Source organism: Oncorhynchus nerka, linkage group LG12, assembly GCF_034236695.1.
Source record: "Oncorhynchus nerka isolate Pitt River linkage group LG12, Oner_Uvic_2.0, whole genome shotgun sequence".
Taxonomy (NCBI): domain Eukaryota; kingdom Metazoa; phylum Chordata; class Actinopteri; order Salmoniformes; family Salmonidae; genus Oncorhynchus; species Oncorhynchus nerka.
This window is the reverse complement of record NC_088407.1, coordinates 68,001,565-68,073,653: the sequence shown is the minus strand read 5'-3', so window position 1 is coordinate 68,073,653 and position 72,089 is coordinate 68,001,565. Positions and strand designations below refer to the sequence as shown.

At 43.1% G+C, this 72,089-nt stretch overlaps 1 protein-coding gene and 1 pseudogene across 1 annotated transcript; one reads left to right on the top strand and one right to left on the bottom strand.

The window, feature by feature from the left end:
* The first annotated feature begins 674 nt into the window (after positions 1–674).
* Positions 675–1,631, top strand: LOC135574190 (psychosine receptor-like). The gene has a single exon (XM_065025076.1). The coding sequence runs from the start codon at positions 675–677 to the stop codon at positions 1,629–1,631; it is 957 nt and encodes a 318-aa protein (XP_064881148.1).
* A 12,227-nt stretch (positions 1,632–13,858) lies between these two features.
* On the bottom strand, positions 13,859–65,871 carry LOC115138645 (potassium channel subfamily K member 10-like; annotated as a pseudogene).
* Between the last annotated feature and the right edge of the window lie 6,218 nt (positions 65,872–72,089).

Below are 72,089 nucleotides of genomic sequence, written 5' to 3'. Positions count from 1 at the left end.
GCGCCTCCCTATGGGACTCCCAATCCCAGCCGGTGGTAATACAACCTGGAATCGAACCAGGGTCTGTAGGGACGTCTCTAGCACTGAGATGCAGTGCCTTAAACCGCTGAGCCACTTCCTGTGTTTTATAGACATATTTCTACATTATGAGGTTGGAAAAGACTGCCTGAAATTAGTTACCAGACCAATAAGAAAGAGTTCCAAACATCTCTGCCAATAACAGCTAGTTTTCAGTTTTCCGCACCCCGCTAAGACCATTCTCGAACGGTCCTAGCAAAATTCTTGCTTGAGAAATTAATCTTTATATATAGATGCCATTTTTGTTTCTTGTTGATCATTTTAATTTCAAATAATTACAGTAAGGTACTTCATTTTTACCCAGACATTATTTGGTATTGAGATAAAAATGGCTCCATTCCACCTTTAGACAGTCTTTTTTGCTCATCTTTATCAAGGGTACCAATAGTTTTGGATCTGACTGTACTTGATATGGTACTTACTGTGGGTTACTTTAGCAAGATATCCAATAAGTGGATGTTTACTAATAAGTGGATGTTTCATGTTTAAATGATGCAGTCTTGAAATTATCTTTGCTATACTTCAGAAATTGAGTCATGTTGTGTTGTATTGCTTTGTTTCCCGAAAGGTGAGGGGCCATGAACTCCACAGTTGGGATGGAGAATTTCAGCCTGAGCACCACATATGACCCAGACAAACTGTGTAATCCAGCTGACTTCCGCAAAGAGAGGTGGCCGTTTCTCTTTATGTACCTGGTCATCATTATCATCGGGATTCCCTCCAACTCCTTTTTCCTCTATGTTTCCTGGCAGCACATCAGAAAGAGGAACACCCTGGGCATCTATCTGTTTAACCTGGCCCTGTCTGACCTCCTATTCACTGTGGGACTGTCTCTTTGGGTGGACTTTATGTGGCATGGTGTCTGGTTTCACGGGGATGCAATGTGCATTCTCTCCGTCATAATCCTCTTTACTAACTTCTACACCAGCGATGGGCTGCTTTGCTGTATTGCTCTGAACCGTTACCTGGCTGTGGTCCACCCGCTAAAGTACCCCATCCTGAGGAGGCTTGACACGGCCGTGATGATCAGTGTGGCTATCTGGGTGCTGGTGATCTCCTTCAATACCTCCACCATCATCTGGACCGACTCGTACAACTCAGATGAGCAGAGAGCCATGTGTTTAGACGTGTTCCCCTTGAGGGACAGTCTGCTACAGGTCAGTGTGGCTCGTTTCGTCCTGGGTTTCCTGTTTCCTGTCCTGCTGGTGTCGTTCTGCTGTCGGGGGATCTGTGTGGCAGTACGTGCCAACCAGGCCACGGAGGAGCAGGAGAGGAGACATGTATCCCAACTCCTGGTGATGGTGCTGCTCACCCTGGTGCTCTGCTTTGGACCCATCCACGTTATGATGCTCTTGCGGGGGCTTCTGGAGCAATGTGGGAGCCCCTCCTGGCTCTTCCTGCCCTATAAGGTCAGTATGGCGATATCAGCACTCAACAGCGTGGCTTACCCCTTCCTCTACTGTTTCATCACCAGGCTGGGCAAGGCAAATGTCACACAGGTGGTACACTACCTCCAGCAGAAGAGAAAGGGGAATGGTCAGGAGGTGGTGTAATGTAGTAATGTAACCTCAAACCAGAACATTGGAGAGAGACAATCCCATTACTGCCCAGTTGATGGTCTCAGATACCTCAGTTTACATGCTGCTGTTCAGTCATTGTTACATTTCTAACATGATATAGCACAAATACTGGGACTGCATGAAGGTGGACAGTTAAACTTTGATTTGATTTAATTTTATCAAATAACAATGATGATGTAGTAAAGTGGTCAAGGTCTATTTTTGAGTGCTATTGGTATATTTAAGGTGTATTCAACCGGGGATCCGCTGAACCCTGAGGTACTGCAGCAGGTGCGCGAAAATATCAATATATACATGAATATCGCTAGCAACAACAAAATAAACACATTTTTAATTACAGTAGAAAAGAGGAGAACATCTTTCTAATGTTGTCCGCTGTATTTTACAACTCCTATTATTGAACAAATTACACTAATTTAAGCTAATTACACTTACTGGAGGATTTGACATAGGCTTTGAAAAAGCACCCGCTAGTACCAGTCTCAGCAAGTACACGTGGCTAACAGCTGCTATTAGCGAAAATGTGTTTTGGAGTTACTTTTCTATCTAATAGGCTATGTTAGAGTTTACACGTCCTCTTCCAATTTATAATGTGAGGAGATCAAAATAATTAAATACTATCTACCAAATCTATTCATTTTAAAATGTTGATTACTTTCCATTGACGTTCACCTGATAATAAAACGTGAATTATAATTGCCTGAAAGGGTGTCCCTGGGCAAGAAAAGGTTGAAGACCCCTGGTATAGTTGGTTACCTCTGAAACACTAGTCTGTAAATAAACGGCAAGACAAACCTGAAAGTAAAGAACTAAATTCATCCTTCTATAGTGTCACAAGGAGGGATGAAATTACTAGTTCAAGGGTAATGTGATTGCTATCAGAAAATCATGTCTTAGTAATGATTTCCTGGCACAATGATCGAAACCGCAACACAGTATGTGTCTTCTTGACAAAGCATGAGTCCATATTTGTCACTCACAATCAGAAAGCAGTGGGATCTCATTTTTGTTTCAATGTATTTGGCACCCTCTTCTGTTCTATATGAGCAGCCACTAGACACTGGAGCCAGACTAAAACAGTCACTCCCCCTCTCTCTCAGCTTGCTGTAATACAAACACATAAAAATACCCATAGTGTAGTTGTATTGGCAGGCTTCTGTACAGTGTGCATTGGTTTCTATTTGAGAAATGCCCAAACTAAAATAATTTCCTACTAATAAACGTTTAAATAAGAGTGATAACTTAGTTTTGCTCTAAATAAGAACTTGGTATGGAACATTAAACATGGAACATTAACAGCATATTTACAAGGATTTGTTTGGTAATTTCCATCACTTGGTTAATTAGCTGCAATCATTACACTTACTGGAGGATTTGACATAGGCTTTGAAAAAGCACCCGCTAGTACCAGTCTCAGCAAGTACACGTGGCTAACAGCTGCTATTAGCGAAAATGTGTTTTGGAGTTACTTTTCTATCTAATAGGCTATGTTAGAGTTTACACGTCCTCTTCCAATTTATAATGTGAGGAGATCAAAATAATTAAATACTATCTACCAAATCTATTCATTTTAAAATGTTGATTACTTTCCATTGACGTTCACCTGATAATAAAACGTGAATTATAATTGCCTGAAAGGGTGTCCCTGGGCAAGAAAAGGTTGAAGACCCCTGGTATAGTTGGTTACCTCTGAAACACTAGTCTGTAAATAAACGGCAAGACAAACCTGAAAGTAAAGAACTAAATTCATCCTTCTATAGTGTCACAAGGAGGGATGAAATTACTAGTTCAAGGGTAATGTGATTGCTATCAGAAAATCATGTCTTAGTAATGATTTCCTGGCACAATGATCGAAACCGCAACACAGTATGTGTCTTCTTGACAAAGCATGAGTCCATATTTGTCACTCACAATCAGAAAGCAGTGGGATCTCATTTTTGTTTCAATGTATTTGGCACCCTCTTCTGTTCTATATGAGCAGCCACTAGACACTGGAGCCAGACTAAAACAGTCACTCCCCCTCTCTCTCAGCTTGCTGTAATACAAACACATAAAAATACCCATAGTGTAGTTGTATTGGCAGGCTTCTGTACAGTGTGCATTGGTTTCTATTTGAGAAATGCCCAAACTAAAATAATTTCCTACTAATAAACGTTTAAATAAGAGTGATAACTTAGTTTTGCTCTAAATAAGAACTTGGTATGGAACATTAAACATGGAACATTAACAGCATATTTACAAGGATTTGTTTGGTAATTTCCATCACTTGGTTAATTAGCTGCAATCATTAGCTATCTTCACTTTCCTTGAGTTGTATTAAATCATAGTAAGAGCTCTATTTGTGTTGTTGCCCTTGGAGTTGTCTTTGCCCTCTTAAATTGGGTTGGGAATTGAAAGTGCACCAAGAAGAGGTCTACCACCTGCTAGAACTGCTTTTAGCATTGGTTGGCTGACTTAGCCTATTAACAGTGTCCTTTGTCATTGCAGAGGCAGTTCCTGTTCTTTTATGTTTGTGTAAGTTATCTCATAGGTTTGTATATAAAAGTGTCTGGTAGACTACAGTTGTATGTACTTTCCCAATACACACACACACCCATAATTCATTGGTCGTGCACACCGATTCCTTTTTTTCTCGTTTTGTCGCCAAACATTTTGTCTACAGCTCAAGCCGTACTTATCCATGCTATTTTACCTTTCCTTCATGCATTTGTTGATTAACAGTATGATCGTGATTAAGGTGATCGTGATTAAGAGTTTAGCTAAAGAAATGTAAATAAATACTTTGTTTATCCTCATAATTGTATTGGGGTTGCTCCTGGATGGAGATGTTGTCAGTCAAAGTGAGATAGACTACAAGAGAGCGCCATGTTTTGACTGTGTTGTGGTTCATGCCAACCTATTGATTGTCCCGGGGAGGATAATTGAGTAACTAAATTAAATTAAAATGTGTAACTTAAGGCATGGTTTATGAGCTTGACTGAAGTGTTTGCTATTGGTAATATGTACCCTATATTTACTGCCTACGTATATTGATATTGTCAGAATGCTGATTTTGAAGTTAATTGGTCATTTGTGTAGGAATGGAATGTTCCATGGTGAAATGCATTGTTGGTAAAAATGTATTTAAACCCCCTCATTCCCTGTTGTGATTGACCAGTCATGGGGTCATGGCTATACTATGCTTGTGCATGCAAATTGTTATCAGGAATTATAGGCATGTGTTAGTTAGCCTGTCAGAGCATTGACCTATGTTGCTCTTTGTCCTGTTTATTATTTTGTAAATATTATAAGTGCTTTCAGTACCTATTTTTTATTTATTATGAAAATAAAAGCATTTACCTTGGGCAGAAAAACTGCACTATCCCTATCTGCCTCTTTTCTGCACATCCACATTTGTCCAAAATGCATCATTTGTTGTTCATTTGATAAAAATCAGGTTCATGTGGGTTCAGCTTGTATCTTTCCTCTCCATGCCTGCCAGACAGCGTGACAGGCAGGTCCCTCAGCAATCCTCCCAGCTCTACTCGGCTCTACCCAGCGCTAGGCTACTCATTGCTCCAGGCTCAGTCTCAGAGGAACACTCCCTCTCACCTCTCTTAATCATTCATCCTTCCTGTGTTCCCAGCACTTTTACTGCACCTCTTCCTCCCATTCTTTAGCTATCCCGCAGACTACTTTGAAGTATTTTGGTGGGGAAAAACATTTCAATAAAATTGTTTCTGTCTGTGTTTCCTGCCTTCGGAGTAGCCTACTGTAACGTTTGGCAGAGGATGATGTTTCTGTTCTTGATCTTCGATGACAATGTGTACCTGGCTGTCTATACCAATTACTACTTGTCTATTTCATTGAGAACTTCTTATATGATCATTATCAGCTCAGATTTATGTTTCAAGTAAGTTTAAAACACAACCAGTCCTTCATTGTCTCTTATTTTCATCCTCGCTATGTTTTATTGACATAGTACATTTGAAACAACAGTTCAGAAAGGAAACACCACATAGAAATATGTTTAACCACTTATTAAATAATGAATAATGCAAGTCTTGGCGATATAGGCACTGATCCTTCAGGGTAGCACACTGCCCAAGCAAAGCGTCAATATATAAAATGATGTACAAGCAGTGAGCAAGGTAAGCTATACCAATCTCCCAAAACAGCAGAAACATACGCCAGATGACTTTGTGTAGCTACTACAGAAAGCATTGTTTACGTATGATCAAATAGACCAGTTAAAGTCATCCTGCCGCAACAAGACTGTATACTATTGTGGTTGAGACCTCAGGAGGAATATCGTCCCATCCATCTACTACTTCACCCTCAAGATCATGGGCCCATGATCCTCTGCTGCTACAACATTACATTTGATTGATTCTGAGATTGTGGTGCCTACCTCAGTTCCTGCAGTATTGCTATATGATCATGGTTGTGTCAGCCCTGTGATCCAGTAGCTCTCTACGTTGCATGGGTAGAATATCATATACCAAGATGACAGCTCATCCTGCCTCAGCGAAGCTACCCGGCAGTGCATTAATATTGCAGGCGGTTGGCTATGTTCATGGCAGGCGGGTTCATACTACTTACGGTTGCAAAGTTAGATAGGTAGAATATTTTCCATTTGCCAAGATGACAGATCATCTTGCCTCATAAAGGGTACCCGGCATTGCGTCATAGGAGAAATAGACATACGACTGCATTAGCTCATGCTACACATTGTTAGTATTCACATAAAGGCCTAGTCGATAGTGATGTAATGGTAGAATAACCTTCACTGGACTTTTGAGAGCTCCTCAGTGGCGATGAGTTTACCTGCCAGTACCATGCCTCGTTAAGTTTGCTATGATTGTGTCAGCCGTGGTCAATAGCCAAAATAGTGTTGTTTTGCTGGCTACTTGATATAAAGTACATTGCATATACAGTGCATTCGGAAAGTATTCTCAGACCCCTTGACTTTTTCCACATTTTCTTAAGTTAGAGCCCCATTTTAAGATGGACTAAACAAACACTTTACTTCATTAATCTACACACAATACTCCATAATGACAAAGCGAAAACAGAAATACCTTATTTACATAAGTATTCAGACCCTTTGCTATGAGACTCGAAATTGAGATCAGGTGCCTCCTGTTTCCATTGATCATCCTTGGGATGTTTCGACAACTTGATTGGAGTCCACCTGCGGTAAATTCAATTGATTGGAGATGATTTGGAAAGGCACACACCTGTAAATATATAAGGTCCCACAGTTAACAGTGCAAGTCAGAGCAAAAACGAATCCATGATGTAAAAGGAATTTTCTGTAGAGACCCTAGACAGGATTGCGTCGAGGCACAGATCTGGGGAAGGATACCAACACATTTCTACAGCAGTGAAGGTCCCCAAGAACACAGTGGCCTCCATCATTCTTAAATGGAAGAGGTTTGGAACCACCATGACTCTTCCTAGAGCCTCCGCCTGGCCAAACTGAGCAAAAAGGGGAGAAGGGTCTTGGTCAGGGAGGTGACATTGAACCCGTGGTCACTCTGACAGAGCTCTAAAGTTTCTGTGGAGATGGGAGAACCTTCCAGGAGGGCAACCATCTCTGCAGCACTCCACCAATCAGGCCTTTATGATAGTGCGGCCAGATGGAAGCCACTCCTCAATAAAAGGCACATGACAGCCCTCTTGGAGTTTGCCAAAAGGCACCTAAAGACTCTCAGACCATGAGAAACAACATTCTCTGAATGCCAAGCATCACGTCTGGAGGAACCCTGGCACCATCCCTACCGTGAAGCATAGTGGTGGCAGCATTATGCTGTGGGGATGTTGTTCAGCAGCAGGGACTGGGAGACTAGTCAGGATCGAGGCAAAGATGAACGGAGCAAAGTACAGAGTGATCTTTGATTAAAACCTGCTCCAGAGCAATAAAGGACCTCAGACTATGGGCGAAGGTTCACCTTTCAACGGGACAATGACCCTAAGCACACAGCCAAGACAACACAGCCAGAGCCCGGACTTGAACCCGATCGAACATCTCTGGAGAGACCTGAAAATAGCTGTGAAGCAACTCTCCCCATCCAACCTGAGAGAAGAATGGGACAAACTCTACAAATACAGGTGTGCCAAGCTTGCAGCGTCATACCCAAGAAGACTCAAGGCTGTAATCACTGCCATAGGTGCTACAACAAAGTACTGAGTAAAGGGTTTGAATACTTATGTAAATGTGATATTTCAGGTTTTTATTTTTAATAAATGAACCAAAATTTTGAAAAATCTGTTTTTGCTTTGTCATTATGGGGAATGGTGTGTAGATTGACTAAATGTTTTTTCCTCATCAATTTTAGAATAAGGCTGTAACATAACAAATGAGGAAAAAGTCAAAAGGTCTGAATACTTTCCGAAGGCACTGTACTTGACTCTGTAAAGAACAATCTCAGCTAAAACCCCACACATACTTTCTCTGTTTTCATGCCCATTGGGGGGGATATAAAGGGATACACAAGATATGGATGGGTGAGAAGGGGACTGATAAGCTGGGTGGAATTGTCCATTTTTTGCTCAACGATATACACAAAATACTCATGTCGGTGGAAGAAAAATTCTAACATTTTGTAAAAAGATTCATGAAAAATAACACTCTCTTCATTAGTTAAGTATTCAATCTGAGCCAATCATCTTTGGCAGCGATTGCAGCTGTAAGTCTTTCTGGCCAAGTCTCTAAGAGCTTTCCACACCTTGATTGTGCAACATTTGCACATTATTCTTTTCAAAATTCTTCAAGCTCTGTCAAATTGGTTGTTGATTATTGCTAGACAACCATTTTCAGGTCACACCATAGATGTTCAAGCAGATTTAAGTCAAAACTGTAACTCGGCCACTAACATTCACTGTCTTCTTGGTATGCAACTCCAGTGTAGATTTGGCCTTGTGTTTTAGATTACCATCCTGCTGAAAGGTGGATTCATCTCCTAGTGTCTTGTGAAAAGCAGACTGAAGCAGGTTTTCCTTTCCTCTGCTTAGCTCCATTACTTTTGTTTTTTATCCTGAAAAACTCCCCAGTCCTTAACGATTACAAGCATACTCATAACATGATGCAGCCACCACTATGCTTGAAAATATGAAGAGTGGTCCTCAGTAATGTGTTGTTTTGGATTTTGCCCAAACATAACACTTTGTATTCAGGACAAAAGTCATTTTCTGCAGTATTACTTGTTGTAAACAGCATGCATGTTTTGGATTTGTTTTGTTCTATACAGGCTTCCTTTCACTCTGTCAATAAGGTTAGTATTGTGGAGTAATTACAATGTTGTTTATCCATCATCACTTTTCTTCTAAACACAGCCATTCAACTCAGTAACTGTTTTAAAGGCCTCATTGTGAAATCCCTGAGAGGTTTCCTTCCTCTCCAGCAATTGAATTAGGAAGGACACCTGTATCTTAGTTGTGAGGGGATGTATTGATACACCATTCAAAGTGTAACTTCACCATGCTCAAAGGAATATTCAATGTCCACTTTTACCAATAGGTGCCTTTCTTTGAGAGGCATTAGAAAACCTCCCTGGTCTTTTTGGTTGAATCTCTGTTAAAAATGCAGTGCTCAAACGAGGGACCTCACAGATAATTGTATGTGTGGGGTACAGAGATGAGGTAGTCATTAAAAAGGCATGTCAAATACTACTACTGAACACAGAGTGAGTCCATGCAACTTATTATGTTAGTTGTTAAGCACATTTTTTCTCCTGAACTTATTTAGGCTTGCCATAACAGAGGGGTTGAATACTTATTGATTTAAGACATTTCAGCTTTTCATTTTTAATCCATTTGTAAAAAATGTTTTTAAAAAATACATATTTACATTATTGGGTATTATGTCTAAGTAAAGTCCGTGACTATTAAAACAAAAAAAATTCAATCGCAATTCAATCCATAATTTCAGACTGGAGCACAACAATTTGCAGAAAAAGTCAAACGATGTGAATACTTTCTGAAGGAACTGTAGATGACTAGCTCTTGAAAACCCTTCTCCATCGGGTTTTCAGAGGTTAGCGTCGCCCATGGTTGGCTGTGTGTGAACTGCAATTCTGACTCTGTGTTTTAACCTTTAGAAACGCAAATAATCATCACTTGTGAAATGGTTTTCAAAAAAGAGGCTGATATGCCCCATATATTTCATATTAGAGAGAAATAATCTTTCAAATTAAAAAGATACTTACTGTAGCAGTTTGCTCTTCCTCCCCAGTTACCCATTACACACAGGTGTTTGAAGCACGCTAGATAGCTAATAAGCACAGGTGGCCACCTCTGTCTTCCATCTGTCGTCCATAAACATGCACTGTAACATGGAGATATGGTCGTGTGGGAACACTAACCCTAACCCTACAAAAGGTGTGTAGTAATTTACGTTTTTGTTCTTTCGCTGATATGAAAGATATGTTTCCAAAATCGTACTGCAAATGATGCATTTTAACGTTCAACAAAACTCTCCTGGTCAGAAGATACTATCATCAGTATGTATGTGTGACGGCCCCTCTCTGCTCTGTCTCCTGGGTTTTGCTGTGCTTACTTCCTGCAGGAGATTGGTGAGCGGAGCTGGGAGAGTCATCAGTGCTGATGAGTCACACCTGAGAAAGCTCAGCAGTGGCAAAAAGCCACTGTTTCCCCATTCAGCAAGAGATTCTTCTTTCCATGCATACCTTTGGCAGTTGATGCTTAATTTACTGACCTTCATGCCTCATCTGATTGTTGCGAGTGTTTACTTTATTTATGGAATAAATTAATTTTGTAATTCCTTTACTTTTTGTGTGTTTTCCCATTGTTTGTTACAATCTTGAGCCAGGTTGTAATAAATGGGGCCTCATCTGGGATCTCTGGAGTTACTCCCTGGAATTTAATTTGTTTGGTAGCATTTGCTGACTGGTTTTAAGGTGGTATTTCAAAGTAAAGTGCTCTGTGATTATTGCTTGGCTAACCCTTTTGTCTATGGGGTTATGTTGTCAGTTTTATTGATTTGGGGTTACATACTGAGGTGCATGTACAAAGTATTTATGAGATTTGGATACTGCCTGTTGCTACTTAAGTTACATGCCTGTGGTTGGTGTTGAAGTAGTGCTGGTTTGTGCTGCAGTGGAGAAAAGAATGCAGTTAATCTCCATTCCCTGTTCCGGTTGGAGATCCTGCTTTGCTCATTGTTGGGACATCAGGTTAGTGTTTGTGCGGTGTTAGCAGTGAGATTTGGGGTAGTGTGGATTGGCTACCTGGACTCTTCTCCCCTGGTAGGGTTAGCGACGTGTGTCCCTTACAACACGTTGGGCAGTGTTAGCTCTATTTATGTGTGGTGACTGTGGCTGAAGCAGTTGTCTCGGGAACACATCCATGGCTCATATTAATCCGCTTGCTGGGAGCTTTTTCAGTGACAGCGGGCTGAAGTGCATAAATACCCACCGCCAGAAACCACATGAAGACTACGGTTGAGCTTGTAATAGGTCTTGGAAGCTCCATTTGTATGTTTTTCCCCTCTCCTGTGGTTAACACTGCTTCTGTTTTTGTTTGGACTCCATTATGTCAACAGTCCCTTGAGGATGTTAACTCTTCTCAGTACTGCTCCTGTGTTGGCCGCTCCGCAGCAACCTTTTACACTGCAGCTGGGGGCCGGGGCGGTTCTGCTGCAGAGCCAGGAAATTGAGCATCCTGTGGCGTACTAATCCAAGAAATTCAACAGTTATCAGTTACATTACTCTGTGGCGGAGAAGGAGGCTCTTGCCCTGATCTGGGCTCACCACCACTTCAATGCGGGTACGGGTGTAGTGCCTCTAGTTGTATATACTGATCACAACCCACTCACCTTTTTACTCTCAATGCAGTGTCTGAACCAAAGGTTGATGCAGTGGTGTCGGTAAATTCAAGCTTTTCCCCCTCAAGATTTGTCATCTTTAGGGGGTGGCTGCGTTGTCCCGTGTGCCCTCTGCTTAGCCGTCCTGTTTAATACTGTTGTCTGTTCTCCAACAATTTGGTCTCATCTCTCTTCCTCTCCTTTTCTTAATTTGCATCCAGGTGACATGGTTGGTGTGGGTTGAGTAAGTGATGGACCTGGGTGGTTGGATGTTCAAGGAGTGCAAGTAAACATTTTGTTTCTGTTTTCGGGGACATGGGAGGTCCCTGTTTTTATACGTGGGGGTGTGACGGCCCATCCCCTGCTCTATCTACTGGGTTTTGCTGTGCTTACTTCCTGCAGGAGATTGGTGGGCGGAGCTGGGCGAGTCGTCAGTGCTGATGTGTCACACCTGTGAAAGCTCAGCTGTGGCAAAAAGCCACTGTTTCCCCATTCAGCAAGAGATTGTCACGGTTGTCGTAAGAACAGGACCAAGGCGCAGCGGATGTTGAGTTCCACATATTTATTGCAAAGTGAAACTTAAAGCAAAAACAATAAACAAACAACGAAATGTGACTATGTGGTGCACAGGCACAAACACAACATAATATCCCACAAATGCAGGTGTGGAAAAAGCCTACCTAAATATGATCCCCAATTAGAGGCAACGATTACCAGCTGCCTCTAATTGGGAACCACACAAACCACCAACCTAGAAATCTAAAAACTAGATAACCCCCCAGTCACGCTCTGACCTAAACACCATAGAGAACTGGAGTGGGACTGGACGCAATGCCTGGACTCTCCGGACCGTCGACCGTCGCTGGAGGTTCCGGACCGTTGACCATCGCTGGAGGTTCCGCACTGTGGACCGTCGCAGGAGGTTCCACACTGTGGACTGTCGCAGGAGGTTCCGGACTGTGGACCGTCGCCGGAGGTTCCGGACTGTGGACTGTCGTAGGAGGTTCCGGACTGTGAACCGTCACCGGAAGCTTAGGACTGTGAACCGTTGCCGGAAGCTCTGGACTGGGGACCGTCGCCGGAAGCTCTGGACTGGGGACCGTCTCCGGAAGCTCTGGACTGTGAACTGTCGCCGGAAGCTCTGGACTGTGTTGGTGAGTGCGGGGATCAGGCACAGGACACCGGAGGCCTGGTGCGTGGAGCTAGCACAGGTGACACTGGACTGGTGACACGCACTTCAGGGAGGGTGCGAGGAGCAGGCACAGGACTTACCGGACTGGGGAGACGCACTGGAGGCCTAATGCGTGGAGCCGGCACAGGTGGTACCGGACTGGGGAGGCGCACTGGAGGCATGATGCGTGGGGCCAGTACAGGGTGCCCCGGACTGGTGACACGCACTTCAGGGCGAGTGTGAGGAGCAGGCACAGGACGTACTGGACTGGGGAGGCGCACTGGAGGCCTGATGCGTGGGGCCAGTACAGGGTGCCCCGGACTGGTGACACGCACTTCAGGGCGAGAGTGAGGAGCAGGCACAGGACGTACTGGACTGGGGAGGTGCACTGGAGGCCTGATGCGTGAAGCCGGCACAGGTTGCATCGGGCTGGTGACACGCACTTCAGGGCGAATGCAGGAAGCAGGCACAGGACGTGCCGGGCTGGGGGCACGCACTTCAGGGAGGAGTCAGGGAGGAGTTTGAGGAGGAGACGCAGGACGTACCGGACTAGGGAGGCGCACTGGAGACCAGAAGGGTGGAGCCAGCCCAAGTTGAACCAGACTGCTATTCGGATCCCCTGGTCGGATGTTGAGCAGAACACACTTGCACAACAGCTCTCTCCTGCGAGTGCAGGAAGCATGCACATGACGTACCGGGCTGGGGACACGCACTTCAGGGAGAGTGCGAGGAGGAGACACAGGACGTACCGGACTGGGGAGGCGCACTGGAGGCCAGATGCGTGGAGCCGGCCCAGGTTTCACCGGACTGATGACACGCTCCTGATGACACCTGCGTTGCCGCACACTCCTAGCCAACTCCATTCTCCGGTATCCCTCCTCACACTGTTCCATCGACTCCCAGGTGGGCTCTCTCTCTCCTTGGGTCGACCACTTCTCTATCTCTTCCCAGATGTTCTCTGGCTCTTCCCTCTGCTCAGCCACCAGCTCCATGTGCCTCCCCCCAAAAGATTATTCAGGTTTCTGTGGCCTGCGGTCCCCGGCGTCGTCGCTGTCCTTCCATGCTCCTTGGCAACTCCCACCAAGGAAGGGTCTCGTGTCCTCTTATGTCCTCCCAAGTCCAAATCGTCCTTACCCCATTTTCAAGCTGCTTGGTCCTTTGTTGGTGGGATATTCTGTCACGGTTGTCATAAGAACGGGACCAAGGCGCAGAGGATGTTGAGTTCCACATATTTATTGCAAAATGAAACTTAAAGCAAAACAATAAATCAATAAACGAACAACGAAACGTGACTACGTGGTGCACAGGCACAAACACAAAATAATACCCCACAAATGCAGGTGGGGAAAAAGCCCACCATAAGGCATATGTTTTGTCCATTTGCAATATGATTTCATAGGAAGTCAAAAGTCAGTGAACCATTGTCAAATGCCATAAGAAATGTCCAAATGCAATATGAAAGTATTGAAAGTGCGAAATCAGGATGTTATGTCCATTTGCCATGTACGATCATAGGAAATCAGTTTCTAAACCCAAAAGTCAGTGAACCATGTCCAAATGGCATTTATACTGCCCAAATGATATATAGCACTATGTTAAGCCAACCTAGACGGTCGATTTGTCATGTATGATGAGGGAAAAGTGGGACTCTAATGTACTGTCCATTTACAATATGTTTCAATGGGCATTTACCATCACGAATTTGACATGCTTAAAAATACTGCAGAAATGCAAAATTGACTAGCCCGATGAACTTGGGATGGCCGGTGAGTGATAGTGGTTCCTCTCCATCGCTCGATGGTGACATGAGAGAAGTGGGACTCTGACGTTCTTTAACGATTTTTTGAAATACGTCCAAAATGACCAGGGGCGCCCCCTATTGGATGGGCACAGGTGGGGGGTGCTACCTACCCAACCATGAACCCATTGCACCCCCCTAAAGGCAATAAAAAAAAAACATTTTAAAAATGTGCTCCGTTCCAATCAATGCGAAATTGACTGGCCCGATGAACTCGGGATGGCCGGGCAGTGATTCTGGTTCCTCTCCATCGCTCGTTGGTGTTGATTTCAGAATGTCAATTTGGTGATGGTCTATCACTGTTTAAACATATTGCAAATGCACAAAAGTCAGCCAGCAAGTCACCGTCCATCATTCAATTAGATATCATTCTGACACTAAACTTCGGCTCGATAGGTCATTTGGAGCTCGAGCAACGAGCTTTATTGGTGCTGAAAATCCACATTTTCCGGCCTTTGCTACGGGGTCCTTGAATGAGCTATCTGACAGAAACTTTAATGTCCATCTTTTTGGGCCAAGGCATTTTCAATGCACCTAGTCTTGCGACTCTGGGACTTTTCTAAATCTCGTCCTTTTCGTGATGGTCAAAATGAATTGAAGTTATTGTAAATGTACGAGGCTGTTTCTCGGTCTGAGAACCTTCTAGAGCCACATAACTCACTATTGACTTAAGCTCTAGAACAGGTTTCTAGTGTTTCAGAGGTCTAGGTCTGACGGTTCTTTGATAGTTTGAACGAAGGTATCTATTGCAGGCGCTGTGTGTCTCTAAGCCCCACATTGTGTCACTCCATCCTTGCTGTGTGTGTGTGTGTGTGTGTGTGTGTGTGTGTGTGTGTGTGTGTGTGAGTTTTTCTTGGTCGAATTGGGTTTCTAACCCTAACGGTTCTCCCGCTGACACCCAAAAGCACCTGAAATTTAGGGCTAGGCTTCATTATGGGCCTACTTTCTTTTACGGTCTTTGCGCTCAGACCGAGTGAGCTACGGTCAAGCGGGGCATCTCGTTGAACTCAGCACAGCCTAGAGATTATGGTAATGCCATTGTAGGCTCTGTGTGTCTTTAATCCCCGCACTGTGTCACTGCATCCTTGCTGTTTGTGTGTGTTTGTGTGGGAGCTTTTCTTTGACATCTGTTGGGAGAAATGACTGATTTACAGTTCATGAGTGTTGCCTAATCACACATATGAAGTTTTGAAAAGATCTGACCTTTTAAAACTTCGAAACAGCCCCTATGACCCCAATTTAAGGCACTTCCGGTTGACACAGGAAGCTGAAAGTGAACACATATCCTCTTTGGGGTAGGCTCTTACAGAATTTTGAGTTTTTAGTCTTTACGTTAAGAACTGACTGATTTACAGAGGGTTGAATGAGTGTGTGTGATTTAAAAAAATCACAGAAAATCTCACAGAGCTCCAAAACACACCTTAACAGATTCGTCTGAACACGCCGCAACTGGATCTTTAACTTTTTTTGGGAAAAAAATACTTTTTTTGAGCATCACCAATTGTACATTGTACAATTTCTCTTAAATTACAATAGATAAATTGCTGGTTCTTTTTTCCCTTACACCGTAGGTTCATGTACTTTGACATGAAGTGGTCAAATTAGTGCTCTATTTTCGTTTTTGACCTTTAATCCCAGAAAAATGGCCTTAACTCAAAAAGTGCTGAGGCCTCGACGTCATCTTTTTCGGGGCTAACAGCCAATTAGTCCAAACCTATGCTCACCGAGTTTTGTCTTCGAAGTCTTTTCCCTTTAGGAGAAATGGCCATGTCGTGATTGATGTTTTGTACATTTGCAATAAGATTCCATTCGCCATCTGGTGGAATTTACCGGGACAGCGGAAAAATATTCAAAATCTGAAAATTTTATAAAACGGAAACCGAAAGTCCAAGAGACTTCGTTCAATGACTTCCCGGAAGATCTGGCCCCGGTGCACGGCCCGCCGCCATCGGCGAATTTTACAAACATTCGCGGACGTCTAGTAAGGGACCGTACATTTGCAATATGGAGTTTCTCATCGATCATACAGCAAATGCCAAAATGTGAGGTATATAAGATGTTGGGACTGCTGTTAGGGCCTACATAAAGCTGTCCCAACAGTTTGTCACTGTTATTGTGCAATTAAATGTATTGTTTAGTGTTGTGTAGTGGCTTTGCTGGCACGCATTCCAATTTTATATGTATATTTTTTGCCCCACCAAGATTTACATGCTAAAATCGCCTCTAATTAGGATTATGGTTAGGGTTAGCAGTAGTAATCATCTAAAAAAGGTGCTGTACTTCTGTGAAATATATGCTAAATGATGAAAGTCCCCGACAGACTGACGCCATTTGAGTGTCGCAAGATATTACACTGCTCGACCGCTGGACAGCGCACTTAGCGGCCCACAACATTTGGGCCAGAACGATGGTGGTAGATATGAATCATGCTCAGGTATAGTAATGACTGCATCAGGGTATAAATACCTGTGTACGCACAATGTACAAACATGCATGATAAAGAGTGTAACAGGCTACTACTATCCTTAACTTAGGGATAGGGGGCAGTATTACTGAAGTTTGGATGAATGAGGTGCCCAAAGTAAACTGCCTGTTACTCAGGCCCAGAAGCTAGGATATGCATATAATTGGTAGAATTGGATAGAAAACACTCTAAAGTTTCCAAAACTGTTAACATAATGTATTTGAGTATAACATAACTGAAACAGTAGGCGGAAACCCGGGGAGAATCCTTCCCAAAATATTATTTTTGGTGGTGGCACCATTTAAAATATCTGTCTATGGTGAAATCAATGGAAATCCTCCCAGATTGTAGTCCCTAGGGCTTCCAGCCAATGTCAACAGTCTTTAGAAAGAGTTTCAGGCTTGTTTTTTGAAAAATTAGCTTGAATTTTTGTATTTTTTCAAGGTGGCTCCTATTTTGGCTGTAGTGTTGTGGCGCGCATCGGTGAGGGTGCGCACTTCGTTATTTATCTCCAGTAATGAACATAATATTCTCTTAAACTTACATTTTTATTGTTTATTTCCATATTAGGGTACCTGAGGATTGATTAGAAACGTTGTTTGACTTGTTTGGACTAAATTTATTGGTAACTTTCGGGATTCATTTGTATTCATTTTGAATGAGGGAAACCGGTGGATTACTGAGTCAAGCGTGCCAACTAAACGGACTTTTTTGGCATATAAAGAAGGACTTTATCGAACAAAAGGACCATTTGTTATGGAGCTGGGACCCTTGTGATTGTAAACAGAGGAACATCTTCAAAGGTAAGTGATTTAGCCACCATTCAAAAAGTGTTTCTGATGACTAGACCTCTATTCCGTAATAGGGCAAAATAAAAATGAACAAAAAATATAAATAGCAAATTGGAACAAATTGACAAACATTTCATTGAGTAAAACCTCAGGAAGTACATCAATGAAACAAAGACATAGCAGAAGACCAAAAACATTGATCTGCGAAGTGAATACAGCCATAGGGTAAGTTCCTTCCCTGGTCTGGGTGAATGCAATGCATCGTCTGACTGTGTGAGGGGAAAACACCAACACATACAGTGCACAGCACATGGTGTGGACAAGAAAAGTCATATTCCATTTACTGTGAAAGAAAACATTCAACTGCAGGAAACTAAAGTACACACATACATACTGTATGCTGTGTAAAATAATTCATAATCAAATCATCTTCAAGCAAAGAACAAAGTAACAAAATGTCATACTAATAAATCATTCTTATGATGTACAGAAATGGCGATCAAAACCTCATAAGTATTTTTTTTTTAATTGAATTGTTTTTAAACCCCAGCCCTTAAAATCCCTTCATTTTCTAGATGTTCCACTTCAACAGTACTAAATGTTAATGCAGTACATTTCATTTGTTTGAAATTACAAGAGGACAGCTGGCCCTGAACTTTAAAGTTTCTATACTTTATATTGACAGCTTTAGTGTCAAAAGCATACACAATCGGAGGGTTTTGTTATAAAAGATTAGTAGATTATCCTAGGGCTACATTTCATAACCAATGTATCAATAATTGTACACATCATTTTAGTAAATGCACACATTGTATATCGATCCAGTTCCCCTTCAAGTCATATTTGTTCAGCAGCCTGGGCTAAAAATATCTGGTGTGAAATGAATAATAATAAGTAAAGATTTATATAGTTGGTGCAAATTTCATTGGGATGGTGAAACACTAGTTCACTGGGTTACTTGCTAACCTTCAGTTGACAAGGAGAAGATATATCCCACGTTGTCTTTTTTGTTGGATATTGTTGGGGGGTGAGGTGGGGCTGGGTAGCAAGTGGGTGTTCTTTAAAAAGGAAAGGAGATTCTGGTAGGTCCAGTACTATCCAAGAGAAAATAGGTCTTCACCAAATTAGACCCTAGCCTCTGTCTCTTTTCTCTCCACTTTTAGGCAACATTAGTCTTTACATTGCTAGAGCACAGTGACTGATTTTGAACAGAACAGTCCCATTTACTCAGAACAGTCTAAGCGTAGAAACAACAGCAAGGCACATTTTGAGACATAAAGAAAGTATTCTTCTCTCTCACTCAGTCTCGGTATCTGCACACTCTAGCTGGGACTCAAGCTCTCTTCCTTCCAACATTCTAGCGTTCTCCCTCTCTTTGGCCTGAGCCAGTACAAAACCGTTCAGTTTATTAATGCGCTCGTCTGCGTATTCTAAATTTGTCAAGCTGGTGTTGCCCTTCTTCCTCTCGCCCCTTTCCTCCTCCTTCACCTCCTCCATGTCCTCCTCCCTCTTCTCCATTGCCTCGCAGGCCCTCCGCACATCAGCAGGAATGTTACTCTTCAGGTCACGGTTCTTGGGTCTCTTGGTTAGCTTGGTGGGGACCGGAAGCGGAGGTTGAAGAGCTTATCGTCCTCTGATGAGGCCTGCTGGGTCTGCTCGCTGCCTCTCCGCTGCTCATAACAAAGCTCCCCTGCCCCTCGCAACCTCAAGTTATTCAGCTTGGTGTCAATGCTCTCCTGGGAGGAGGTCTTGAAGCAGCCCTGGTCCAGGCTGACAAACAAGGCCCTCTTCTGTGGGGAGAACATGTCCAGCGAGTGGGTCCTCTGCTCCAGGCCCAGCTGCCTGCGCTCCATGCTGCGGATGGTGGCGGCCCGCTGCAACTTGTCGTGGATCTCCACACTCAGCCGCCGACGCGTCTCCCGGAACTCATTCTGCACATTGGCCTTCCACTCAGCAGCATGGACCTTGAACTCCCCCACCTGAAATCACACAAAGATGGAGATTGAGGCATGAGGGTGGGGGGAGGGGGGTGCTTTGGAAATCTAATTGATTGGATCTTGTACAAATTCCCCCTCAGACAAAAGCAAGGCTCCTTCCACAAAGTCAATATCACAGTATCCATCCATACTGTACTTACAGATCAATAGCGCAGTAAGCACACTATTCACTCATCAGCCCAAACACTACCCACCGGGCAAAAACTGGTTGAATCAACGTTGTTTTCACGTCATTTCAAGAAAAACATTTAATGTGATTTACGTTGAATCAACGTGGAATACTGATTGGATTTTAAAAAGTCATCAATCAACATAAGGGATTTTCATCTTTTTTTCCCACAACTTGTAACCAACAGTAAACACGGTGACATGGTGGTTGAATTCACGTTAGTTGACAACTCAACCAAATGTTAATCAAAACTAGACGTTGAACTGACATCTGTGCCCAGTGGGTAATGGATATCTAACCACTTCTCCCACACATCTGTCTGTCTGTCTGTCTATCTCAGTGTCTCAGGGGCTCCAGACAGGGGCATCAACGAGGCATAATAACAAAACAGACACTGAAGGAAGGCACGGGAGGGAAAGAGTGACCTTTTAGTTTCCACTGCTTTAGATAATGTAATGACAGGCACTGCAATTGAATGAGCAGCACCCACCTCCTCTTTGGTCTTTTTAGAAAGCACTCTGAGCCAGTCTCCGATCATGCTCAGGACCGCAGCGAAGTAGGCCAACCCAACCAGGATCCAGAACCAGACCAGGGGCTTGTACCACTTCATGTACTTGATCTTCCGATCCCCACCTGGGACAACAGTGGAAGAGTTGTTACATTGGATGCCAACTACTGGATTATCTACGTATATACATTGATGCCTGCTACTGCCAAATTATTGTCAACAATGAAAAATGTAGCACATTAAAAAAATACATTTTAATTCAAGCCAGATTAGTAGGACCAGGGAGGCAGAAAGTTTCAGTTTGACAAACACAAAGTTTGTATTTGGGTTTTGAATTCTTTTGGATTAGTCTTTCTCTAATATTCCCCTATATAAGATTGTCTGAGTTATAATTACAGGTAGTCAATTATAGCATCATTATTCACGGGATTATCAAATGCAATGACGACACAACAAAACATAAGTACATAACCTCTTGGGTTGATGGAGACTCCATTAGCTAATTTCATAGAGATAATCAAATTAATTTCACATTACGTGGATTGAATGCAAATGCGAGAAAAGAGAAAACGGTGAGTAGAAACGGAGGACTAAACAAATGTATGTCTAAGGCACAGTACATAAACCTGTTACAACACTATCATACCTGCCACATAGTCCCCGATGCCAATCGTTGTTAGCGTGATGACAACAAAGTAGATAGCATCCAGAGTCGTCCATCCCTCGAAATGTTTGAAAATCACCGCTGGGACACCGACGAAGACTATGCACCCGGCCAGGATGAAGAGTATGGTGGAAGTAACTCTGATTTTGGTCTGGCTTATTTCTTTCTGTTTTTGCTTCAGGACAAAAATGACATTGGTCAGAGGTGAATGGTAAGTCAACAAGAACTCAAAAGATAAAACTGTTTACTAAATAGATATTTACTACATCTCTCGCTGAAAGACACAGTATGTTTGAAGATAATTAGTTTAGTCAATGCATCAATATCTATTAGACAAATCACTCCAGAGACCAAAGGGAAAAGCATCCAAAACCACTCTCCATTAATCCAGTAGGAAAAGCCTGATTCCCAAATTCCCCCGTTGTCACAGAAACTCAGTGTAGGAGTGCTGATTTAGGATCAGTTTTAGCTTTTAGATCACAATAAATATGATTATATGGACAGGGATCAGCAGTCCTACTCTGAGACATTTGATACATACAACCTGCTTACAGAATCTCAATCAGGTCCTGGCCTTCTACCTTCTCAGCCTCCCTACTCCATCAAACACCTCTGCCCTCACTACAAAGAGCACATCGTAATCTCAGCCTCAGCTAGCCTGACTCATGTGTTAACTCCTTGGGGGAATCCATTCACTGAGCCTGGCCTAATACCTGGATAAAAGACGTATAGCCTTTACAGGGATGACTGTATCAAAGCCATTGTGCCGTTTACAGTGAATAAGGTCATTATGGGGTGGAGGTAATATGCTTGGTTTTCACTGTGGGAAGCATATTGCCTCTTTAGAGTCAATGGAACATTTTATGTTATTATAGTTACTGTTCGCTTACATAGCAGGCGCCAAATACTCATTTTCAAATACCCTTTTCTTCACCAAATAATTCATCAAACATGGTGTGTCTAAATTAATTTAACAGTCTGATCGAAAGTTGCTTATAGTTAACTTGAAATCACCTCTTAAAGCCTCATGTGCTCATCTGCAGTTTCAGTAAATCCCCATGTACATAACCTTAAATTCTCAAGTAATCCAATTTACCCTGTATATCTTCTCCACCCTCAAGACGCTCTTGGCAAATATGGTCCCCAGCTGGTCTCCGATGCCAGCCAGGAGGAACCCAAACAGTGGGATGCCAAATAAGGCGTACAGGATGCAGAAGATCTTCCCTCCCTCCGTACTGGGAGCTATGTTCCCGTAACCTGTCACAGTGGTGTTTTGTTATGCAAGGCCTGTGTTATGTTCCAGGAGTTGGAGGTTAGAGGTGAGGAAATAATCAGGTTGGACTCTGAGAACATGACATTAATTACAACCTGCAGTGAATGGAGAGATTGAACATGGGCGGGGATGACTAGAGCACAGACGGAACCAGCACGGTGGGATGTTTGTCCCTATCCACAGTGAGAGAAGCAGAGTAATTGTGTAAACAGATTAAATGGTATTCATATGTTCTGCTAAAAACACACCCTAGTGACACTGTTCCTTCCCACCTACTGATAGAAAGCTATTATCATCAGTAAATGATGTACTGTGAAGACACGCTGTGAGACTTGAACAGTAAACACACACACACACACACACACACACACACACACACACACACACACACACACACACACACATTAGCATGAAGTACATCCTGTGAACGATGCATTATTTTTTCCAGTCTTTCTTTTATCCATTTCCCTGCTAGCACACATTGCATTACAGTTGTGTAACGTTGACAGAGCTCCACTTGAAGTACATTGAGTCACAGCACCTGTAGGTTACCTCATAGCCTACACGTCAAAGTAGACTAGTGCTATAGCTTTATTGTACTCAGTTAATCAGAGGAGCGAGTCACGCGTTAATAGGTTTGGTGGTGGAGGATACCTATCGTTGTAATCACGGTCCCAGCAAAAAAGAAGGCATTTCCCAGGTCCCAGTGACTGGAGTTGTAAGATGTGTCTCCGATCGGACTGACTCCTGCACTGACAGCATCTATGGCATGCTGGGAAAGAGGAAGAGAGAAACAGACAGAGCTAGTTATCTTAAACTGGTTCATAGCATTCAGTTCAACGTGTAGTTTATCTACTTAAACATACAAATGAAGAACAAAATGAACCCAGAACCAAAGTTATGTTGGTTGATATCTTAGCACCAATGGATAACCAGTTGTCTTTCAACACATGCTAGACAGTAAAGAGGACAGTACCAAACAACCCCTCAGATGATGTAAAGACAAAACCATAGGCCTAACACGTGTCTGACTGAATTTAATAGCCAATATAAACTCATCATACACACCATGCCATTGGTTATTTAATGCATGTGAGAGCAGATGACTGATGACTCTCTCTTCAGATGAACCTGGAAGGTCACCAATGGTGGGAGGACAGAGGAAGTGATGGGACAGAGGGAGGGAAGAGGCTGTGAAGCAGGACAGGGTGTGGTGGTGATCAGTGTTCTCCACAGTCCACATGGTTAGCTGTGTGCTTGTGGCGTGCAAGGCATGCAGTAACAGGGGTCTGGCCAGGTGTGTGAGACTCAGAGTCAGCCAATCTAAAGGGTTGGGTAAACACTGTTAGGGTACATCCCTAAGGATCTGGTGGGGAGGGATCACTTCCTTTGTAATGATTACTATCAGGACATCATGGGCTTTGTTTATACTGAGTGTTGAATGAAAGATGGCTGCATGCCAAACAGCTGATTAGTACATAATATCTTGTGTAGTGTGTACATAAACAAAGGAACGTTTCATAGTCGATACTCACACCATACAACTCCATTCTTAGCACATCCTTACATGAATGCCAACTTCTTTTACTACAAAGACTGTTAAAATGTCTGGTGGTTTGTTGTGCATGTGTGGCCTTGCTAAAAATACTAGTGTTTGTTCCACTTCCTTTGGTATTTCATCCTACACGCACAGAACTTCCGTGAAAACTGTCACCTACCAGAAGACTTATCTCTTCGATCTTATTTGGTCTTTTCTGCTTCTTTTTAAAAATCTCAGGCTCGTCCACCGAGGCAGGGCATTAACATTAAAGAACTGTAGTCTCCTATTGCGTTGCACACTCACCGAAGACTCTCCTTAATCTGTACTCTAGTCTCCAAAAATGCAGTACAATATTACATTTTTCTCCATCATATAATCACAATGTTTATGTGCGGTATACAATAAGGACTTATTGTATAAATTGAAAATGAATGAATATTTCCCTGAGGACCTTTAATTAGGGATAGGGGGCAGTCTTCGGAAGTTTGGATGAATGAGGTGCCCAAATTAAACTGCCTGTTACTCAGGCCCAGAAGCTAGGATATGCATATTGGTAGCATTGGATAGAAAACACTCCAAAGTTTCCAAAACTGTTAAAATAATGTATTTGAGTATAACAGAACTGATATAGCAGGTGAAAACCCGAGGAGAATCCATCCGGAAAAATGTTTTTGGGAGGTGACACCATTTAAAATGCCTGTCTATGGGGAAATCAACGGAATACCTCCCAGATTGCAGTTCCTAGGGCTTCCAGCAGATGTCAACAGTCTTCAGAAAGAGTTTCAGGCTTGTTTTTTGAAAAATGAACTGGAATTTGTCGTTTTTCTAGTTGGCTCCCATTTTGTTGTGGCGCGCGTCGGTGAGGGTGTGCACTTGATTATTTATCTCCGGTAATGAACATACTATTCTCCATCTTACATTTTTACATATTAGGGTACCTGAGGATTGATTAGAAACGTTGTTTGACTTGTTTGGATGAAGTTTATTGGTAACTTCTGGGAAACCGGTGGATTACTGAGTCAAGCGCGCCAACTAAACTGACTTTTTAGGGATATAAAGGACTTTATCGAACAAAAGGACCATTTGTTATGTAGCTGGGACCCTTGTGATTGCAAACAGAGGAACATATTCAAAGGTAAGTGATTGATTTTATCGCTATTTCTGACTCCATGACGCCTCTGCTTGGCTGGAAAATGTTGGTAATGCTTTAATTTTATCGCTATTTCTGACGTCCGTGACGCCTCTGTTTGGGTGGTGTGCTTTCACAGTAAAGCCTTTTTTAAATCTGACAAAGCGGCTGGATTAACAAGAAGTTAAGCTTTTAAACGATGTAAGACTCTTGTATTTTCATGAATGTTTAATATTACAAATTTTGTATTTTGAATTTCGCGCTCAGCAATTTCACCGGATGTTGGCCAGGTCGGACGCTAGAATAGACTAAACGGCAGTTCTGCTGAAGTAGAGCCATTTCAGGGGAGGGAATCGTGGATTAGAATGAACATTCAAATTAAATTGCCGCAGCACTTGTAGCCTTCTTGATGGGAATATACAAATACAAGATCAAGACAGGCCTGCTTAGTGAACACCTCCTCACTTGTCCTTCATGCTGTCAAGTGGTGGTGATGTGTACTCCCTTATGAAATATGGATATATCTACCCTCCTGTCACATATATGGAGCGAGATGGACTGAACCGCATATCTTCAGCAAAGGAGTGTTACTTTCTACACATCACTGAACATGCCCTCTCATATGCACTAAGTATACAAAATTTTAAGGACTCTGCTCTTTCAATGACAGACTTAGCAGGTGAAAGCTATGATCCCTTATTGATGTCACTTGTTAAATCCACTACAATCAGTGCAGATGAAGGGGATGAAACAGGCTAAAGAAGGATTTTTAAGCCTTGAGACAATTGAGATATGGATTGCGTACATGTCATTCAAGTGCCTTTGAACGGGGTATGGGGTAGTAGGTGCCAGGTGCACCAAATTGTGTCAAGAACTGCAACACTGCTGGGTTTTTCACACTCAACAGTTTCCCATGTGTATCAAGAATGGTCCACTACCCAAAGGACAGCCAGCCAACTTGACACAACTGTGGGAAGCATTGGAGTCAACATGGCCAGCATCCCTGTGTAACACTTTTGATATCTTCCAAGCCCCGACAACTTGAGGCTGTTCTAAGGGCAAAAGAGGGGGGTGCAACTTAATATTAGGAAGGTCCTCCTAATGTTGGTATTAAAAAGTAAGACATCAAGTACGATGTGTGTATCTAATTGGGCTGATTTCAGTATTAAAAACAGCCATAATCTGTTTCTTTTATAAACCTGATTACCTGGATTGGTTGAATATGGCTGTCGGTTTTGAATCTGGAAATCACCTATACAGTTAACTGCTCAAATAAAGGAAACAATATAAAGTGTCTTAATAGGAGGCTTATGGTATTGTTTTCATGCTCGTCAACCCATTCAGTGACCACTCGTTCCCTGTGGATGGGGGCATTGTCATAGCCATGGAAGACAAAATAATGGCCTGCCCAGCATTTTATACATCACACTTATCATGATGGGTTGTTAATTGCTTAATTAAATCAGGAAACACACCTGTGGTTGGTAGCAAATGTTTTACTTTTAAACTTGGACAAAACAGATATGCTAGTTCTAGGTCCCAAGAAACAAAGAAATCTGCTGTTTGATCTGATAAATAATCGTAATGGTTGTACAGTAGTCTCAAATAAAACTGTGAAGGACCTTGTGTTACTATATCTCTCTCTTCATTACTCAATGCCTAGGTTTACCTCCAATGTACTCACATCCTACCTTACCTTTGTCTGTACACTATACCTTGAATCTATGCTATCGTGCCCAGAAACCTGCTCCTTTTACTCTCTTTCCGAACGTGCTAGATGGCCAGTTCGTAAAGTCTTTAGCCGTACCCTTATCCTACTTCTCCTCTGTTCCTCTGGTGATGTGGAGGTTAATCCAGGTCCTGCAGTGCCTAGCAACACTCCCACCCCACAGGTGCTCTCATTTGCTGACTTCTGTAAACGTAAAAGCCTTGGTTTCATGCATGTTAACATTAGAAGCCTACTCCCTAAGTGTGTTTTACTCACTGCTTTAGCACACTCTGCCAACCCAGATGTCTTAGCCGTGTCTATATCCTGGCTTAGGAAAACCACCAAAAACCCTGAAATCGCCATTGCTAACTATAACGTTTTCTGCCAAGATAGAACTGCCAAAGGGGGAGGTGTTGCAATCTACTGCAAAGATAGTAATAAAGAACTCTGCATGCTATCTAAGTCTGTACCCAAACAATTTGAGCTTCTACTTCTAAAAATTCACCTTTCCAGAAACAAGTCTCTCACTGTTGCCGCTTGCTATAGACCTCCCTCTGCCCCCAGCTGTGCCCTCGATACCATATGTGAAATGATTGCCCCCCATCTATCTTCTGAGCTCGTGCTACTAGGTGACCTAAACTGGGACATGCTTAACACCCTGGCCATGCTACAAACTAAGACTGATGCCCTCAATCTCACACAAATTATCAATGAACCTACCAGGTACAACCCCAAATCAGTAAACACGGGCACCCTCATAGATGTCATCCTAACTAATTCGCCCTCCAAATACACCTCTGCTGTTTTCAATCAAGATCTCAGCGATCACTGCCTCATTGCCTGCATCCGTAACGGACCAAACGACCATGCCTCATCACTGTCAAACGCTCCCTGAATCACTTCTGCGAGCAGGCCTTTCTAATCGACCTGGCCGGGGTATCCTGGAATGACATTGACCTCATCCCGTCAGTAGATGATGCCTGGCTATTCTTTAAAAGTGCCTTCCTCACCATCTTAAATAAGCATGCCCCTCTTAAAAAATGTAGAACTAGGAATAGATATAGTTCTTGGTTCACTCCAGACCTGTCTGCCCTTGACCAGCACAAAAACATCCTGTGGTGTTCTGCATTAGCATTGAATAGCCCCCGTGATATGCAACTTTTCAGGAAAGTTAGGAACAAATATACACAGGCAGTTAGAAAAGCTAAGGCGGGCCTCCCGGGTGGCGCAGTGGTTAAGGGCGCTGTACTGCAGCGCCAGCTGTGCCATCAGAGTCCCTGGGTTCGCGCCCAGGCTCTGTCGTAACCGGCCGCGACCGGGAGGTCCGTGGGGCGACGCACAATTGGCCTAGCGTCGTCCGGGTTAGGGAGGGCTTGGTCGGTAGGGATGTCCTTGTCTCATCGCGCACTTCTTAACCTCTTAGTCCGCCCCATCCCGCATGCGGTATCGTTACTACAGCCTCAAGCTCATTAGCATAATGCATCATTAGCGATTTTTAAAAATCGCAAATGAAACAAAATAAATATGCCTGTTCTCAAGCTTATCCTTTTCTTAACAATCCTGTCGTCTCAGATTTTCAAAATATGCTTTAGAACCAGAGAAAATCACTAATTTGTGTAAGAGTGGTGATAGCTAGCTTAGCGTTAGCATTAGCATTTAGCACGCAACATATTCACAAAAACCAGCCAAGGAATCAAATAAAATAATTTACCTTTGAAGAACTTCAGATGTTTCAATGAGGAGACTCAGTTACATAGCAGATGTCCAGTTTTTCCTGAAAGATTCTTGTGTAGGACACATCGTTCCCTTTTGTTACTATGCATATGGCTACCGAAACTAACCGAAAATTCAGTCACCTACATGTCGAACTTTTTTCCGAATTAACTCCATAATATTGACTGAAACATGGAAAACGTTGTTTGAATCAATCCTGAAGGTGGTTTGTCATATTTCTCTCCGTTGAAAGCACCGTCCTTGTAGCCTGGTTTGTTCTGAGATTTGAATGGAAAAATACCGGGACCTGACTTTTGCGCACCAATTGCCACGCAGCCACCTAGCGGGACACCTGGTAAATGTAGTCTCTTATGGTCAATCTTCCAATGATATGCCTACAAATACGTCACAATGCTGCAGAGACCTTGGGGAAACAAGGGAAAGAGTCCGTTGATTCCTGTCGCATTCACAGCCATATAAGGCGATCATGGAAAACGTAGCCTCAGAAATCCTGTGCATTTCCTGGTCGGTCATACATCTTGGTTTTGCCCGAAACATTTGTTCTAAGGGACTCACAGTGAAAATCTTTGCATTTCTGGAAACGTAAGACTGTCTTCTTTCCAAAGCTATCAATTCCAAGCATATTCGAGCATCTTTTCGTGACAAAATATTGCGCTTAAAACGGGCACGTCTTTTTATCCAAAAATGAAATACTGCCCCTATAGGACTAACAGGTTAACGCTGTGTTAAGAAGCAGTACGGCTGGTTGGGTTGTGTATCGGAGGACGCATGACATTCAACCTTCGTCTCTCCCGAGCCCGTACAGGAGTTGTAGCGATGAGACAAGATAGTAGCTACTACAATAATTGGATACCACGAAAAAGGGGTAAAATTCAAAAAAAAAAAAAAAAAAAAAAAGCTAAGGCAAGCTTTTTCAAACATAAATTTGCCTCCTGTAGTACTAACTCAAAAAAGTTCTGGGACACTGTAAAGTCCATGGAGAATAAGAGCACCTCCTCCCAGCTGCCCACTGCTCTGAGGCTAGGAAACACTGTCACCACCAATAAATCCACTATAATTGATCATTTCAATAAGCATTTCTCTACAGCTGGTCATGCTTTCCACATGGCTAACCCTACCCCGGTCAACTGCCCGGCACCCTCCACAGCAACCCGCCAAAGCCCCCACCATTTCTCCTTTACCCAAATCCAGATAGCTGGTGTTCTGAAAGAGCTGCAAAATCTGGACCCCTACAAATCAACCGGGCTAGACAATCTGGACCCTTTCTTTCTAAATTGATCTGCCGAAATTGTTGCAACCCCTACTACTAGCCTGTTCAACCTCTCTTTCGTATCGTCTGAGATTCCCAAAGATTGGAAAGCTGCCGCGGTCATCCCCCTCTTCAAAGGGGGTGACACTCTAGACCCAATCTGCTACAGACCTATATCTATCCTACCCTGTCTTTCTAAAGTCTTCGAAAGCCAAGTTAACAAACAGATTACTGACCATTTCGAATCCCACCATACCTTCTCCGCTATGCAATCTGGTTTCAGAGCTGGTCATGGGTGCACCTCAGCCACGCTCAAGGTTCTAAACGACATCATAACCGCCATCGATAAGAGACATTACTGTGCAGCCGTATTCATCGACCTGGCCAAGGCTTTCGACTCTGTCAATCACAACATTCTTATTGGAAGACTCGACAGCCTTTGTTTCTCAAATGATTGCCTCGCCTGGTTTACCAACTACTTCTCTGATAGAGTTCAGTGTGTCAAATCGAAGGGCCTGTTGTCTGGACCTCTGACAGTCTCTATGGGTGTGCCACAGGGTTCAATTCTCGGGCCGACTCTCTTTTCTGTATACATCAATGCTGTTGCTCTTTCTGCTGGTGATTCTCTGATCCACCTCTACGCAGACGACACCATTCTGTATACTTCTGGCCCCTCCTTGGATACTACTGCTCTTAAACGCTAGCAAAACTAACTTGACTATGCATATAATTGACAGATTTGGAAAGAAAACACTCTGACGTTTCCAAAACTGCAAAGATATTGTCTGTGAGTGCCACAGAACTGATGTTAGAGGCGAAACCCAGATAAAAATCCAATCAGGAAGTGCCGCATTTTTTGAAACCGCCTCATGCCAATGACTCCTTATATGACTGTGAATGAGCTTACGTTTCCACGCATTCCCCAAGGTGTCTACAGCATTGTGACGTCTTTTTAGGCATTTCCATTGGAGAATGGCTGTAAGGGACCATATATAGCGAGTGGTCACATGGTGTCTCCCGGAGAAAATCTTGCGTAAAATACTGAGGTAGCCATTTTTCCAATCTCTTCTTAAGAGAAACCAATTGCCTCGACGGATATATTATCGAATACATATGTTAAAAACACCTTGAGGATGGATCTTAAACAACGTTTGCCGTGTTTCTGTCGATATTATGGAGCAAATTTGGAAAAAAGTTTGGCGTTATAGTTTAAGTATTTTTCGGTCGATTTCTCAGCCAAGCAGGATGAACAAACGGGAGCTTTTTTGCCTACAAAAATATTATTTTTGGAAAAAAGGAACATTTGCTATCTAACTGGGAGCCTCCTGAGTGAAAGCATCTGAAGTTCTTCAAAGGTAAATGATTTAATTTGGTTGCTTTTCTTATTTTTGTGAAAATGTTGCCCGCTGCCAGCAGAGCCTAGCATAGCATTATGCCATGATAAACTTACACAAATGCTTGTCTAGCGTTGGCTGTAACGCATATTTTGAAAATCTGAGGTGACAGTGTTGTTAACAAAAGGCTAAGCTTGTGTTTGAATATATTTATTTCATTTCATTTGCGATTTTCATGAATAGGAAAAGTTGTGTTATGGTAATGCGCTTGAGGCTATGATTACGCTCCCGGATACGGGATTGCTAGTCGCAAGGAGTGATAAAGGTGAAATAAATAAATAAAATAAATTACTCTGGTACCTGATCGGTCAGCTGTTTTCCATCTTCGTAACACTGCAAAAATCTGAACCGTTTTGTCCAAAAATGCTTTTATCACTTTTAGATTAGACTACTGCAATTCTCTACTCTCCGGCTACCCAGATAAAGCACTAAATAAGTTTCCGTTAGTGCTAAATATGGCTTCTAGAATCTTAAATAGAACCAAAAAATTTTATCATATTACTCCAATGCTAGCCTCTCTACATTGGCTTCCTGTTAAGGCTAGGGCTGATTTCAAGGTTTTACTACTAACCTACAAAGCATTACATGGACTTGTTCCTACCTATCTCTCTGATTTGGTCCTGCTGCACATACCTACATGTACGCTAGGGTCACAAGACGCAGGCCTCTTTATTGTCCTACAATTTCTAAGCAAACAGCTGGAGGCAGTGCTTTCTCCTATGGAGCTCAATTTTTATGGCATGGTCTGCCTACTCATGTGAGAGACGTAGACTCAGTCTTTACTGAAGACTCCTCTCTTCAGTAGGTCCTATGATCGAGTGTAGTCTGGCCCAGGAGTGCAAGGTGAATGGCAATGCACTGGAGTGACAAACCGTCCTTAATATTTCTGCCTGGCCAGCTCCCCTCTCTCCACTGGGATTCTCTGCCTCTATTACCGGGGATGACTCACTGGCGCTATCCCATGTCTTCCCAAGGAAGGGTGCGTCATGTCGTGCCAGGCTTGAGTCACTGACCTGATCTTCCTGTCCAGTTTTGCGCACCCTTGGACTCGTGCGAGCGGGGTCTCCTCTCTCTATCTCTCTCGCTCTCTCTCAAAGCCAACTAAGATTTCCTCCTGAGGTGCTGGCATGTTGTACCCTCTACAACCACTGTGGTTGTTATTCAACCATTTTTCGAGTTAATTGCAGCCCAAATAAATGCTTCACGGAGTTCAAGTAACAGACCCATCTCAACATCAACTCTTCAGAGGAGACGGCGTGAATCAGGCCTTCATGGTCGAATTGCTGCAAAGAAACCACTACTGATTAAATAAGATTTCAAGGCACACTTACCCAGCATGGCTACCACAGCATTCTGCAGTGATACGCCAACCCATCTTTTTTGCGCTTAGTGGAACTATGAATTCTAAATAAATCACTGACAGTGTCATCATCACACCTCTTCCTCCATGATTCACGGTGGGAACCACACATTCAGATATCATCCGTTCACCTACTCTGCGTCTCACAAAGACATGGCGGTTGGAACCAAACATCTCAAATTTGCACTCATCAGACCAAAGGACAGATTTCCACCGGTGTAATGACCATTGCTTGTGCAGCAATTTGACCATGAAGGCCTGATTCACCCAGTCTCCTCTGAAAAGTTGTTGTTGAGATGTGTCTCTGACTTGAACTGTGTGAAGCATTTATTTGGGATGCAATCTGAGGTGTAGTTAACTCTAAAAAGGGGACGCAGTTTGGGGTTCCTTCTGAGAATGGGGTTCCTCCATTCTCCTTGCTCATTATTAGAAAATAAAATTGATGACCTACTATTAAGATTATCCTACCAACGGGACATTAAACATTGAAACATCTTATGTTTCACCGAGACGTGGCTGAATTTAGAAACTGACAATATAGAGCTGGTGGGATTTTCCATGCACCGGCAGTACAGAGACGCTACCTTTGGTAAGACGAGGGGTGGGGGTGTGTGTCATTGTCAATAACAGCTGGTGCGTCATTAAAGAGGTCTCAAGGTATTGCTCACCTGAGGTAGAGTACATTATGACAATCTACCAAGAGAGTTCTCATCTGTATTATTCGTAGCCGTCTATTTACCATAACAAAGCGAAGCTGGCACTAAGACTGCTCTCAACCAACTCAATAAGGCCTTTAAGCAAAGAAGAAAATGTTCCCCCAGAAGCGGCCCTCCTAGTGGCTGGAGACTTTAATGCCGGCAAACTTAAATCAGTTTTACCAAATTTTTACTAGCATGTCACATTTTTTTTAATAGCTTTCTATAAATAGGCAAGTCAGTTAAGAACAAATTCTTAATTTCAGTGACGGCGTAGGAACAGTGGGTTAACTGCCTTTTTCAGGGGAAGAACAACAGATTTTTAACTTGTCAGCTCGGGGATTCGCACTTGCAACCTTTTGGTTACTAGTCCAATGCTCTAACCACTAGGCTACCCTGCCGCTCCATATGCAACCAGGGGGAAAAAATCCTAGGCCATCTTCACTCCACACACAGAGATGCATACAAAGCTCTCCCCCGCCCTCCATTTGGCAAATCTGACCACAATTCTATCCTCCTGATTCGTGTTTACAAGCAAAAACTAAAGCAGGAAGTACTAGCGACATGCTCAAAAGCGAAGTGGTCAAATGACGTGGATGCTACACCACAGGACTGTTTTGCTAGCACAGACTGGACTATGTTCCAGGATTCATCCAACGGCATTGAGGAATACACCACCACAGTCATCGGCTTCATCAATAAGTGCATCGATGATGTTGTCTCCACAGTGACTGTGCGTACATATCCCACCAGAAGCCATGGATTACAGGCAACATCCGCATCGAGCTAAAGGCTAGAGCTGCCGCTTTCAAGGGGTGGGGGACTAATCCGTACACTTATAAGAAATCCCGCTATGCCCTCAGATGAACCATCAAACAAGAAAAGCGTCAATACAGGACTAAGATTGAATCCTACTACACCAGCTCTGATGCTCGTTGGATGTGGCAGGGCTTGAAAAATATTACGGACTACAAAGGGGAAGCCAGACGCGAGCCTACCAGATGAGCTAAACACTGAAGCATGCACAAGAGCACCAGCTGTTCTGGATGACTGTGTGATAACGCTCTCGGAGGCCAATGTGAACAAAACCTTTAACCTCTCTAAGGTAGGGGGCAGCATTCTGAATTTTTTATGAAAAGCATGCACAAATTAAACGGCCTGCTACTCGGGCCCAGAAGATATGATATGCATATAACTGGTAGATTTGGATAGAAAACACTCTAACATTTCCAAACCTGTTCCAATAGTGTCTGTGAGTATAGCTGAACTGATTTAGCAGGCGAAAACCTGAGAAAAATTCATTCAGGAAGTAGGTTTTTTAGTTGGTTTTGTAGTTTTATATTCAATGCCATTACAGTATCCATTGACTTAGGACTCCATTTGCAGTTCATATGCCTTCCACTATATGTCATCATTAGAAATGGTTTCAGGCTTGTATTCTTATAAATGAGGGAGTAAGACCAGTCTGAACGAGTGGACCCTAACGTGACACAGAGTTTTTTCAGGCGCATGTGCATTTCTTGTTTACCTTTTATATTAGCGACGTTATTGTCCGGTTGAAATATTACAGATCATTTAGGCTAAAAACCAACCTGAGGATTGAATATAAACATCGTTTGACATGTTTATATGAACTTTACGGATACAATTTGGACAATTTTGATAAATTGTTTTGACTGAGTTTGAGCCTATGGATTACTGAAGAAAACACGCTAACAAAACGGAGGTTTTTGGATATAAAGAGACTTCATCGAACAAAAGGAACATTTATTGAGTAAATGAATGTCTTCTGATTGCCACCATATAAAGATCCACAAAGGTAAGGGATTCATTTTATCTCTATTTCTGAGTTTTGTAAAGCTTCTGCTTGACTGGTTACTGTTTGTAATAATTTGTCAACTGGGCTATGTTCTGGGTTAGGTATGTTCTGGGCTAGGTATGCTTTCGCCGAAAAGCATTTTATAAATATGACACTGTGGTTGGTTGAACAAGAAGTTAATCTTTAAACCTATGTAAAATATGTTTTGTTTTCTGAATTTTTATAATGAGCATTTCAACTGACACTGTCAAGTGTCTACACTGACATTTTCAACCTCTCCCGGACCGAGTCTGTAATACCTACATGTTCCAAGCAGACCACCATAGTCCCTGTGACCAAGGAAGCAAAGGTAACCTGCCTAAATGATTACCGCCCTGTGGCACTCACGTCGGTAGCCATGAAGTGCTTCGAAAGGCTGGTCATGGCTCACATCGACAGCATCCTCCCGGACACCCTAGACACATTCACATACCGCCCCAGCAGATCCAGAGATGAGGCAATCTCAATTGCACTCTATACCGCCCTTTCCCACCTGGACAAAAGGAACACCTATGTGAGAATGCTATTCATCGACTACAGCTCAGCGTTCAACACCATAGTGCCCACGAAGCTCATCACTAAGCTAAGGACTCTGAGACTAAACACCTCCCCTGCAACTGGACCCTGGACTTCCTGATGGGCTGCCCCCAGGTGGTAAGAGGCAACAACACGTCTGCCACACTGATCCTTAACACTGGGGCTCCTCAGGTGTGTGTACTTTGTCCCCTCCTGTATTCCCTATTCACCCACGACTGCGTGACCAAACACGACTCCAACACCATCATTAAGTTTGCTGACGACACAACAGTGGTAGGCCTGATCACCGATAACGATGAGACAGCCTATAGGGAGGAAGTCAGAGAACTGTCAGGACAACAAACTTTCCCTCAATGTGAGCAAGACAAAGGAGCTGATCGTGGACTACAGGAAAAGGTGGTTCGAACAGGCCCCCATTAACATCGACGTGGCTGTAGTGGAGCGGGTCGAGAGTTTCAAGTTCCTTGGTGTCGACATCACCAAAGAACTATCATGGTCCAAACATACCAATACAGTCGTGAAGAGGGCACGACAAAACCTTTTCCCCCTAGGAGACTGAAAAGATTTGGCATGGGTCCCCAGATCTTCAAAAGGTTCTACAGCTGCATCATCGAGAGCATCCTGACCGGTTGCATCACCACCTGGTATGGCAACTGCTCGGAATCTGACTGTAAGGCGCTACAGAGGGTAGTGCGAACGGCCCAGTACATCACTGAGACCAAGCTTCCTGCCATCCAGGACCTATATAATAGGCGGTGTCAAAAGAAAGCTCATAAAATTGTCAGAGACTCCCCAAAAAAATTATGCTACCGCACGGCAACCAGTACCAGAGAGCCAAGTCTAGGACCAAAAGGCTCCTCAACCGCTTTTACCCCCCTTGTAAACTGTTGCTACTCGCTGTTTGTTTGTTACCTATGCATAGCCACTTCTCCCCCACCTACATGTACAGATTACCTCAACTAGCCTGTACCTCTGCATACAGACTTGGTACCGGTGCCCACTGTATATAGCATCATTATTGTTATTCTTATTGTGTTTTCGTATTATGTTTCATTTTAACCTGAATATTTTCTTCTTCTTGAACTGCACTGTTGGTTAAGGGCTTGTAAGTAAGCATTTCACTGTAAAGTCTACACTTGTTGTATTCGGCGCATGTGGCAAATAAAGTTTTATTTGATTTGTTTTTCAACAGGGCAATGACCCAAAACACACCACCAGGCTGTGTAAGAGCTATTTGACCAACTCTACCATTCCAATTTACAATATAATTTAAAAGCAAAATATCCAGCACATTTGAGTTCAGCCATAATATTTGTTTAACATGAGTTTAATCAAATTGCATATTTTGCTAATCATATTAACAAATGACTAGTGCCACAAAGAGGTAGTGACTGCAACTTCACCCAGGTCATTGCAATGTCGCGCAGGAGTATGTTTGTGCATGCCTGCAGAAGGAATATCTTGAGAATCTGGTCATACAACCCATTATAGTTGCGCAGTAAATTACAGTTTTTCCACCCATTAAAGACAGTATAGGGCAAATAATATACTTGCTTACTATAAAAAAAAAAACTGCCTCTGGACAGTATAACATTCAAGAAGCTCTATTTTCGAGCTAAGAGTGGATATGAAAAACAGCAGGTCTTGATTGGAGTGGATGACACCATGAAGTTACATTGTGCCAAACACACTGAGTCATACCGACCCTTCTAGGGACTGCCAATTAGGCCCAACGTCCCAGTGGGCACACAGTGGGTGGGCAGCAGAAACACTTGAGACACACATACACACACTCTGTTCTTGAAAGTGCCACTTCGCAGCTGATGCCCACGTCAAACAGTTTGACAACATAAGATGAAAGATGGTTGAATGACAGGCTTGACACAACACTAATGGCCAGGATATAGAACCTGTTAGGGGAACAGATAAATCCCAGACATTTTGATAGAGTGCTTGTTTTAAAAGTGCACACCCCAAGGGCCAATTCTCAAGTGAGTACAGTTACTGGTTTTGCTGTAACCTCCTTTAGCTGAGCTTCGGAATATGGTTCGCTCTCTCAAATGAAGGCTAATATACGTATATGGGTTGTTATAAATGAAAGAGGCTGGACAAACGGCAAAATATCGATGGGTTCGTCGCTCTCAACATCAATTAAAGAGTGACAAACTGAACATCATCCAATGAATTGTTTTATAGAGTGGAGGGTGTTGAGGGGAGGACGGCTCCCCTAGCGGCTGGAACTAAGCAAATGGAATGGCATCAAACCATGTGGTTGATGTATTTCATATCATTCCACCTATTCCACTCCAGCCATTACCATGGGTCTGTCCTTGCTTGTGGTGCGACCAACCTCCTGTGGTTTTATACTGTAAAAAGAATAAGCAAAAAAGGCAAGAGTGCCACTTGTTCTAAATGCTTGATATCCCATGGATACTATAGAATTAACTTGAAAAAATAAACTAATGTTCTAGTTGCTCAATACCATAATAGAGGTCGACCGATTATGATTTTTCAACGCCAATACCGATTATTGGAGGACAAAAAAAGACGTTATACCGATTATTGGAGGACAAAAAAAGACGTTATACCGATTATTGGAGGACAAAAAAAGACGTTATACCGATTATTGGAGGACAAAAAAAGACGTTATACCGATTAATCGGACAATTTTTTTTTTATTACACACACATTTTTGTAATGATGACAATTGGAACAATACTGAATGAACACTTTTATTTTAACTTAATATAAAACATATTATGGGCTTTTGGATGGGTGTTCTTAAGGTGATTCAACAGGTTGGTGGTATTTTTTGATTTAGCCGTTGCTGACCCCATGCTTACATCTTCATCACAAATAAGACACCTTGCTTTTCCTGGTGCCAATTCCATGTAACAGTCCCACACTGGTTCTCTGTTTGTTTTACAGATGGCAGAGAAAAGCAAACAAACAAACAAACACACACACACACACACACACACACACACACACACACACACACAGCTCTGAAGTGACAATGATACTGAAGATTCTGCTTAGGAGACAAATTCTCCCAACTGTTTGAATAAAAATAGAGTTTAAGTTACCTGTAATGAATGTTGAAAACAAAAAGTGGTTAGAGCGTTGGACTAATTAACTGTAAGGTTGCAAGATTGAATCCCACGAGCTGACAAGGTAAAAATCTGTCATTCTGCCTCGTTCCTAGGCCGTCATTGAAAATAAGAATGTGTTCTTAACTGACTTGCATAGTTAAAAAGGTGTAAAATAAATATATATATATATATTTTAAAAATATTTTAAAAATTGGCTCTCAAAACTACCAATTTCCGATTGTTCGGTCAACCTCTATACCATAATACAGTTTTTTTTTCGATTGCTAAACGACAGTGGACACAACTGGAGTCACATGTGCAAAACTCTAACTACAGTCTGCACAGCAGCAGTTCATGTGGATCAAACTCTAGTTCGTTTTTCATTGCTTGAACACAGTTTTCAAAACTCTACACACTTATCCCATGACTTTAACCACAACCTGCACAACACTGTGGATTTACAGCACTTTGTTCAAATGCTAACACACTGCTGTCAAAACTGTGAACCACACATTCAAAACGGAATAGATTTCAGCCTTGTGCCTTTCAAACACTGCTGATTGCAATTTCAGCTGAAAGGCTAAGCAGGTGTCTTGTTTTAGACTTGTTAGTGAACACACACACATATTACAGTATATATAGGTAGAGCTCAGAAAGACTCATTTTGGAAATGGAACCAGGAAGATGGGTTCGTGGAGGGAGAAGGGTGGCAGGGAGAGGGCGGATGCGTGGAGGAAGACAAAGAAGACAAAGAGCTGTTATTTCAGATTAAATAAGGGCTACACTTATAGACCATGTCGTGAACCATGGTCTCTCATTGAGAGAGGCAGGGTTGAGGGTGCAACCCAATCTGCAAAGATCCACAGTGGCATCTGTAATGCGAATTTTCCATCATGCAAACAGTTACATCCTTACAGTAAATGAAAACATTACAGGAATCTATTTTGTATTGCAATTATAGAATATTTACACAGATATATATTACAGTAAGTTTGACTGTAAAATATATTTTTACAACAGGACCCAAAGAGGAAAAGAGGAAGAGGAAACATATTTTCAGATGCGCAGGAAAATGCTATTGTTGACATGGTTGTTGTCAACAATGCAATAAAACTGCGGGAGATTCAAGATAGAGTGCTGGCTGATAATGATATATTTGAAAATGTTAATTCTGTCAGCACAACAACTATTGCTCGAGTCCTAAAGAAACACCAAGTTACAATGAAACAGTTATACACTGTACCGTTCGAGAGAAACAGTGAACGGGTAAAAGAGCAAAGATACCAATATGTCCAGGTAAGACGTCTGAGGTTACGTACACAGCTATACAAAATATTTACAGTAAAAAAAAACACTAGCATTTCTACAGTAAAACTGTGCACTTACTGTTTTTCAGAGAGTAATGGAGGTGGAAGCACTGGAAAGACCACATTCATTTGTATTTATCGATGAAGCTGGATTTAACCTTGCCAAAACACGGCGCAGAGGAAGGAATGTTATAGGTCAAAGGGCCACTGTGGAGGTTCCAGGCCAAAGGGGGGGGGAAATATCACCATGTGTGCTGCAATGGCCAATGATGGTTTGCTTCTCAACACACCACTCATTGGCCCATACAACACAGAAAGGCTTATAGCTTTCCTAGAACAGCTCTATGCTCAGCTAGTGCCAGCAGAACAGGGGGAGCCAGTAAGAAACCCCCAAGTTTTTGTCATAGTTTGCGATAACGTTGCTTTTCACCACTCTGCAGCTGTCACAGATTGATTTGCAGCACATCACAGATTTATGGTTTTGTACCTGCCTGCATATTCACCCTTCCTCAACCCAATAGAGGAGTTTTTCTCTGCCTGGAGGTGGAAAGTGTTTGGTCACCACCCACATGACCAAATGTCTCTTTTGGAAGCCATGCGTGCCGGATGTGAGGACACGAGTCCAGAGGACTGCCAGGGATGGATAAGGCACTCCAGAAGGTTCTTCCCCAGGTGCATGGCAAGAGAAAACATTAGATGTGATGTTGAAGAAAACCTGTGGCCTGATGCTAGAGAGAGGCAGGATTAGCCCCTCAATTATTTGTTCGAATTACAGTATGTACTTTTAGTTTCTACCTTTTTTTCTCATTACTGAAATTCCGTAAATTACTACAGACTATTGAAGCAAACTGCTAATTTTCATTTACCTTAAAGAATTGTTATGTTCTAAAAAATTGTATAAATCATGTGAAAGAATGACACTCTTTTCTTTGAAGAAAATATTACTTTGTATGAAGTCACTGAAATTGTTCAAACTGTAAAGATGAAAAGTTTGTATTTTCTGTATTGGTGTTTGATGCTAGTGTTTTTACTCTCAGTGTGTTCTGAGTGACAGTGTGTGTTATCTCAGTGAGGGTTGTGCATAGTGTTTGGCTGCACTGAGCGTGTTTTGAGCCATGTGTTAAGAGTTGTGTTGCTTGGAATGAGCTTTGCAGGTGATGTGAACTGTTTAGCTCAGGTGACTGTTGGTAGTGCAGACTGTAGTTAGAGTTTTGCACATGTGACTCCAGTTGTGCCCACTGTCGTTTAGCAATCGAAAAAAACTGTAATCTAAAAGTAATGCTAGAGAATTGGCTCTGCTGGTTCAGCTGCTTATAGAGGAGTTCGGTGACTGTCGGGACATGGAATGAATAATATATTCCCCACGGAGCCCCTAGGCACAAAGGTTTTTATTTCAACTCCTCCTTCATGAAACACTTCCATGATTTACACAAACACTGCAGTTGGTTGCAATAGCCTGTTTTTTCCCTCTGAAATATCGGCCACCGCATGGATAATGCTCCATTAATAGGAATGGAGCTGGGTGTGGGGATAAAAGAAAAAGGGAGAAAGAAAGAGGGCCACTCAGATATTCACTGGAGCAGTGTTGAAGATGCTACCATCAAAAGGAGTCTAGTGAAAACTGGAGCAAATCAAATGCATAGGCTTCATGGATCTTTGGGTTCATAACTGAAAGCGGAGACAAAAATGGACCTATTCAGACAATTAAGTGCATCTTGCCTATTCCATTCTCATTCATCACGTGAATTACACAGCATGGCACTATATGCTCCAACAAGGCTCTGTAGGCTTGGTGCCCATTTCATAGTATGTTGGAGGTTGGATTCACAAATAGTAGTAAACTGGCTGCCACGAGGGTTGGATCCACATACAGTTGAAGTCGGAAGTAAAAAATGCACCTTAGCCAAATACATTTAAACTCAGTTTTTCACAATTACTGACATTTAATCCTAGTAAAAAAATCCCTGTTTCAGGCCAATTAGGATCACCACTTTATTTTAAGAATGTGAAATGTCAGAATAATAGTAGAGAGAATTATTTATTTCAGCTTTTATTTATTTCATCACAATTCCAGTGGGTCAGAAGTTTGCATACACTCAATTAGTATCTGGTAGCATTGCCTTTAAATAGTTTAATTGGGGTAAAACGTTTTGGATAGCCTTCCACAAGCTTCCCACAATAATTTGGGTGAATTTTGGCAATTCCTCCTGACAGAGCTGGTGTAACTGAGTCAGGTTTGTAGGCCTTCTTGCTCACACACGCTTTTTCAGTTCTGCCCACACATTTTCTATAGGATTGAGTCAGGGCTTTGTGATGGCCACTCCAATACCTTGACTTTGTTGTCCTTAAGCCATTTTGCCACAACTTTGGAAGTATGCTTGGGGTCATTGTCCATTTGGAAGACCCATTTGTGACCAAGCTTTAAATCCCTGATTGATGTCTTGAGATGTTGCTTCAATATAGCCACGTCATTTTCCTTACTCATGATGCACCAGTCCCTCCTGCAGCAAAGCACCCCCACAACAAGATGCTACCACCCCTGTGCTTCTGGGTTGGGATGGTGTTCTTCAGCTTGCAAGCCTCCCCCTTTTTCCTCCAAGCATAACGATGGTCATTAAGGCCAAACAGTTCTATTTTTGTTTCATCAGACCAGAGTACATTTCTCCAAAAAGTACGATCTTTGTCCTAATGTGCAGTTGCAAACCGTAGTCTGGCTTTTTTATGGCTGTCACGCCCTGACCTTAGAGAGACGTTTTATTTCTCTATTTGGTTAGGTCAGGGTGTAATTAGGGTGGGCATTCTATGTTTCCTATTTCTTTGTTTTTGACCGCGTGTGGTTCCCAATCAGAGGCAGCTGTCTATCGTTGTCTCTGATTGGGAATCATACTTTGGTAGCATTTATCGCATCATCAAGAACTTCAAGGAGAGCGGTTCAAATGCTGTGAAGAAGGCTTCGGGGCGCCCAAGAAAGTCCAGCAAGCGCCAAGACCGTCTCCTAAAGTTGATTCAGCTGCGGGATCGGGGCACCACCAGTACATAGCTTGCTCAGGAATGGCAGAAGGCAGGTGTGAGTGCATCTGCACACACAGTGAGGCGAAGACCTGGAGGATGGCCTGGTGTCAAGAAGGGCAGCAAAGAAGCCACTTCTCTCCAGGAAAAACATCAGGGACAGACTGATATTCTGCAAAAGGTACAGGGATTGGACTGCTGAGGACTGGGGTAAAGTCATTTTCTCTGATGAATTCCCTTTCGGATTGTTTGGGGCATCCGGAAAAAAGCTTGTCCGGAGAAGACAAGGTGAGCGCTACCATCAGTCCTGTGTCATGCCAACAGTAAAGCATCCTGAGACCATTCATGTGTGGGGTTGCTTCTCAGCCAAGGGAGTGGGCTCACTCACAATTTTTCCTAAGAACACAGCCATGAATAAAGAATGGTACCAACACATCCTCCCAGAGCAACTTCTCCCAACCATCCAGGAACAATTTGGTGACAAACAATGCCTTTTCCAGCATGATGGAGCAACTTGCCATAAGGCAAAAGTGATAACTAAGTGGCTCGGGGAACAAAACATTGATATTTTGGGTCCATGGCCAGGAAACTTCCCAGACCTTAATCCCATTGAGAACTTGTGGTCAATCCTCAAGAGGCGGGTGGACAAACAAAAACCCACAAATTCTGACAAACTCCAAGCATTGATTATGCAAGAATGGGCTGCAATCAGTCAGGAAGTGGCCCAGAAGCATGCCAGGGTGGATTGCAGAGGTCTTGAAAAAGAAGGGTCAACACTGCAAATATTGACTCTTTGCATCAACTCATGTAATTGTCAATAAAGCCTTTGACACTTATGAAATGCTTGTAATTATACTTCAGTATTCCATAGTAACATCTGACAAAAATATCTAAAGACACGACTGACACGACTGTATATATACTATACTATACTGAGATCATGTGACAGACCATGTGACACTTAGATTGCACACTGGTGGACTTTATTTAACTAATTACATGACTTCTGAAGGCAATTGGTTGCACCAGATCTTATTTAGGGGCTTCATAGCAAAGGGGTTGAATACATATGCACAGACCACTTTTTGTATTTTTTTCATTTCACTTCACCAATTTTGACTAGTTTGTGTATGGTCATTACATGAAATCCAAAATAAAAATCTATTTTAATTCCAGGTTGTAAGGCAACAAAATAGGGAAAGGGGGTGTATTATAAATACCTCCTCTCAGACAGCAAGAGTCTTCTAATGGCTTCATGAAATATAGGCTAGTCCCTTCAAATGACTACACACTGAAATAAAACAAACAATTAGCTCATTTCCAATGTCAGGCTGGGTCTGTAGCTCTATTTGGCATATCCCATAAAAACAATTATGTATATTTCAAAGAGCTAGCTTGTAAAGTGGCAAATTAAAGTAGCCTAGCTTTTTTGGTTTAGCTAACTTACAAACGTGCTCAAATTCTAATAACGGTTCAATTTATTTATCTATCCTATAGTTGACTTTGGCTTCATATATTTGTTCAACCACGTCCTCAAGTTATCATGCTGGAATGGATTGGTTTTTGAATTAAGAATGGCAGTTAAATTTATAATTTACCAAAAAGGTTCTATAGATGGAGTGAAAGGCCGTACCCATTCACGAACATGATCCTAAGCGGGACATCACGAAATGAGACGCAGAGACGCGACTGTATTGGGTGTTTTTCTTTCAACTCTCCCCTAAACAAACAAACAACAACAAAAACGACCAGTTGGTACTAAATGCCAAACCAACAGCTTGAGCCGAACCTATAACAGAGAATCATAGTGCTGTGGAATTCGTAATCATTCTGCCTCTTTCTGCGCTTCAGTCAGGTCCTTAACAGAGCACCAACAACAATTAGTCAATTGCCCTCAGGTGAGCTCATCAGTAGTGTCTGTACTGCGGCCCACCTCCAGGAGAGGGCGCAGTCGAACCACTTGATCCGGATGATCCCTCACACATCACCCCCCTCAAACCAGACCCAGGGGGACTCGCGTCAGCTGGACCCACCAGGTCTAGGCGAGTAAGCACATCCACAATACCGTGTAGTTGTCCGGGCTTGTGAAACACCTCAAATTTTAAATGGCTGCAGAGCTAGGAACCACCTTGTTATCCGGCTATTGTTGTCCCTCTGTCCCGTCATCCACTTGAGGGTGGCATGGTCGGTGACCAGGAGGAAACTTCTTCCCAGGAGGTAGTACCTCATAAACCCCAGTGCCCACTTATAATCACCAACACCTCTCTCTCCACCGTAGCATAGTTTCACTCCCTCGGGGACAGCTTACGACTGATATACACAATGGGGTGTTCCTCCTCCCCCTCCCCTCCCCCTGCAACAACACGGCCCCTATCCCGTGTCTGATGCGTCTATGAACACAGTAAAAGGCATGTTAAAGTCTGGCATCCTCAAAACAGGGTTTGTGCATTGCAACACAGTATTCCTAACCTAGCCCACAATGTCTGCTGTGTGGATCGAGCAGTCATCAAGTCGAGCAGTCATTTGAAAGAGTAAGAACATTTCAGCAAGACAACTCAAAGGCGAAATCCATTAAAGCCAAGATAATGGAATTCATTGCCCATGACAATCAACCGTTCTCTGTCGTGGGTGATGTTGGCTTTCGCCGACTGGTCGAGCACCAGTACACACTACCAAAAGTGCACTATTTTTCAGATGTTGCCCTACCAGAGTTCCACAGTAATAGCGTCACTGCTATTAGCTTCACGACATACATACTATGGAATGCTTTTTGGGTCTTTGCGTGTCAAAAAAGATACTGTAACACTGTCAAAGCTGTCCAAAAAAGTCTGCAAACAAGCAAACACCGGCCACGAACGATGTGTTTACAATACCGTGTTGGTAATAAAGCTTAATTTGTTCGACCGCAACTTCTGGGGTAGCTAGCTTTAGCTTGGATTGGGTTATGTGTTGTGAAGCTAGCCACAATAAGGATTAGGCACAATAGTGGAATTTGCGGTTAGCCTTCAAAATAAAACTATGTAACTGCAGTGATGCAAATGAATACAAACTGGCATAATTATACTATTTGTATTCATTTGCATCACTGTCAATGACATACTTTTATTTTGAAGGCTTACCGCAAAGTCCACCACTGTGGCTAATCCTTATTGTGGCTAGCTTCACAACACATAACCCAGTGCTCATCTTATTGTGGCTAGCATAGATGGGTCCGACAACCATTAATAAAATAAGGACTTTATTATAAATTAGGGTTATTTTAGATGATGACACCTAGCTATATAGTTAGCTAGCTAACTATAGCTACTGAAACAGATTATGTCGTGTTATTTAACACGTCAAATAGTGTTATTTGATGTGTATCTTTTTTGACACGCAAAGACCAAAACGGCGTTCCGTAGAAATCCTGGTTGAGAATGAAATGACTGAACAAATGAACAGCACACCAAGTAAGTGAAAGAAATAGGTTTTTATTATGTTTTACTGGTAATGGGGACATACGTAAATGCCAACCAAATTACTTTTTGGTGAGTGTGGTGTGCGTGTGCAACTTTTATTTAACTAGGCAAGTCAGTTAAGAACAAATTCATATTTACAAGGACGGCCCAGACGACGCTGGGCCAATTGTGCGCCGCCGTATGGGACTCCCAATCACAGCTGGATGTGATACAGCCTGGATTCGAACCAGGAACTGTAGTGACGCCTGTTGCACTGAGATGCAGTGCCTTAGACCGCTGCATCCATGTGTGTGTTAACTATTTAAACTGTACTAGAAATCTCAAAATGCCGCTAAAATTTTAAATATCGGTTATCGGTATTGTTTTTTTTTGCCAAGGAAAATATTGGATATCGGTATTGGCCAAAAATGTCATATTCAACAATATCACTATTGTTGACCCATCCGGTTTTGGCACCAGCACGATCGGGCTAGACCACGCACTTGTGGATGGCTCCACCACTCCTAGTCATATCATTTCTCCCACTGCGGCATGCCTCATCTCTCTCCTAGCTTCGGTGATTCTATACAGCCTTAACCTTTCCGCATGTACCAACAAATGGGTGTGATCATTATATAGTGGTCCCTGTTGCATACGATCAAACCGGTGTGATTAGAACTTTTTTTTAGACGTCAATTTTCAAATGAGTCAACAATCAGCATTTGAGCTGGCAACACTTTTTTCCACAGAAACATTTTGCACAAACACGATCCTTACAAATTTATGTCCAGAATGTGACCAGTTTACTTTTGGATGCAACGTTCAGCCAATCACAGAAGTAGCTACAGCATAACACAATCAGCCAAACCGGAAAATGTAGGCTACATTTGTACTAGCGCTAACTGAGGAAAGATTACACAAGCGCTCATATGTTTATAACTCTAGGCTGACAGAAACAACAATATGAATTAGCTAACAGCCATTACTATTTATAATTAATCACATCTCGGGTGAGCTCACCATCGGTCAAAATAATTGAGTAAAACACTTTCTAGAAATCCAAAGTAATCCGATGAGTAGTTTGTGAACTCCGGAATGTTTTTTTTTTGCATCAACCAAAGATAAGAGGAGACAAGATGAGTTTGGTCTGTTTATAGTGTGCATGTTGAAGGGGGTGTTTCATCTACGATCATCCTCTTCCCTTCATTCACTTCCAGAAGTTTACCCGAAAGAGGAGTGAACCATTCCTTCACCTCATTATAACATCTTTGGTCTGACAGACGTGACACCCAGAATGCATTGTATAATGTCAACAAACATGGCGCCACACGTAGCTGGCAAAAAACTTGCAAGAAATATCCCTTTTTAAGGACCCTGTCTTTCAAAGATAATTCGTAAAAATCCAAATAACTTCACAGATCTTCATTGTAAAGGGTTTAAACACGGTTTCCCATGCTTGTTCAATGAACCATTAACAATTAATGAACATGCACCTGTGGAACGATCGTTAAGACACTAACAGCTTACAGACGGTAGGCAATTAAGGTTATGAAAACTTAGGACACTAACTTTCTACTGACTCTGAAAAACACCAAAAGACAGATGCCCAGCGTCCCTGCTCATCTGCCAGAATGTGCCTTAGGCATGCTACAAAGAGCCATGAGGACTGTACTCTGGAGCAGGATCAATTTGGAGGTGGAGGGTCCATCATGGTCTGTGGGGGGGTCTAACAGCACCATCGGACTGAGCTTGTTGTCAGTGCAGGCAATCTCAACGCTGTGTGTTACAGGGAAGACATCCTCCTCCCTCATGTGGTACCCTTCCTGCAGGCTCATCCTGACATGACCATCCAGCATGACAATACTAACAGCCATACTGCTCATTCTGTGCGTGATTTCCTGCCAGACAGGAATGTCAGTGTTCTGCCATGGCCAGCAAAGAGCCCGGATCTCAATCTCATTGAGCACGTCTGGGACCTGTTGGATCGGAGGGTGAGGGCTAGGGCCATTCCCCCAATATCTGGGAACTTGCAGGTGCCTTGGTGGAAGAGTGGGTAACATCTCACAGCAACAACTGGTAAATCTGGTGCAGTGCATGAGGAGGAGATACACTATAGTACTTAATGCAGCTAGTGGCCACACCAGAAACTGACGGTTACTTTTGATTTTGACCCCCCCGCCCCCCCCTTTGTTCAGGGACACATTATTCCATTTCTGTTAGTCACATGTCTGTGGAACATGTTCAGTTTATGTCTCAGTTGTTGAATCTTATGTTCATACAAATATATACACATGTTAAGTTTGCTGAAAATAAATGCAGTTGACAGTGAGAGGACATTTATTTTTTTGCTGAGGTCATATACATACTTGATCTACGCAAACGTGAGTAAAGTGCGGTGGGCTCTCCTCAAAGAGAGAAGTTTATCCGGCTCAGTAAAACCCCAAACATAAATTGTCTGCAATGCTGAATGTGAATTAATGAGGAGGTGGAACACGTCTCAATTCAAACTGTTGTTAGAAAATACAACTTGTTAGAAAATAATTTGAAATTAACAAGTTGAAACATAGCCTATAGATAATTAGCCGGCAGTGCGTGGTAACTGTCCTGTTGCGTAATAATCACATTTTGGAACAGTGAGTGCATTCTGACATGTGCATAAAACAACTCGCGCTGGGACAACCGTTAGAGATATTTGGAACTCACATGTGAAGATGTTAAACATACTTTGGCCCCGGGTTCTGTCCTGATATGGTGCTGGATCAGCCTGCGCAGCCTGGCTCGCCCCATGTGTTAGTTAACCACTGGCCATATAGCGGCCATCCTAAGGACTATGTGATCGAACGAGCGGTAGAGACATGCTTGGTTCTGCCAGGCTTCTTTTGCTGAAATCCAAAATACCTCTGTGTGGTTGCCCTTACAATAATTTGAAGGGGGAGAACCCGGGAAAGGCTTGAGGAACTTGGCGCAGGGCAAACATAAGGTGGGGCAACAGCATGTCCCAATTTTTTCTGTCCTTATCCACTACACTTCTTAACATGCTCTTGATGGTTTTATTCAGCCTCTCGCACAGTCCGTCCGTCTGGGGGTGATAAACACTCATTCTAATCTGCTTTACACCTAAGTTTACACAGGTTTTTCATGAGCCGCGGCATAAAGGGAGTGCCTTGATCTGTTAGAGTAGTCAAGGGTAATCCCACTCGCAAAAACAACATGAAAAGCTCCTTGGCTATGACTTATGTTGCCATGGTGGGTAATGGAATAGTCTGGATATTTGGTCGCATAGTCCACTACTACGAGGATGTATTGGTGTCCTCGGGATGATAGTGGCAGCAGCCACACTAGATCCATGGCAATCTGTTTGAATGGTGTTTCTATAATGGGAAGAGGTATTAGGGGATTGCAAAAATGGGCCTTGGGGGCCGTACGTTGACACCTATTGCATGACCTGCAATATTTTGCTACGTCCCTGGTCACCCACGGCCAGTAGAACCAGGTTAGTACCCTCTCAGCTGTTTTCTCCCATACCAAATGTCTGCCTAAGACATGGAAGTGGGCCAAGTGCAGCACAGTGTCTTGATATGACCTTGGTACTATCAATAGTTCGAACTCGCCCTCCCTTCTCCTACATACCCAATATAATAGGCCGTTCCAAATGGCAAAATATGGGAAACGTAACTCACACTCATCCTGTAGCCTCTTCCCATCAATAACTGCCACTTTGGCCATTAGCCTTAGCACCTCCGGATCTTGCTGTTGGGCCGTGCCAAACTGACCCATACGGAAACTTCCGTAGCCTTCGGACGGGGTTTGGGGGGGGTGATCTATGTCGCTGTCTTTGGACTTCGTGCCAAACCCCGGCCAGGACTCCTCTGGTGTGGACTCAGCGAAGATTTGTCACAGCTCCTCTCTTTCCTCCTGACTCCTATCCCCACCCGACAGGCTGGCTCCCTCTTCACTTGGCTCTCAACTCCGTGGCACATCTCATCACTGGACGTCTCTTCGAAGACCCGCCACAGCCGTCATGTAAACTCCTCATCCTGCTTCTCCCGTTCCCTTAGTAGACCGTCTAGTTGCCCAGTGTGGTTTCCTTTCTTTCGGCTGAGTTTATGGCGGGCCACCGGGTTATATGCCAGGCCCATAAGGCGCTGTGTGCTCCTCTTCTCGTCGGCCACACTCCTGCTTCTTCACATTGGACCACAACCGGTCGAAGAGTGGGCAGTCTCGGCCGAGGAGGACAGGAACTGACAATTTCGGTGACAGGCCCATCGCCTTAGTGACTTTTCCCACGGGTGTGGTCATCTTTACTCGGGCCCGGGGGTACCATTGGACGTTGCAGTGTAGGCACGATGCCTTCACTTCACTGTCCAGTCGTCCTGTATATCCCTTTGGCTGAGGGAGACCATGCTGCCGGAGTCCAGGAACGCACATTTTTCAGTTCCGCTACGGACCGGGCGGACCCCAGCCAGCCTTTCACTAGGTGGACTAACTGGAACGCTTGTTCTCTGGGTGATTCGCCATCCCTGTAGATCCATCCGTGGAAACTCTGGGCTCTCTCGCGGGCGTTCAGGTTATACTGAGCCAACACCTCTGCCTTCAACTTGCCATAGTCCAGCTCAGCTTCTTCACCCAGGTCGTAATACGCTGCCTGTGCAGGCCCTGATAGCAGGGGCCAACCTTCTCGCCTGGCCATCCGTTCAAAGGCCATGAAGTAGGCCTCGATGTCGCCCTCCATGCTCATTTGTGGGATCAGGCTGTTCACGCTCGGCGTGGCTCCCCTGGTGACAGGCCTCTCCCGGGCCGGGTCCTGTTGGATTGCGGCCAGTGTTTGCGCCTGTTGTACACCACATGCTGCCAGCTGGGCTAGAATGGCCTTGATCATCTTCTGCACTTCGCTTTCATCTCTGCTATGGCGTGCGAGAGGTAGCGGGATAGCACGAAATGAGAAGCAGAGACGTGACTTCAACAAAAAGAAGGAAACTGTATTGGGTGTTTTTCTTTTAACTCTCCCTGGGGCAGTACAAACAAAGGCCTGTGTAAGGGCTATCTAAACAAAAAAACTAAAAATACCAGTTGGTACTAAACACCAAACCAACAGCATGAGCATAACCTACAACAGGGAATCATAGTGCTGTGGAATTCGCCGTGGCCTCCGGCTCATAATCATTCTGCCTCTTTTCAGGTCCTTAAGAGAGCACCAACAACAATTAGTCAATTGCCCTCATGTGAGCTCATCAGTAGTGGCTGTACTGTGGCCCACCTCCAGGAGAGGGCGCAGTCGGACCACTTCATCTGGCTGATCCCTCACAATGGGTTAGCTGACAAAGTCACGAAAACGATGTGCACACTTCAATGGCGCAGAAGTCCTTGGGTTGTTGCGATACTGGATGGACAGATACATGTAACTACCAACAATGACAAGACAACTGTCATGTAGGGAATCGTAAGTCACTCATTTCAGCTAGTTCCGTCTTGTTATTGATACCATGTCTTGTTTTGGGGTGTTTTGACTGATTTCATGTCATTGCTAATATGGCTCAAATTCACTAGCTAGCTAACCAACAACTGTAACAATATATTTGAGAGACAACAAGTGCTCATTGCGCTCATTTATGTTTTTAATAAAACATTGGAGACTAATTACAGTTTACATGTAGTCAACAATCTTAAGCCAGTGATCACCGGCTGGTCGATCTCCAAGGCATTTCTAGTCGATCATCAAACAGTTAAGTAAAAAAACTATGATAAAGACTTACTTCCTATTTTTTTATTTGTTTCAGCACAGTCAACACTTTGTACAACACATATAAGCTATAACATGTGCGTTCTCCCAACCAGCACTGCAGCTGCAATGAATGAGTATACCAAAGTGTTCTGATAAGCTTGCGTTGTTATTATTAGCAAGGAATATTTAACTTTCTCTGGTCATAGGAGTAATAACATGAATAGGTGCATGAGGCATGAGTGTGTCTTGAGTTTGCCATCAGCTGGAAGACTGTGTTCCCTTTTCTCAGTGGAACAGTAGTGGAGAGGGTAGGGAACAGTAGTGGAGAGGGTAGTAAGTTTTAAGTTCCTCGGCGTACACATCACAGACAAACTGAATTGGTCCACCCACACAGACAGCATCGTGAAGAAGGCGCAGCAGCGCCTCTTCAACCTCAGGAGGCTGAAGAAATTTGGCTTGTCACCAAAAGCACTCACAAACTTCTACAGATGCACAATCGAGAGCATCCTGTCGGGCTGTATCACCGCCTGGTACGGCAACTGCTCCGCCCACAACCGTAAGGCTCTCCAGAGGGTAGTGAGGTCTGCACAACGCATCACCGGGGGCAAACTACCTGCCCTCCAGGACACCTACACCACCCGATGTCACAGGAAGGCCATAAAGATCATCAAGGACAACAACCACCCGAGCCACTGCCTGTTCACCCCGCTATCATCCAGAAGGCGAGGTCAGTACAGGTGCATCAAAGCTGGGACCGGGAGACTGAAAAACAGCTTCTATCTCAAGGCCATCAGACTGTTAAACAGTCACCACTAACATTGAGTGGCTGCTGCCAACACACTGACTCAACTCCAGCCACTTTAATAATGGGAATTGATGGGAAATGATGTAAAATATATCACTAGCCACTTTAAACAATGCTACCTAATATAATGTTTACATACCCTACATTATTCATCTCATATGTATATGTATATACTCTACTCTATATCATCTACTGCATCTTTATGTAACACATGTATCACTAGCCACTTTAACTATGCCACTTTGTTTACATACTCATCTCATATGTATATACTGCACTCAATACCATCTACTGTATCTTGCCTATGCCGCTCTGTACCATCACCCATTCATATATCTTTATGTACATATTCTTTATCCCCTTACACTTGTGTCTATAAGGTAGTAGTTTTGGAATTGTTAGCTAGACTACTTGTTGGTTATTACTGCATTGTCGGAACTAGAAGCACAAGCATTTTGCTACACTCGCATTAACATCTGCTAACCATGTGTATGTGACAAATACAATTTGATTTGATTTGATTTGGAGAGCAGAGGGACGTTGAGTCAGGAGAGAGGCAGCCTCCCTTCAGACTGACGACCAGATGCAGACCATCAGTCCAGTAAAACAAATATATAGTATATTATATTATGCTCACTTAGCTGTGCATCACAAGTAATACAACAAATGATCTATTACCAGTGTGGTCATATACCTACAATTTTTAAATGTAATTTCAAAATGGTCTGAGAAGAACAACATTGACAGGGCAATTCAAGTGATAATATATTTGGCCTATAGCCTACTGCACAAACCTCATTGCTACAGAATGTTTTTTGATTGGTTAATGTTGCATAGGCTTAAGTTTGTCATGTTTAAAAAAAATCTGAGCATTGGATCTCAGCTTGCATTTTGACTCAATGTGAACCCCCCTAGTTGCACCCCCAAAGAAATGCCACCCCACACCATGACTGACACACCGCCAAACCGGTCATGCTGGAAGATGTTGCAGGCAGCAGAACGTTCTCCACGACGTCTCCAGACTCTCACGTCTGTCACATGTGCTCAGTGTGAACCTGCTTTCATCTGTGAAGAGCACAGGGCGCCAGTGGCGAATTTGCCAATCTTGGTGTTCTCTGGTAAATGCCTGGTAAATGGCTGTAAGCACAACCCCCACCTGTGGACGTCGGGCCTTCATACCACCCTCATGGAGTCTGTTTCTGACCGTTTGAGCAGACACATGCACATTTGTGGCCTGCTGGAAGTCATTTTGCAGGGCTCTGGCAGTGCTCCTCCTGCTCCTTCTTGCACAAAGGCGGAGATAGTGGTCCTGCTGCTGGGTTGTTGCCCTCCTACGGCCTCCTCCACGTCTCCTGATGTACTGGCCTGTCTCCTAGTAGCGCCTCCATAATCTGGACACTACGCTGACAGACACAGCAAACCTTCTTGCCACAGCTCGCATTGATGTCCCATCCTGGATGAGCTGCACTACCTGAGCCACTTGTGTGGGTTGTAGACTCCGTCTCATGCTACCACTAGAGTGAAAGCACCACCAGCATTCAAAAGTGACCAAAACATCAGCCAGGAAGCATAGGAACTGAGAAGTGGTCTGTGGTCACCACCTGCAGAACCACTCCTTTATTGGGGGTGTCTTGCTAATTGCCTATAATTTCCACCTGTTGTCTATTCCATTTGCACAACAGCATGTGAAATGTATTGTCAATCAGTGTTGCTTCTTCAGTGGACAGTTTGATTTCACAGAAGTGTAATTGACTTGGAGTTACATTGTGTTGTTTAAGTGTTCCCTTTATTTTTTTGAGCAGTGTATATGTCAATGGAAAACAGTTCAACCAAATTAAAATGGAAAATTAGCTGTCATTTCAGAGCTTGATGTGACTTGGTCCGCTTTTGATTTCTAAAATCCCAATTACACTGGTTGGTTGGTAGGTAGGTAGGTAGGTAGATCACTGAAAGTGATCCAAACGACAGCTCTCGTTATCATTTTCCACTCTTTTTGTAGTTATCGTTGTAGTGTAATCGCTCCTGTTCACAAGAATTAGAAAATATATTTTTTATATTTATCCTTATAGTTATCGTCCTTGGTGTAGATGGTCCTTTTGAGACAGTCTGTGATTGTTATTTTCTGCTTGTTATTTTCACAATTTTTCACAAGTTCTGGCTCAGGAACTGAAAGGTTCATGAGCCTAGGTCCTTGCAGAAAGAGGCCCAACTGACACATTTCATCAGTTTCTGTGTAGGTCACTGTTTACTAGAGGCAGTAAACATCATTCTAGCTTTAAATCAACTGCAGGTCCTCAGATCCAGGTTAATCTTAGAGACTGATTTGCATCATTGGTCAGTCTAAGGTATATTCTGGGAGGGTTGTGCTAGAGATGTGTGCTTACTGGTATGTACAATATAAACAATTTCTCATAGAGCATACTTCCAATAATACTCGTCATTGTTTACAATTTTTCGCTTTTTCCCACACAAACAAAGCTCTGTTTCTACAGCTTGCTGTTACATAAAAGAAACATGAACTCTGCCATGACCAGTGACCACCAGCTTATTTTCCTGATTTAGCCATGTGTGGGCGTCGTTAAAGAGCAACAAACCAATACATAGCCTTAATTATTCACAATATCAGGCCCAAGGACATTTCTAGAGGTTGCAGCAGTTACAACGTTTTACGTAAGGCTGCATTTCTTACCCAGACAATCAGCTATTAAGTTATTCCCCCAAGTCCTGTTTCTCAGCTGACAGCTATGTAACATAAGACTGCTGGACAATTATGCCACTTAACTAACATGATGCCTGAAGTGGATGTTTATATACATGTGTCATTGTTCATTATACTGTAGCTATTATGGTTAATACCAATACTACTGACAGGCCCTGGGGTTCTTATTGTGTTTACTTTAAGAAGGGCACATGACATATACTTGTAAATTAGAACACACAGCCGGCCAGTGTGTAGTCAGTGGGGTGTGTGTGTGTGTGTCCATGGTAGGCTCATAGGAAGGAAGTTCCTAGCTCATAACTCATCCTGACTCATGGGCACCACTGAAGGGACTCTAACAAGCTACTAAAGCAGCATTAATAGTGTAACATCTATACAAACAACCCTATTTTACATTTCACTAGCTGGGCATCTATATAACTCCTCAGATACTCCTCAGATCTATGTACATCTGCACTACTGCTGCACATCTAGAACTTTTGAGATGTGCCAATACCTAAGTCCATGTACTATGACATGGGTACTCAAAATTGCTCCAGAACATAGAATAGAATTTGAAGAGGTTAGTGTTCATATAAACAGAAACTAAATATGCTTCTCTGCATCTATGCTCAAAACTGGGTCAAAGATTGTGAGTCTTATTCAGCACATTTAGTTATTGTTTGCTTTTTAAAGTCTACCAAACCATGCCAGCAGGCATGCCAGCTAAGATAATTAGACAAGCTAGCTACTCTAACTTGATTGATAACCTGAAATGGCTTCTTGGTATCTAGTTTTGAGGTTGGGAGATTGGAAACCTATCTGGTCTAGCTAAAGCCAACTTCATAAAATTGCTAGGTGTATTACAGAGAAAAACAATCAGGATAAATCTGAGGAGGCACGTGCCCCTGTGCCCCTATGGGCATGACGCCTGCATGGTGATAACCATCACCATTCCTCGTGCCACTCGCCATTGACCCACACACGTTCACACACACCACCAGCAACACTCACCTTGATCAGTGCTTCCAGCTCAGGAGGCGTGACACATGGGTGCCTCCGCAGGAACAAAGTTTTTTCTAGGGTGATGCTGTCCTTCTGGTTGCTCTCGAAGGGCTGCTCCAGGGCGCGGAAGGCCAGGCCGCCCCCCACCAAGAAGGCTACAACCACCACAAAAACCGCCACCACCGTCTTCCACTTCATCACAGAGTGGTGGGCCGAGAGGTCGCCGGTTGTGTCCATGCTGGCCACCACGCTGGCGGAGCGGGAGGAGACAGAGAGCCGGGGTAAGGGGCAGTGGCCGTTGGCCCCCTTGGAATTACAGCCCATGGGGTTCTGCATGGCTGCCACACTGGCCTGGACATGGCTAGACTGGATCATCCCTGATTGGACCTTCTTGGGAGGGGCCAAGTTGGTCTGGACCCCCACTAAACCGAAGTAAGAGAGCGTATAAAGTATAAGTTAGCAAACTATTTTCATAATTAACGTCTGAGAATGTAGCTTTTAGGAGCTTAAATGTGGTCATTAACCTTTCCATCCCTGAATAATACTCAAAAACAGCTACAGTATGGTTTATGGTCTGGATAAGTGTATCCATCTATCCCAGCAGACTAATGATACAAGCCATTTGTGTGCTACTCCAGCCTGCAGCCCTGGACAGATGCCCCATTCCATATAGCCTGGAGTAGCATTGCCAAGCACTTAAACACCTCCACAGAGTTGAGCACAGACTCAAGTTTTTGAAATGAACCTCAGACTCCTTTTATTTCATTTTGCATGATACTTCAAAAAGGTCAATTCTGAAACACTGTCCCTAGGTTTGTTCTCCGTTGTTGCATACCTTTCTTTGTTTGCTGAAATCCATACATTTTAATAAAACGTTCATCAAATACAACCCCTGACGGTTTACTTGTTGAGATTCATTTGGCACATGTGGATTACACATCCCTGACGGTTTACTTGTTGAGATTAATTTGGCACATGTGGATTAGCACATCCCTGACGGTTTACTTGTTGAGATTCATTTGGCACATGTGGATTAGCACATCCCTGACGGTTTACTTGTTGAGATTCATTTGGCACATGTGGATTAGCACATCCCTGACGGTTTACTTATTGAGATTCATTTGGCACATGTGGATTAGCACAGAGTTGCCATTTTAGAGAAACAGCAACGAGGAGCCAGTCGGTGGTTGTATATGATTAACGTTTACCAATGAATGCAGTAAATTTAGAGCTGTCCACCCAACAAAACAAATCTTGACCGAGTCGTCCATATATAGACACACTATGTGTGTTTTAATATCAAATCAAATGTATTTATAAAGAGATCAAGATCAACCAGAATAAAAAAAACCTGTTTCCAACCGCCCTCCTCATGGATGGCCTGTCTGCAATGAACATGAAACACTAGCAAACTTGCAACATTGTATAAAATATTCTTGGCCCTCAGTTTTCTGCACATGTATGCAATTTGTGCACAGGATAAGAAGTAATCAGGTATTTCCATTGGATCAGAACATTACATGTTTCCTTCTCATGCTGTTGTTATCGGAGAGACAGCTGGAAATATATGTTTCTAATACTTGAGGAACTATTGTCATTCTCAATGGATTCTAAAAACAGACTGTTTTACTTTTAAGAAGCTCCACAGGTCATTAGTGCTGGTGAGATACTAATCAGACTTCCCCAAATGAGAACATTTATAGGCCTACATTTGCGCGCAGGCCAAGTTGCCTAGACCTACTTTATATGCGTAATCAGGTGCTCGTCCTTACTCAACATTGATAGGAGTGCTCCCAAAAAAAGACACTGAATAAATTATAAACACTTGTTAATGCATTGAAATAAAAATAAACGTGTTTCTCACAAGTGTAGCATAGGTTGTGAGCTCTGCAAATAGCGTGTCCACTCCGACAATGACAACAGTAAACGACTGTTGTTGTTATAATAATAATATTTTGAATGCATTAATTACCGCAACCAAACAAACATTGCCGATTAGAAATCATGGGTATTAACGGTAAATGTAGGCTACTACTGGTGGTATATGTAATGGCGAATTGATAGACACTAACAATCAAAGGGCAAACAATTCACACAAGGAAGTTCTGAAACAATGAAATGGCATTCTGGAGAGAGATGTGCCTTGTGCATCTTAGCCACACTCCCCTTCTTCTTAGACCAATGCCACGTCTCCTGAATGGATTAGTCTACTGAGACGGGTGCAAATCGGACAGGGTTCTCATGTGAAGTGATTTTTTAAATATATTTGCCACTGCTCGACTACAAAAAAACAAATCTTGGTCAACCAACAGCCTATTGACAAAACAATCAACCAGTCAACTAAATGGGGTCAGCTCTAAGCCAAATCCTTGATGAGAACCTACTTCAGAGTGCGAACGACCTTAGAATGGGGAAAGGATTTACGTTCCAACAGGACAATGACCCCAAGCATACAGCCAAAGCAACGCTGCAGTGGCTTTAGAACAAGAATGTGCAAGTCCTTGACTGGCCAGCCAAAGCACAGACTTGAATCCCATTGAAAGTCTGTACAAAGACTCCTCATCTAACTTAACAGAGCTTGAGAAAATCTGCCAGGAAGAATGGGATGAAATCCCCAAATTCAGATGTGCAAAGCTGATGCAGACATACCCAAGACAACTCAAAGCTGTGTTTGCCGGCAAAGGTGCTTCTACAAAGTATTGACTCAGGGGTGTGAATACTTAATGTAAATTAGATATCTGTATTTCATAAAACATGTTGTTTTCACCAATTATTTTTAAATATATTTTTTTATCCATTTTGGAACACAACAAAATATGGAATGAGTCAAGGGGTATGAATACTTTCTGAAGGCACTGTATGTGATAATTATTATTCTACCTTTATTTCAACAAGGAACACAGACTGAGACCAAGGTCTCTTTTACAGCTGGGCCCTGCATATACATGTTTACACATACAATTTAGGTACAATGATTATGAAACTACACAAGACAAACAAAAAGTTCACAGATAACACACAAAAATACAGCAGCATATTGATACATTTACACACAGGTTATTCCCCTAACAGCACAAGAACATGCATTACCCAAAACAGTTACAAGCAATATAAAAAGAAAAATACCCAATAAATATTTAAAATGGGTATGGGGGACAAGAGTCTCAAGTTTAAGTTTAGTCTGCATGTCACGTTCGTTATAAAGATCAGACCAAGGCGCAGTGTGGTATGCGTACATTGTTATTTATTAAAAGAATGAACACTAAACAAACTAACAAAATAAAACGAAATGTGAAGCTATACAAACGAGTGCTGACAGGCAACTACACATAGACAAGATCCTACAACAGAATGTGGGAAACCGGGCTGCCTAAATATGATCCCCAATCAGAGACAAAGATAAACAGCTGTCTCTGATTGGGAACCATATCAGGCCAACATAGAAATACAAAACCCTAGACATACAACACTAGAGTACCCACCCTAGTCACACCCTGATCTAACCAAAATATAGAAAACAGATATCTAAGGTCAGGGCGTGACACTGCAGGCTATTCCATAGGCAAGGAGCGTAACAGGAAAAGGCAGCCATACACAACTCTGTGGAAATCGCATGGGCCTCAAGTGTAATCTATGCTTGAGACCTGGTTTTAGGAATTCTACTTCTAATATTGATGAGTGATGATAAATAAGGAGGTAGATTATTCAGAAGTGCTTTATAGACGAACACGAGAGCATGTTGTTCTCGTCTCATGGACAGCGAAGTCCAACCCACATTTTGATATAAAACACAGTGGTGAGTTCTGTAGCTATCACCCGTAATAAACCTAAGTGCGCAATGATAAGTAGCATCCAGCGATTAAAGTGGGGATGCCGAAGCATGCATGTAGATAATATCCCCATAATCTATAACAGACGTAAAAGTAGCTACCACAGTGAGAATTGTTTTGTATTCAAGCCTCAATTCTAATTTCCACAGCGGTATCTAAACAACTTTATGCGGTGGGTGCTTTGATATCAAGGGGAGGACAATGTGTTGTTGATACACAGAGACTCGGAGAGCATTGGCGAGAGGTGCAAAACCACCCTCTTCAATAGAAAAAAAGAAGGATTCAATCTGTCTAACAGACGAGCGTGGCCAGTAAGAGAGGGGGATAAATGCCACTCTGGGTCCTTGCTTTCCAAATGGGGTGTGTCATAAATGCACGCCAGCATGGAGACAGGGGAGGTCACCCAAGGTGGGGGACTGTGCAACTTGGTTGCAGTATAAATCTCACACCTTGCATACTATATGTAATTTGTGAATTTAATACAGTAATGTCAGCATACCTGAGAGAAAATGCATGATTTGTAAAGAATTGTATTTTTCAATATACACTGTAGGCTTTCTGTGTATTTCGCTATATTATACAGTTACTACACTACCACATACTATGTTCCTGAAACAACTGTCTAGCACCCTTCTGTATGAACAATACTAACACCAACACAACCGGTTATGATGAGTCAAGGACATCAAGGAAGTCTCAATCACTTCCAGGGATCTAAATCAGGTCCATTCTTTGACACTGATCACAGTTTAAATGAATCAAAAGAAACTTTTGTCATCAGGATGGGTACATAAGGCCAGGAATCACCAACATCAACATAGCCACATTACAGGTGCCTAGGAGAACATTTTTAGGACATTAAGGGGTAGTTTCCTGGACACATTAAGCCTAGTCTTAAAACTATTTTTTGATTAATATTCCCAATTGAGCTTGCTTTTTAGTCCATAACTAGGCGATTGGGAAACTGCCCCAAAAACAGTAACATCACAATAAAGGAATTCACAATGAAATTTCTCTTAGGATGGGTGGGATTAGCTTTAGGCAGACATTTTATCTAATATTTTCAGACCTGCAAGCTGCAGAGAAGAGCCTGCTGATGGACTTTATAGAACATCCAACTTTACAACCCACCCATTTAACATCCAACTGGGTCAAGTGTCTTGACTAATCTGACAAAACCATTCATTATTTGGTTTTCATCACTTCTAATAAATTGAGTGGAATGGAATAAATGGGCACCACAGTGCCACAGTACATCATACTTGGACGAGTGCTTTAAGAAAGGGATTGATCTATCTACCACTAAGTCTGCTTCTGTCTAAAAATAGGCATTAAATTCCAATCACATTCTGAATAACAAATGGTTCCATCATTATTAGCATAACTCATGGTTGTAAGGGTAATCTATATCTCAAACCGACCTGGGCATTCTAGTTTGTATATTTCTTTGTTTGCCGGGTATGGTTCCCAATCAGACGCAGCTGTCTATCGTTGTCTCTGATTGGGGTTCATACTTAGGCAGCCCTTTTTCCCACCTTCAGTTGTGGGATCTTGTTTTTGTACTGTTACCGTGTAGCATGCAGAACGTTACATTCATTTTTTTTTTCCAGAGTCTCCGGCGACGGTCCGCAGTCCAGTGCCTCCGGCGACGGTCCGCAGTCCAGTGCCTCCGGCGACGGTCCGCAGTCCAGTGCCTCCGGCGACGGTCCGCAGTCCAGAGTCTCCGGCGACGGTCCGCAGTCCGAATTCTCCGGCGACGGTCCGCAGTCCAGAGCCTGCGGCGGCGTTCCGCAGTCCAGAGTCTCCGGCGACGGTCCGCATTCCAGAGTCTCCGGCGACGGTCCGCAGTCCAGAGTCTCCGGCGACGGTCCGCAGTCCAGAGTCTCCGGCGACGGTCCGCAGTCCAGAGTCTCCGGCGACGGTCCGCAGTTCAGAGTCTCCGGCGACGGTCCGCAGTTCAGAGTCTCCGGCGACGGTCCGCAGTCCAGAGCCTCCGGCGGCGTTCCGCAGTCCAGAGTCTCCGGCGACGGTCCGCATTCCAGAGTCTCCGGCGACGGTCCGCATTCCAGAGTCTCCGGCGACGGTCCGCAGTCCAGAGTCTCCGGCGACGGTCCGCAGTCCAGAGTCTCCGGCGACGGTCCGCAGTCCAGAGTCTCCGGCGACGGTCCGCAGTCCAGAGCCTCCGGCGGCGTTCCGCAGTCCAGAGTCTCCGGCGACGGTCCGCATTCCAGAGTCTCCGGCGACGGTCCGCAGTCCAGAGTCTCCGGCGACGGTCCGCAGTCCAGAGTCTCCGGCGACGGTCCGCAGTCCAGAGTCTCCGGCGACGGTCCGCAGTCCAGAGTCTCCGGCGGCGTTCCGCAGTCCAGAGTCTCCGGCGACGGTCCGCATTCCAGAGTCTCCGGCGACGGTCCGCATTCCAGAGTCTCCGGCGGCGTTCCGCAGTCCAGAGTCTCCGGCGACGGTCCGCAGTCCAGAGCCTCCGGCGACGGTCCGCAGTCCAGAGCCTCTGGTGATGATCCACGGTCCGGTTGCTCCGGCAACGATCCACGGTCCGGTTCCACGGAAGAGGAGGGATCAGCGTACGGAGCGGGGACTACGTCCCGAACCGGAGGCGCCACCGAGGATAGATGCCCACCCGGACCCTCCCCTATAGAGTCAGGTTTTGCGGCCGGAGTCCACACCTTTAGGGGGCTGTCACGCCCTGACCATAGAGAGCCTTTTTATTTCTCTATTTGGTTAGGTCAGGGTGTGATTTGGGTGGGCATTCTAGTTTGTATTTTCTTTTTTGGCCGGGTATGGTTCCCAATCAGAGGCATCTGTCTATCGTTGTCTCTGATTGGGGATCATACTTAGGCAGCCCTTTTTCCCACCTTCAGTTGTGGAATCTTGTTTTTGTACTGTTATTGTGTAGCATGCAGAATGTTACGTTCGTTTATCTTTTTCTTTTTTTTTATCAATAAAGAAAGATGTATGCTTACCACGCTGCACCTTGGTCTCATTCTAACGACGAACGTAACACTACCGTGGTTTTGAAATTACTATTGTGCTCCAAGTTCAGCTTTCACAAAATACTGTATATAACATTAATCATGAATTGTGTTACAAGATCCAAACCTGCCTCCTATTGATTTCCATTGTTCCACATGATTTGATTATGTGGGAGAGTAGGCTAATGCTTTTATCCAATACATTCCTACTGCCCTTGGTCTTCCACCTCTGTCTCTCATCCAGACTTTACAAGAGGAATACTGAAAGCTGACAGGATAAAGACAATTGTGAGGTGATGCACTGGGGGATCTAAATCCAAGAAAAGTTACTGGATGACGAAGATGAAGTTGTGTTTTTACTTGTATCCACCGTCCATGATGATGATGATGATAATTGGTTACTATGGTATGATAATTTCATACCTTCTTGTCCACTTATAACAGGCAGCAACATCTGATGCTAAGCCACTTCCCAGCAGCTGTCCTATCCCCCCTCTATCTATTACCAACGAAGAATGCGTTGTAGCCTACTGTACATCTGAGCCCAACAGGCAAGGTGAAGATAAACTCAGCAAAAAAATAAACATTCCTTTTTCAGGACCCTGTCTTTCAAAGATAATTCCTAAAAATCCAAATAACTTCACAGATCTTATTGTAAAGGGTTTAAACACTGTTTCCCATTCTTGTTCAATGAACAATAAACAATTCATGAACATGCACCTGTGGATCGGTCGTTAAGACACTAACAGCTTACAGATGGTAGGCAATTAAGGTCACAGTTATGAAAGCTTAGGACACTAAAGAGGCCTTTCTACTGACTCTGAAAAACACCAAAAGACAGATGCCCAGGGTCCCTGCTCATCTGCGTGAACGTGCCTTAGGCATGCTGCGAGGAGGCATGAGGACTACAGATGTGGCCAGGGCAATAAATTGCAATGTCCGTACTGTGAGACGCCTAAGACAGCACTACAGGGAGACAGGACGGACAACTGATTGTCCTCGCAGTGGCAGACCACGTGTAACAACACCTGCACAGGATCCGTACATCCGAACATCACACCCGAGTTACACCAGGAACGCACAATCCCTCCATCAGTGCTCAGACTGTCCACAATAGGCTGAGAGAGGCTGGACTGAGGGCTTGTAGGCCTGTTGTAAGGCAGGTCCTCACTAGACATCACCGGCAACAATTTCACCTATGGGCACAAACCCACCGTCACTGGACCAGACATGACTGGCAAAAAGTGCTCTTCACTGACGAGTCGCGGATTCGTGTTTATCGTCGAAGGAATGAGCGTTACAGAGGCCTGTACTCTGGAGCGAGATCAATTTGGAGGTGGAGGGTCTGTAATGGTCTGGGACGGTGTGTCACAGCATCATCGGACTGAGCTGTTGTCATTGCAGGCAATCTCAACGCTGTGCATTACAGGGAAGACATCCTCCTCCCTTATGTGGTACCCATCCTGCAGGCTCATCCTGACATGACCATCCAGCATGACAATGCCACCAGCCATACTACTCGTTCTGTGCGTGATTTCCTGCAAGACAGGAATGACAGTGTTCTGCCATGGCCAGTGAAGAGCCCGGATCTCAATACCATTGAGCACGTCTGGGACCTGTCGGATCGGAGGGTGACGGCTAGGGCCATTCCTCACAGAAATGTCAGGGAACTTGCAGGTTCCTTGGTGGAAGAGTGGGGTAACATCTCACAGAAAGAACTGATAAATCTGGTGCAGTAAATGAGGAGGAGATACACTACAGTACTTAATGCAGTGTAACTGACTGTTACTTTAGATTTTGACCCCCCCCATTGTTCAGGGACACATTATTCCATTTAGTCACATGTCTGTACATTTCCTTTTGAGTCTAGATATCTACTCCCAACTACCTGGCAACATAAAAATCACATTGCATAATAATAAAAATCTATTTAAGCTGTTCTTTCTTAGATAACATCAATGAAAGATGCATTATATATATTAACAATCGTAATAATTTAAAAAAATGTTTTCACATTTTATCTTACATAGTGGATGGTAAAGACAACTGTATACAGCCTAAGCATTTCTTCAGTCAGCATAGACAAACTATTCAGGGTCAAACTCCACTTTCTGAGGAAAAGGTATATTTAGGCTACTAACCTTGTTGATCCGGGTCCAATTTTACTTGTTTTCTATGGTTTTCCAGTGGACATTTCATAGCTTTTGTTCTTCCCAATACACACTAAGACCATAAATCTGCTCAATAGCGCGTGAGAAAATCTGCCAGCGCCCTTGTAACAGTTCTGTGTTATATTTGCTTAGAATGTCATAAAAAAATATTTCTTAAAAGTAACGCGAAAATTGCATTGTCTGGAACCATGGGCGCGTGGTACACGCCTGGACAAATTGTTCGTAATAAGGTTTCTGTAGGCCTACTGTCTGTCGCACCTTTCAGGAACACGTAATGGGCTACAACTCATTTCACACGCCAATCCACACGGGAACAGAAGTGGACAGTGAGTTGCGCGCTTTTAGAACCACGAATTTCACAGTCACGAATGAGGACGTCACCCCCAATAAATGAGGAACAACGTGTATGTCTAGTAGTCTATCTCTCCATCAATGCACGTTTTTCTAAAAGTTCTAATTATATTACCACTAATAGCCTACTGTACGCTAATTATAGGCATATAAATGATCATCAACAAATGTTTGTAAATGCGTTACTTACTATTTTGTGCCAGGGAGGGATACCACCTATCCTTCTTTCGTTTGGGTTAAATCAAGTGCTCCACTCCTGATTGGGTATCGGCGTTTACTGCAGGGACATGGCACATGAGTAAAAGTCATAATTCAATAATAGACTACTAAAACCATTACGTCTTCCAGTGTTTCACCTATATACATAGACTTGAAATCGCTGGCCATTTTAATAATGGAACACTAGTCACTTTAAAAATGTTTGCATATTTTTTATTTAGTCATCTCATATATACTGTATTCTATTCTACTATATTTTAGTCTATGCCACCCCGACATTGCTCGTCCTAACATGTTTATATTCCTTAATTCAATTGTTTTACTTTTAGGTTGTGTGTATTGTGTGTATTGTTGTGAATTGTTAGATATTACTGTATTGTTTGAGCTAGAAACACAAGCATTTCGCTACACCCGCAATAACATCTGCTAAAGGTGCACTTAGCAGCGGTGCGCTACTGCTGCTGAATCTAGGCCACCACTGTAAAAAAAGACATAATACAAAATAACAAAATCATGTAGCTGTATACATGTGTAAATTGTCCAAATCAGGATGACCCACACCTCTTTGAAAATATGTATACCAAATCTTTAATGGTGGGAGACAATAACACAATGTTAAGTACCTCAATGAACCAGAAAGGAAATCACACTACAAACTATCAACCTTGTGCCCTTGAGATCACAGAATTGATCATGGATACATTACAACTGGTCAATATATGGAGACCCAGATCTAGTGAGATATACACAGAGGAGACTTAATCAAGCTAGTTGTCTTAACTACTTTCTGGCACCAAAGGTTTCAAAAGTATTGATATGAGACTGAATGCGATCGAACCATAATCTAATGGGCCTTTCCACTTGGACGGGATATTGGACATTTAATCAAAGTCTACTGGAGGACAAGTTGTTCTTAAATAAGACCGAATAATCTATAACGGATTTTTTTTCCATCACAATACATGTTCAGCAAATCCCCTTATTGTTTGGGATACCTTGAAATGTAACTTCACAGGTCATTCAACTCAATATTAATCAGTAAAGAAAAAGCCGTTTTGGTCTAAAGAGACAACACTAACAAGGGAAATACAAGAACTAGTGGATGCTGTTGAGTGTAGGACAGCTCATAGTAATGGCTGGAACGGAGCAAATGGAATGGCATCAAACACACAGAAACCAGGTGCCACCAATCTCCTGTGACAGGAACTAGCAGTACATACAGGTAGCTAAACTTGGTCCAGGCCCCCCAAATATTTTAAGTACATGTCTCCTCCTCCTCCTTTCCAGTCTCCTCCTTACCCACCGAATGACGATTTCTGTAAAGATTTCTTTCCTAATAATGAAAAGAAGGAAAATTAACAAATGCACAAAAAGATCAGTGTGAAGGTCAAATTACAGAGGAATAACTTTGAGGCTATTAAATCCTTTCTGTCTGGAAAAATCGGTAGAGGTATATCAAGCCTGGTTTTTATGTATTCAAGCTCCATTATTAGCTTGTTTTAACTACTCCTATAACAATTGTAGTCTGTCAGGGAGCAGGAAGGTCTGATGTCACTATTACTAAAACAAGAACCAGACGCTAAATACAAAGATCCTGTCCGTCTAAAAAACTGGAGGCCTCTTAGACTTTAATGTTGTGATGCAAAAATAGTGGCGAAATGCATAGCACTCAGGTTTTTACATGGATGATACATTGGAGACAATGAACAACAACTACTAGCAATAATAGAACATGGAACTACTAAGAAACCAGGCCTGCTATTCACAGTTGATTTTGAAAAATGCTTTTGGTAAAGTACTACTGGAAGTTAAATACAGTGCATTCTGAAAGTATTGAGACCCATTTACTTCCCCATTTTGTGGGGAAAACGCTTTCCCAGCTTTCCACCAAAGTGTTTGTCTCAAATCAAATCAAAATGTATTTATATAGCCCTTCTTACGTCAGCTGATATCTTTCTATGGTCTTCGAAAGCCAAGTTAACAAATAGATTACTGACCATTTCGAATCCCACCATACCTTCTCCACTATGCAATCTGGTTTCAGAGCTGGTCATGGGTGCACCTCAGCCACGCTCAAGGTTCTAAACGACATCATAACCGCCATCGATAAGAGACATTACTGTGCAGCCGTATTTATCGACCTGGCCAAGGCTTTCGACTCTGTCAATCACAACATTCTTATTGGCAGACTCGACAGCCTTGGTTTCTCAAATGATTGCCTCGCCTGGTTTACCAACTACTTCTCTGATAGAGTTCAGTGTGTCAAATCGGAGGGCCTGTTGTCTGGACCTCTGACAGTCTCTATGGGTGTGCCACGGGGTTCAATTCTCGGGCCGACTCTCTTTTCTGTATACATCAATGATGTTGCTCTTGCTGCTGGTGATTCTCTGATCCACCTCTACGCAGACGACACCATTCTGTATACTTCTGGCCCCTCCTTGGATACTACTGCTCTTAAACGCAAGCAAAACTAAATGCATGCTTTTCAATCGATCGCTGCCCGCACCTGCTCGCCCGTCCAGCATCACTACTCTGGACGGCTCTGACTTAGAATACGTGGACAACTACAAATACCTGGGTGTCTGGTTAGACTGTAAACTCTCCTTCCAGACTCACATTAAGCATCTCCAATCCAAAATTAAATCTAGAATCGGCTTCCTATATCGCAACAAAGCATCCTTCACTCATGCTGCCAAACATACCCTCGTAAAACTGACCATCCTACTGATCCTCGACTTCGGTGATGTCATCTATAAAATAGCCTCCAACACTCTACTCAACAAACTGGATGCAGTCTATCACAGTGCCATCCGTTTTGTCACCAAAGCCCCATACACTACCCACCATTGCGACCTGTACGCTCTCGTTGGTTGGCCCTCGCTTCATACTCGTCGCCAAATCCACTGGCTACAGGTTATCTACAAGTCTCTGCTAAGTAAAGCCCTGCCTTATCTCAGCTCACTGGTCACCATAGCAGCACCCACTCGTAGCACGCACTCCAGCAGGTATATCTCACTGGTCACACCCAAAGCCAATTCCTCCTTTGGTCGTCTTTCCTTCCAGTTCTCTGCTGCCCATGACTGGAACGAATTGCAAAAATCTCTGAAGCTGGAGACTCACATCTACCTCACTAGCTTTAAGCACCAGCTGTCAGAGCAGTTTACAGATCACTGCAACTGTACTTAGTCCATCTGTAAACAGCCCATCTACCTACCTCATCCCCATACTGGTATTTATCTACCATTCCAGTGTTTAATTGCTATATTTATTTCCTTAACTTACCTCATTTGCACTCACTGTATATAGACTTTTTGTTTTCTTTTGTTCTACTGTATTATTGACTGTATGTTTTGTTTATTCCATGTGTAACTCTGTGTTGTTGTATGTTTCGAATTGCTACGCTTTATCTTGGCCAGGTCGCAGTTGCAAATGAGAACTTGTTCTCAACTAGCCTACCTGGTTAAATAAAGTGAAATAAAAAATAAATATCTCAAAGTGCTGTACAGAAACCCAGCCTAAAACCCCAAACAGCAAGCAATGCAGGTGTAGAAGCACGAAGGCTAGGAAAAACTCCCTAGAAAGGCCAGAACCTAGGAAGAAACCTAGAGAGGAACCAGGCTATGAGGGGTGGCCAGTCCTCTTCTGGCTGTGCCGGGTGGCGATTATAACAGAACATGTCCAAGATGTTCAAATGTTCATAAATGACCAGCATGGTCAAATAATAATATTCACAGTAGTTGTCGAGGGTGCAACAGTTCAGCACCTCAGGAGTAAATGTCAATTGGCTTTTCACAGCCGATCATTGAGAGTATCTCTACCGCTCCTGCTGTCTCTAGAGAGTTGAAAACAGCAGGTCTGGGACAAGTAGCACGTCCGGTGAAAAGGTCAGGGTTCCATAGCCGCAGGCAGAACAGTTGAAACTGGAGCAGCAGCACAGCCAGGTGGACTGGGGACAGCAAGGAGTCATCATGCCAGATAGTCCTGAGTCCTGGGTGGCATCCTGGTAATACTATTGCATTATCATCTCTGTAGATGTTGATGAAGTTCACAACCCGCTGCAAGTCCTCATGCTTCAGGTGTAACCTGTGCTTGCTTTGGCCAGCTCTTTTTTTGATGGGAGGCATTATTAGACCGTTCTTCTTGTATGACTGGAGGAGGAAAGTCAGGTGTGTTCTACCGATGCTGAAAGACAAATTCCAGATACAAATATTTTAGCCTTATTGTACAATAGATGGCCGTAATCACCGTCAGACAAACCTGGTTAACCTCTACGGGATCGGTGTCTCCCCCTTCGGAATGTTTGAGGAACCGTAGGCTAATGTGATTAGCATGAGGTTGTAAGTAACAGAACATTTCCCAGGACATAGATATATCTGATATGGGCAGAAAGCTTAAATTCTTGTTAATCTAACTGCACTGTCCAATTTACAGTAGCTGTTACAGTGAAAGAATACCATGCTATTGTTTGAGGAGAGTGCACAATTATGAACTTGAAAATGTATTAATAAACCAATTATGCACATCTTGATACAACATTTTGAACAGATATACAATGGTTCATTGGATCAGTCTAAAACTTTGCACATACACTGCTGCCATCTAGTGGCCAAAATCTAAATTGTGCTTGGTCTGGAATAATACATTATGGCCTTTCTCTTGAATTTCAAAGATGATGGTCCAAAAAATATCTATGTTTTTTTTTTTTGTATGATCTTTTACCAGATCTAATGTGTTATATTATGCTACATTAATTCCACATTTCCACAAATGTCAAAGTGTTTCCTTTCAAATGGTATGGATAAGAGCGTCTGCTAAATGACTTAAATGTAATGTAATGTAATGTATCAAAGAAAATGCATATCCTTGCTTCAGGAAAAAATTAGAAATGTGTAATATCTGAAACTGTACCTAGAATCTTACCCATATACATAGATGAATACTTCATGGCTATTTAATAAGAAAGTATACCAGTTTCATTTGAGGACCAGGATGTTGACAGTTGTGGCATACAAATTGCAAAATAGCTGGGAAGAGATTTTTGATGTACCCATTCCATGGCATAGGATGAGCTTTTCAGCTAAAGTTATTGTACAGAATTCTAGCCACCATCAAAATGTTGAATATTTGGGGCACACAACCATCGCAGCTCTGCAGATTTTGTTGCGAGGATACAGAATCAGTAGACCATTTTTTAATGGTATTATCCTCAGGTAGCCTGATTCTGGTCTCAGGTTCAGGAATGGATGAAAAAGCATGAAATTAATCTAAAATTGACCCTAGAAATAGCATTGTTGGGAGATTGAGAGACCTGGTCAGTCAATTGCTAATATAGTACTAGAAAAAGTATTTATCTTCCACTCGCAATCGGTAGATTCTATTCGATTAGATAGATTAAAGTTGTATGTTAAACATCACAGCATATTTGAAAGATATTTGGTAATAAGAGGGTGGCCAGTAGAGATAGGTGGGATGGCAAGAGGGAAACCGAGGGTTGGAATATGGAACTGGAGATGAATGGGAGTGAAGTTGCTGAGTGAGTGGTAAAATTATGTTTATAAAAATAAACTAAACAAAAAAATGCCACCCGCATTGAAACACACACCCACACACACACACACGTAAATAGTGCCACACATGCACACAAACACACAGTCTGCCTTGTTATTTTAACTTTTATTTTCCTAGATGTCTTTTGTTTTATATTGTTGTTTTCCTTTGTTTTTGTATTTTTTCTTTTTTTTATTGGTCGTTGGTACGTCGGGTGGGTAGTTGTATGTTTGGGTTGGATGGGGATGGTGGCTCGGAGGCATTGGAGATGGGGGTGGTTTGGTGATGGGAAATAGAGGGGAAGGTTTTCGGGGGCGGACTGGGGGGGGGGGGGGGGTATTGGAAGGTTGTGGTGCGGTGGGTGGCCTGGCGGTTGGGAGTGTTAGGCCAGCGGTCGACAGGTCGCT

Excerpts from the sequence above, each read along its gene's own strand:
- LOC135574190 (XM_065025076.1), top strand. The coding sequence starts at position 675 with ATGGAGAATTTCAGCCTGAGCACCACATATGACCCAGACAAACTGTGT.